Source organism: Lygodium microphyllum, chromosome 5 (genome assembly GCF_053477565.2).
Source record: "Lygodium microphyllum isolate KBCC chromosome 5, Lygodium_microphyllum_v1.1.10, whole genome shotgun sequence".
In the NCBI taxonomy this organism is placed as follows: domain Eukaryota; kingdom Viridiplantae; phylum Streptophyta; class Polypodiopsida; order Schizaeales; family Lygodiaceae; genus Lygodium; species Lygodium microphyllum.
Window position 1 is genome coordinate 1,316,154 of NC_141139.1, and position 72,089 is coordinate 1,388,242.

General features: G+C 41.5%; 1 protein-coding gene across 1 annotated transcript; it reads left to right on the top strand.

Moving 5' to 3' along the window:
* Window positions 1-4,043: 4,043 nt before the first annotated feature.
* Window positions 4,044-58,866, top strand: LOC148035435 (O-fucosyltransferase 29-like). Its single transcript, XM_087677391.1, has 11 exons — window positions 4,044-4,659; window positions 5,373-5,426; window positions 13,953-14,043; window positions 37,248-37,324; window positions 46,333-46,421; window positions 46,718-46,771; window positions 47,197-47,383; window positions 56,768-56,949; window positions 57,036-57,138; window positions 57,256-57,587; window positions 58,085-58,866. Exons 1-11 carry the CDS (start codon window positions 4,468-4,470, stop codon window positions 58,473-58,475), a joined length of 1,752 nt encoding a protein of 583 aa, XP_087533517.1. The 5' UTR covers window positions 4,044-4,467; the 3' UTR covers window positions 58,476-58,866.
* Window positions 58,867-72,089: the final 13,223 nt, after the last annotated feature.

The following is a 72,089-nucleotide window of genomic DNA, read 5'->3' on the forward strand; positions in this document are numbered from 1 at the left end:
AAGTGAAGAAGCTACTAAGATATAATCATTATTAGACTCAGGCTCCAAGGCATTTATCTCCTCGATTTTCACACTAGACTTACTAAGAACAATGTTGTGATCACCAAGCTTATCCTAAACTTTGCCCTTGCCTTTCTCCTTGCACTTATTATCATGCATCTTATGGCACTATGGCCTAATGTGACCCTACTTTCCACAATAATGATATATAAGAGAGGCCTTATGACCATGGGACTTACTATAAGATTGCCTATGAGACTAAGACCTCTGTGAGTCTCTACCATGGCAGTCATTATGTAATGAATCTAAATCTTATTACGTGTGAATAGGGCTTTGGGGAAAATTCTTTTTTAGTAGAATTAAGGCAAATTTTTTTTACTCCCTCCTTCCCCCAGCCGACTGTCGAGCTAGGGGAGAGGGAGGGAAGCATGGGACACCAAGCTCCTTGCTGGAGCTTGGATCAAGGAAGCATCCATGCGAATTGACACATAGTAGGGGGGAGGATTCCCTCCCCTCCCCTATATAAATGTGGGAGTATCGTGAGAGGACGGGGGACAGTGTTGGGGTATCGTGAGAGGACAGGGAAGACGCTACTACCGCCTGACATCCGTCTAGCTGCCGTGATGAGGAGGACGCCGCCTGATTGCTGCCGAGCTGCCGTTGTTGCCTGCCGCCTCTATCCTCTCGTGCGCCATCATCGCCACCTGCAAATTACCCCCCCCCCCCCCCCCCCCCCCCCCCCCCCCCCCCCCCCCCGTCCTCTGGGTTTTTAAAACCCTTAAGCCCCCTTCCTATACCCTTTTCCTTACCCTTTTTCCCCCTCCCCGTTCTACCCCTTAGAAATCCTTTCACCCCGCCCCGGTCTTAAGCCCTTAACCCCTTCCCGAGGGGCCGTTAAACCGCCCACACCCCTTGGCCTCATAACCCACAAATCCCTTCCCCGTACTTGAAGTTATAAGTCCCTTCTTGTGAGCCCGTATTTCACCCCCATATTCCTTTTAACACATCCCCCTAAGCCCTTTCTAACCCCCGTGTTCCCTTTTCCTTACACACCCTTTTCCCTCTCCCCCCTACCATAAGCCTTCACCCTTCACCTTTCCCTCTCACTCCGGGTTAAAATCCCAAAAACCTTTACTACTCTAAAAATTCCCTTTCTATACCTTTTACCCCAAGCCCAAAGTTCTCCAAAGGTTCATGTGGTTGGGAAGCCACACTCACCCATAACCTTTTTGCCGTGTATATACCCTATAGGGCCTTCTTAGGCTTTATAAACCTTTCCCTCTCCGAAGAAGCTAAGAACCTAAAGGTCTTATTATCCCTTCTCGTGGTCAATCATTTAAACGGCTCCTTGCCTTGAAAGAGAGACGGTGGAAATCCGAAAAGGAGAGTAAAAGCTGCCTTCACATCTGAAGGATTACAACTGCGATGCCGCCTAAGAAAGTCCAAGGAGTAGCTGCGGGAGGGTCATCTCTCGGTATCCATGTGCCTTGGTGGGGTTTTTATTGGTTCTGTAGATGTATTGGGGGGTCTCAATCCTGAAAACTTGTAATGACATAGCCATTTCTCTAGGTGACTATCTATAGTTACTCCTTGACTATGTCCAAGCGATGGTAGTACTGTTACTCACCACATGCTTTTCATCTTGAAGGATGGTTATGATAGGCCACTGGTCGCATTGGTGGCCATATACTCCTCTTGCTTGGAATTGATGAGTACTTGTAATGCCTATGTTTATTTCTTGATTTGACATTGCTACAAACCAAAAACTATAAGGTTTTGAAGCACTTTGAAAAATTAATGAAAGATCGAAATAGCTCTCAAGGAATATGTAGTGTGCAAAGGTATATAAGTAGCTTGCAACACGTGTGTGAAGAGTTGGCACCTTTCTCTCTAATTTTAATAAAGAAGTAATAAGTCAAGTCCTTTAGACTTCATTAGACTGCACACGTCCTATTATATGTACTTCAAGTGCAAGCAATGGCTCACAAATCTAGTTTTGTGGTGTTACTTATTTCACCATAATCTTACATAGAGATCGTGTTAAGCAACCCTTGCATTGAACTTCAATGCCCTATTATGAAGAGCCTCATGCATCATGTTGCCTTCTATACTTTGACAAATAGAGTAGGGTGGTGTTTAGTTATTAGTTCTACTCTTATTAGCATGAAAAACTTGGAATAGAAATACATCACCTCTAACATGTTACCACAAGTTCTGCTAGCCCGAGCTCATGGGCTATGCCATGTACCTCTTTGTCATTCAACCCTCTTATGTTGCACATGCAAGTGATGAAAATACAATCAACAAGGCATGCATTTGGGGAGAATCTCTTACCTCCATGTCTCAAAGCCATTTCACATGTAGCAGCGTGAAATGTGCTTTTGTAAATGTTCCTTTTAATGCATGTTGCTAAAAACAAACACTTATTGTACCAACATACTCTATCCAAACCAATGTGTAGATTCAAATTGAAAGTTTCTTTAAGATGCCTAGGAATCTAGGTAGGTGCATTTAAGAGTAATATTAGCTATTTAAAGTTATGATTCAAACCCTTATGCATCATACATAAGCTTAATATGAGCCAGACTATTGAGTCATGTAAAATATTTATAGTTTGGATTTTGTAAAACCTTTAAACAATGCATCCTTTTTGCAGTCACTTATCCTCTATTTTGCACCTTGGAGAAGCTGGCCGAGGAAGGGGAGCTACTTGGCATCGACTATAGGGCTAAGCAACTAGTAGGCCAAGGGTTTGTGAATGATCTTTTGATGTCACTAAAGGCACATAAGGAGAATCTCGAGAAGGCCATGGATATCTTATGCACCTTGAGCAAGTTGCCGAGTTTGCCATAAACATAAACAAATCCAAGCTAGTTAGTGTGTCTGAAGCTGGCATATTGAGCCTCCAATGGAAAGGCAACATTATGGGGGGGAGGCAACATATTTAGATACTTAGGCTACCCCTCGGAGGTGGATACCCACAAGTCAAGTAGATCCACCTATGTGCTCAACAAGGTTCAGGAGAAAGTAAGTAGTTGGGCAGCCACAAACACATACTAGCCCCTGTGCATGATATTAATCGGTCATAGGCTAGTGGTGCTGTGCTCCATATGGATTGCTAGAAATCAAACGATCTTCCAAGGCTCTATCAACTCTCTATCCAAGATTGAACTAGTTTCCAAAGTTTGTAGTTTTCGAGATTAGTGGGTAACCTTGGAATTGTGGGTAGTTTTGATGTGGGAAAAATATAATGCTTTGTAAGGCCCTAAGGTTTTGTAACAAAAGCGATTCCCTTTATTATTAATACAAACTACTTTCACGTGTACATTTACCTATCTAGCTAATCACGAGCTCTTCTTTGACATATTGCACTCCTCGCATTGAGTGTGATTACTTTGTTTAGAAGTATCTTCCCCCCCCACTAAAGCTGGGTATGACCCGAGCTCTAAGTATGAGATCTTGGCCCTTGGAACATCAGGTTGGTTCTCCTCCTTGGTAGGGTCATTGAGGAGGGGGGTCCAAATGCAATCAAACTCCACTAGGGTAAAGGGGCCAATAAAGTAGCGCCCTCCAAAAGGAAAACACACCCTATCCCAATTGAGTGACAATTTTACAAGAAAGATGTGGCTTTTTTAGTCACCTAACAATATAATATGAATTTTTTAAAATTATAGATGAGCTTAACTTAAGTTAAATGATTGAGCCATGTAAAAATTTTTTTATTCTAAATTTTATAAAATCCTAAAGCAATGCATCCTCGAGTTCACTTTATTGGTTCCTCACTTCCCCTCTTTTATGAATCTTTCATTTGTAACTAAGACTAATTGATAAAAATATCAAAATATCTCAATATTTTTTCTTTGAACTCTATATAATATAAATAGTTTGACTATTAAAAAACATTTATGCAACTCAATTGAATTTTTTTAAAATAATGGAAAATTGTTAGACGACAATCTATTGGCCTCTTTACCCTATTCACGAGGCTTGCGAGCTATCCTATTTGTATGTAGAAAGAGTGGCGACATGGCTCTCGTCCGCTCTTTCGACTGAATATTTGAAGAGGAAACACACCCTTTGCGGGGTGTGCGTTCTTAAATCAGAAAAGAAATAAAGCCCCCGCAACAAGATATTTAGTGGCTCCCTCAGAGGAGTTCATGATGTTGACTTGTTATGGGCAGGCAGGCACAATCGTGATGAATTTGGGCACGGGTCAAGTGGATCTGCCTCTCATAGCAAAGGAGGAGACAGGAGAAGAAGCTGCAGCTGCGACTACTACTACTACTACTACTACTCTTCTGCATTGCAGGTGAAGCTCACCAGCAGTGAAGCAGAAGCAGAAGAAGAAGAAGGGAGAAGAAGGAAGAAGGGCAGGCGGGTCATGGACCTGCTGCTGCCCGAGCTAGAAAAAAGCAGAAAAGAGACGATCTTTTCCATCATTAGTATTATCCCGTCATCATCATCATCATGGGTGCCTCCTCCCAGCCCCTCCATCATCAGAGGCTCCTGCTCGCCCCATCTCGAGCCCTCTCGCTCTTCTGCGGATCCATGCTTGCCATGCTTAGCCTCATCTCCCTCGCCATCGGCCCCCTCCTCGACCTCGACCTTCATTTGAAGCATCACCATGGCCACTACTACAACCTGCACTCTCTCTCAGCAGTAACTTCACCAATCCCATTTCTTATAACATCGTGTCCTTTTTGCGGCAGTTCTTTCCGGAAAAAAGTATCACGCGCATGATGGGTTTTGTTTAATCACCCTGCACAAATTCTGACGAGGTTTTTGATAATGCAAGGTTTTTAAAACTCAATCTTAGTTTTCTAGTAGTTACGCACATGGCTTCGATGGACAATGCTTTACTTTAAATTAGCGCGCACAGATCTTAATGCCTTGAATCAAGCTCTTTGAAAATGCAAGGGAGGTTTCTTATGCACTACTTATCACAACCCACATTACTGCCAATTTGCCAAAATCATGCTTTTTAGGGCACGTTTCCAGGGTCAAAACCCTGAGAGCCTTGGAATCGGTGCAAGTCACTCAGATTTCTTGTACAGAATTTCAGATGCCCACACTCAACAAAATTGGACATTTTTGGGCTGACAAACACTGAGAGCATCTCTCCTCGCATGCAAGTTAAAAATCTGAGAATGGAGGCCTACCATCTGCTGCGGTATACAGTGATAATAAACATAATATTCAATGCGCACAACTCTGAATTGAAATACTTTTGTCTATGGATACACCCAAACACACAGGAACTCTTTAATGTTTGATAATATCAGAGCCCATATAAAATTCTAAGTATTTACTATAACTTAAATTTGTCACAGAAAGTTGCTTACACAATATCATTTGGTGTGTGATGTTTTCAGCCGAGCATATCAGTTGAGATGAGAATGGTTGGTAGTCCTCCTGGAAATGTTTCGGTAAGTGCTTCTAATTCTAAGATTTGAAAGATTTTAGAGGTTTGTTTAAGGATATGATGTTCACTTTTCAAAAATAGAGGTTTTATTATTGCTTGTGCTGAGAGAGAGAGAGAGAGAGAGAGAGAGAGAGAGAGAGAGAGAGAGAGAGTACGAAAAAAAAAAGAAGAGAGAGAGAGAGATTCATGTTACGAAAAAGAAAGAGAGAGATTCATGAAACGATCAGACAATGACGTTTATCATGACATGGTTGAGGATAAGAGATAGGTGACTGAGAAAGTAAATAAGTTTGTTCTTTTTGGGGATAGCAAAGCTAAGTGGTGTGATTGATTGCTGCAATTGTGGAGGTCTAAGCTTCCCTATTAAGGGAAGGTTTTTATATGGAGACATCAAATTGGGGGTCTCCCCATGGGGAATATGTTGTGCAGTCACAAGATCTCTAGTGATAGATGTGTCTTTTGTACTAGATGTGATGAGAATCATGTTCCTCTTTTGTTTGTTGCCTAGTTGCTAGATAGGTCCAGATTTCAGTTTGCCTATACAGACTTCAGTGACACGTCAGTGTACAATCATTAGTTCTTAGGTTTTGGGTAAGATGCCGTCCACGGCCACTTTACAGCTAGAGCATCTGTCTTTTTCATGTTTTGTGTTGGATTGGTTTTTGGCAAATTTGACAAGCACGCAATACATTTATTTTTGATTCGGCCTCAAGTTTCCGTGGTCATGTGAGGCATGTTGGTGGATTGTTATCATTGCAAGTTAGTTCCATAGCTTCAATTGGTGTGATCCTTAGAGAGGTGGTTGCTCCATGGATGTATATCATTCACACCACCCCAATTGTGTCCGCTTTGTGATCCCCCTCTATTCTTGTAGCCTTTTGTTTTTCAGACCTTTTTGGCTCCATGTGTTGTTTTCTACCTATTCGAGTTTGCTTGGTTGGCTAAATGACCCTTTGTAAATATTTCAATTCATTAATTCAAACTGACACACACACAGAGAGAGAGAGAGAGAGAGAGAGAGAGAGAGAGAGGATGGCGACCTGTCATGACCCTTCTACTGCAGCGACCTGACCTCTTGTGTTGGCTCTATCGGGCTTGCGCCTGCGCAATTTTGCCCTGCTTCTGCGCGTAGGCTGAGGCGCGCGCGCGCGCACACACACACACACACACACACACACACACACACACACAGAGAGAGAGAGAGAGAGAGAGAGAGAGAGAGAGAGAGAGAGAGAGAGAGAGAGAGAGAGAGAGCTGTGGACGTGCTTCCCCTAACCAGCGGACGTGCGTACCTGCCTCGTGCGCTGCCTGAGCTCTTCCGTCAGACCAGTGCAGGGTCCGTTCTGCCCTGCTTGAGCCATACCCTCGCATACCTGTGAACAGCTGGTGGACCTATCTTGCAAACTGGCGTGTGTCAATCCTTCCTGGGGAGCCCTACTCTGCGATTGACAGAGAGAGAGAGAGAGGAGTCGGCGTACCATAGAACTGTCAGGATCTAGGAGCACGCGACTGACCCTGCACAGGTCAGCAGGCAGACTGTGGCAGTAGAGAGAGAGAGAGAGCGCCCTACAAATAGCTTCAGATCTCTTGTTAAAGTGGTGATACAACATGGCTGGTCTGGACATGGCCTTTATTGAGCAAACGGTGGTAGCCCTTGGTCTGGATTCTGAAACAGAGGAACCAGAGGATATGGTTTATTGCACAGAGGAGATGCCACCTAGTCCTAACTTCTAGCTTGCGGGCAAACGCACCAAGCATACTTCAGAAGATACAATGGATCATCAGGAACGTTCTTATACTCAGGTTGCTTCTGATTCTGTGGATTCTCAGGATGTTGACTGGGAGCATTTGTTGGAGTTTGCCAACACTCTGCTTGGTGATTATGTTCAACATAATCATGAAGCGTTTTCTGACTCTGCAATTGAAGATGTTCTGGAAGCCACTGTGGATCCTAAAAATGTTTTGCGCTCATTCTCAGTGTTTTATGAACGTGCTGTTATACTCTTCTTCACTGGTAGGATCCCAGTGATTTCCTATATTCGCCAATGGCTGCAAAGTCTACTACAAGGGGAGTGTGTTGAAGAGATTTTTGTTGGGCCTCGAGGCTTTTACGAGGTGCTGTTGAAATCCGAGAAGCATCGTGTTGATCTGTTGACTAAACTGCCATTGTTCTTTCATCGCCGTTTGGTCCATGCTATGCCATGGCACCCAATGGTAGATTTTCAGCGCTTGCTTCAATGCGAATGCCCGGTGTGGGTTGAAGTGGAAAATTGTCCGGCTGTCTATTGGCCACTATTAAAGGATGGCATGGCCGTTGTGGGCACTGTTTTGGTTCCCCCGAGCCTAAGGGCCACGAATCGTAATTGTTTGTGTATGTTATGGGACATTGCTCGGAAAGGCTTGCTTGGTTATGTCTTAATTGCTCTGGCATGCATCCTTTGCACTTTCGTTTGAAATGGGGTAACTTTGTAGGGCATTGTTTTTCGTGTGGAAAATTGAGGCATTTTATGGTTAAATGTCCAACAAAGCAACCGACTTCAAATGCTGAGCATTTTTTGCCTCCCATGAAAGATATGGTGCTTGATGCTCCGTTGCAGGATGCGACCCAGCCACCTAAAGTTTTGGATAAAGGCAAACAACATGTTTCGGGTTTGGATTCCCGTGACAATGACTGGGTAGATGTACGTACCAAAAAAGGTAAAAGGTTTGATGCTGGTATGGCGGATACCGTGCCTAATGCTTCACAAGATTCCTTGCGTACTTATATGTGCAGGAAAGACATGTTGTCTTCAGAGCACACTACTCATGCCATGGTTTCTTGTGCTTCTCGCAATCAGCCCACTAGGAAAGTATATACGGATGGTCCGAAGAGCCCACTTGCTAAGTTGGCTTTTGATGCTAGAGGTAATGTGATTACCCCATGGGATCGTCCTTATCCCCGTTCCATCCCCAAGATAGTGGATACACTGTCTACCTCTAAATTTGGTTGTCAGAACTCTTTTGCCGTGTTAGCTGATTTTTTGGATGAGGGAGTCCTTGACATTCTAGCAGAAAAGGTTAAATCGAGGCAAGCTTTGCCTCGTTCCTGATTTTATTTTTTGAATATACATGAAGATAGCCATGTGGAATGTGCGAGGCATTTGTTCTCGCAATAAGCAACATGCCATGTGGAGTTTATTGCATGAGATTCAGTGGGATGTCTTGTGCGCTGTTGAGCACAAGAGTCATGGTGAAGTAGGAAAAGTTGTGGGTTGCCATGGGTTTCGCTTGTTTTATGCAGGGACACATGCCTTGCATTATTCTGGTGTGCTTGTGATTGTACATGAGAAATATCAGCCTGTTCTTATTAAAAATGATGTACATGGTCGTTTTGTGGTGATTGAAGTTTTATTTGAAGGAGAGATCTTATGGTTACTTGGGCTCTATGCTCCAAATGACCCTTTATCCCGCCTGGATCTTTGGAATACTTTACAGACCTCCTTGTCACTTGGCAGACGGGGTTTTTTGATGGGGGATTTTACTTTGTGTGTTGATCCTTCACAGTCCACATCAGAGCATTCGGTGATGGACGCTCCGGAAAGCCGTGTGTGGAATGCGTTTGCTCCTGCTGTACTTAAGCAATATCTCTGGTCTTGGCTACACCCTTTTTCTACAGGGTTTACTTTTCATTTTGCGCAGTATACAGCTACATGGTCGCGGTTGGACCGCATGTACATCATGCAGGATGATGCTTTTCTTCCTGAGATGCTGGAAATGAAAGTGTTGCAGTAATATGCCTTGTCGGACCATTTTCCTCTACAGCTTGAGATGCTTGTACAACCAATTGCACCTTTTAAGCGATTTTTGGATAGACTGCCTTTGCGTTTCAACTCGTCTCACTAATGAATTCTTTGAGGTCTTTGCTACCCGCTTGGTGAAACCATTGACGGCTATGTTTCAGCAGGTTTGGGAAACGTGGTTTATGCCTTCCTCATGGAAAGGACTTATCAAACTGCTTCCAAAAGTTTCTTCGCCGTCTATGTTGAAACAGTGGTGTCCAATTTCTTTGATGGGTTCTATGTATAAAATCTTTTTCAAAGTGACGGCGAATCGGCTCCACAAGCATCTTCCTGCCATTGTGCATCCTCTTTAATATGGTTTCATCAAGGGCCGAAACATTCTGCATAATGTCTTAAATGTGCAAATGGCTATTGACTATGCAAGGCACTCTCATTAGGAGGTGGTATTGATCCAATTGGATGTGGAAAAGGCTTTTGATTATTTAGACTGGTCTTTCATTGCAGAACTTATGTCTACTATGGGCTTTGGCACTCGGATGTCTCGTTTGATCTACACCATTAGTGCTGTGGCTTCTTCGCGAGTTATGCTGAATGGTGGTGTTACCAAGCCTTTTGTCCTTGCAGGCACTGTGAGACAAGGTTGCCCTTTGAGTCCTCTCTTTTTTGCCCTTGCGACTCATCCGTTTCTTTCGATGTTATCCCATATGGCAGCTTCTAGTCAGTTGGCTGGCTTGTCCCTTCCTTTTGGATAGCACTTCATTAGTCAATGCTTGGCTGATGACAGCTTTATGATTTTGCGTGCGGACAAGGATAATCTTCGCAAAGCATTAGATGTTTGGACTCTCTTTGGTCATGCTTGTGGTCTTCATATCAATGCTTTGAAATCAGCCATTCTCAGTTGCACGGAGTCAGATTTGTAGTCATTGGACTGGCAGGGAATTGTTGTTCCCTGTGGTTCCATTGTCAGGCATCTTGGGTACCCTTTGGGTGTTGATGTTCGGCCGAAGCAACTACTAGAGTGGATTTCACAGAAACTGGCAGCTAAGTTTCTGTATTGGAGGTTACAGGCTTGGCCTTTCCATGTTTGCCTCAAAGTGGCTTAGACAATTATGTTGCCAATGCTCACATATTTCTTGCCATTGCTGCCTTGGACTACTACTACATTGAATGCTCTTACTCAGTACATTCGTTTCATGTTATGGAAGGACTCCTTTCATGCAGGCATTTCATGGATTTCTTGGTCGCATGCATGTACCCCCAAACGCATGGGTGGTGGGGCTATTTTGGATGCCGAAACTCATATGCTAGCACTCCGTTGGTCTCTTTTTCGTGCCATGTGCTTGGATCATCACCCGTGGGTCTTTATAGCCCGTTATTTTCTTGAGGATCATGGGCTTGTGCATGGTAATACCCAAATTCGGAGCTCTTGGTGGCATGTTCTTAATGCAGATTCTTGGTTTTCTAGTCCTTCATCATCCCTGCTTTCTCATTTGGTATGTTTCTGGAAATTGGTTCTCAAGAAGGCGCAGTGGCATCCAGCGGAGGACCGCTTAGCTGCTAACTCTTTTCAACTGGAATTGTTGACAGCCTCCAGATTACTTTCTTGGGAAGGCAAACATGAAATAGACCAAAATTCAAACGCATGGCACGCTTGGGCTTGACTTCAGTTTTGCAGATGCCACCCTTGCCAGTTGTAATGTGTTGATCTCCTTTCGTACAGCAAGAAGGCGTTTCAGGATCCTTCGTGGATACCGTGATTTATGGGGACAGCTTTTAATGGTGCTCCAGAGTAGACAACCCTTTCCTGCCCTTGCTCCAGATCGTCCCTGGCAAGATTGGGACCTTGTAGGCCGCCTGAATTTGGAAAAGGCCTCGGCTAACTAGGTGTATCATCTTCTGATTAAAGATCATCAATGGCTGGCTACTAAAGCTAATACTGTATGGGGATTGTGTAAATCTCAATCATGGTGGAAGGTAACTGTGATGGAGGGCTGGTTGAACAAGACACTGTTCAAATGCAAGGTCTTTCTTTGGAGGGTGATGATTGGTGGTCTTCCTTTTGCTTCAGCCCTTTCCAAGCGTCGAATCTCCAACGGCAATTGTTTCTTTTTCATCACTAGTTTGGAATCGGCCCGTCATTGATTTATTTTTTGCCCTCTCACTAAGAAAATCTGGTCACTCTTGTTAGCGGTTTGGTGAGGGGTGGTTGGCTTCGCACTAAGCCCTTTTAATTGGGTTTTTGCGCGGCGCAAATTCCCCACACCGGCATAGGCGCATATGAAGATCTTGTTTCACTTTCTTAGATACTGGGGCTGTTGGCACAATTGGACCATTTGGAATGCTTTTCTTTTTGATTCAGCCGCTAATGTACAGGGACATATTGCTAGGCTTAAAGGTCTCTTGCATTGGCAGATACATCTCATTCGGCACTCTGACTTACTCCCTCGGGAGGACTTACTTCCCTGGCATATGGCAATTTCCTTTGCATCTTTGCTATGACTTTTGTAACTCTTTTGATGTTTAGTACTTTATAAATATAACATCCATTACGAGAGAGAGAGAGAGAGAGAGAGAGAGAGAGAGAGAGAGAGAGGGACAACTGTTTATGGAGCACTATGCACATGTGATATTGCCTCTTATAAATCCGATGAAGTAAGACTTCCAATGAATATGGACGACGAAGATGGAGCAAGCTTTTAGCAAGTTGATGGACGTCTGTTCTTTCCATCTCAATGATCCCTTCAAAGTCATTTGTAATACCAGTGGGCATGGTGCAGGAGCAATGTTGCAGTAGTAGTGTTCAATTATACCACCTATGACAAGACACTGCTGGCTACTGTGCGTGCCTTGAAGAAATGGAGGCCTTATTTCATTAGGCAATATTCCTAAGATGGACCAGCAAAGCAAGCTTCATACTCCTCCTCAATCGCGCAATATATGAGTGCATTAGTGGGGGTGGTGGCAGTTTCTTTCCTAGTTCAAATTAGAGGTCAAGTTTGTGCTAGGGAGAGAATGAAGTGGTAGATGCATTGAGCAGGCTGCCCTACTGTGCAGTGATTGTGGTCACATTCTTCACTCCTATGAAGGTGCTTTATGTGGTTGATCCAAATTTTTGTCAAGAGATGCATAATTGCAAGCAGGGTTGGGTTTGTGCTCAAAGATGTGTGGTTGCATTTTTTTGATAGACTGTCTTATTGTTGTAAGATGTTACAGAACTACTATTCCTTGGAAGGCACATGATGCACAGGGAGCTGGTCATCCTGTTGAAACTCTACCCTTGAGAAGTTATCTTGACACTTTTTTATGTACATGATAGGATGCAAGGCATATGCCAAACCTCAAAACTAGACAATGAAAAAGTAGCAGCTTACTATCATTGCCTTATAAGGAGATTTTGATGGATTTTGGCACTTTGTTATGTACATGATAGGATACAAGGCATATTCCAATTTCATAACTTGCCTTATAAGGATATTTTGATGGATTTTGTGACTTGCCTTCCAAAAAGGAAGAAATCTAGTGACCTAATTTTCATTGTGTGGACATGTTTAACAAGTGGTGAGGTCGATGCCATGCATTATAACATGGATGTGAGGGAGGTTGCAAGACTCTTTATCAAGGACATCTTTAGTCAACATCGCTTGCTGATGAAAATCGTGTCTTAGTAGGACTCAAAATTCATCAATGCATTTTGAAAGGCATTCTGTGAAGGCCTCAGCATACAACCGGCATATTCTGCAACTTATGCCTTGCTGCTATTTTGAGGATCATCAAATGGCAGACGACCATCCATAACCTTGAGGCAATGGCTGCCGTTGGTAGAGCATTTAATTCATGATATGGTTCATTTCTTCCATATGCACGCCATTTGATAGCCTATGGGTGGCCATCTTCAATAACCTCAACAGATCCTTGAAGACTTCTATGTGGTGGAGCAGCTGGTCCTTAACATGGGAGTTCTTTCTGAAATATGTTTAAGAGGTATTCATAAAGACAACGGAAAAAGGAGGCTGATAAGCGAACCTTTTGCATTATTGAGAAGGGCTTCCACATGTGTATAGCCACAGATCCCAGCTACATATCATCAGCTTCTTTTGCCCCACTAGTAAGATATACTCTCCTCCTCCCTTAGCATCCACTGCACACAGATGGACCCACAATATAGAGAGTCTCGGGAATCAAGGCTGCCAAGAGATCAAGACTATTTACCATTGGGTCATGTTAGAAACAGATTACTCAATCCTAGGCATGACATGGTAGAGTTGTGGAGGAGAATATACAGAGCCTACGACATGGCACAGTAGAGATGAGAGCCCTCATTGTCCCCTGTCCCCTGCCCCCTGCCCCCTGCCCCATAGACCATATCTTATATTATGCCTTGGGGTGCATTTGACTGCAATTAGTTTCTGTTTAGTTTTTCCATGATACTCAGTATATGGACTTCTTGTATATTGATTTGTTTCAAAGGCCAAGTTGGCATCTAATAGACACTAATGCATCTATCTAACTATCACATTCTGTCTTTCTCTTTTATTTCTAGATCACTGGTCCTTTATTTTTTTCACCTTTTAGAATTACTTTTTGTACTGTTTCGAATTTTAAGCACAAGGGCATGCCCTTTGTGATCGGGATCACCTTGATTAAAAAGTTGTGTATTTCATTTTTTTGAGAGATTCTTAAATGTAAGAGAATTGCTTGCAAAAAGAATTTGTTATGGTTTATCTAATCTGCTGTGCTGGATATTACTCCAGATTGTTAGGGAAATCTCAAAAGAGAATATTTGGGCATCATCATTGGCAAAATATTATCATGGATGCAGTGCACCAACACATTCATTCCCACGTGAGTGATAAGTTTTTTGGTTTTGCTTTGTCCCTTTTTGATTCAATGTCCATGTACATCATGTTGAGGAAAATGATATCTTGGATTGTTCTGTATAAACTGAAATTTATATTCTTGATTAAGTTTGTGCTTGTGTCATTAAGGGCCAGCTTCAAGTATGTAATTTAGTGAAACTTCAGATCCTCTTGCACAGATGTTTTATAAGTGTACATTGTTGTGAGACTCCTTGAGGGATGTGGAAAATGGATGTATTGGTCACATTATACAGATTAGTCTAGAGTGGTAATTTGTTGTCCATATTGGCTTTACTTAGTTGTTAACTTCACGACCTGTACATAAGAAACATCAAATGTAACCTCCTCTTGGCTCTTTCCTGCTGGTCCCTAGGTTCTCCCTGCATGCTTCTCATCTGAATTGAAAGACCAAGGAGACGCATAAGGGATTCAAGCTGAATGTAAGTATGCATGCAAACCGGATCCTAGTTTGATCCAGCATGCCACAGTCAAAACAAAAATCTATTAGCAAATTGTGCAATCAGCACTAATCATTTTAACAATACATAGAAGTTTTCCCTTATTGTCAACGAATGAGTGTGGCTGCTTCTGACTTTAGTGCTTTGTTCCTCTATCTGTGCTGTCCAACTCATTTCCTTTTGTTGATTAAAGTGTGGGTGGTCCATCATTATAGGTGTCACATTTTGTTATCCATGTGATTGATCATCAGATTCAAGTCCTTATTTATGTGATTCCTAATGCGGTCATTCTTGTGTGTGGTCCTTGTGTTTATTTATGTTTGTTCTTTCATTTGTCACTGTGCATTTGTACCTTGAGAGAGGGTTGTTCAGTGTTATCACAAAACTCATTGCACAGTTAAGCATGTGAGATCTCTGATGGAGTCTGACGCAGCTGAGTGAACGTGATGGATAACACACAGAGAGTAGAGAGCACTAGAAAGGAGAGTGAGCACATCACACTTGATGTTCGATACAAAGACTAGTGTACCACTTTTTAGGTTTTGATAATATATATAAAGTACAAGAAGTGTATGGGTGCATTCACACCCGAACACGGTAAAAGGCTCAGTGAGCCTTTATTCCCAACAACCTCCCACCTAAAGGCAACGTGCCTGAAGGGAGAGAAGAGAATCAGCTACGTCTATGTATTTACATAGCCGAAATACACATATACTATCCAACCCCCATCATGAGGCGGCAATGAGCAAACCATTCGGCTGGGAGACCCTTCGTGAGAAGGTCTGCAGGGTTATCACTTGTATGTACCTTGACAAGCTCAATGCCCTTGCTGTCAGTACATCCTTGATAAAGTGATACTTCACCAGTATGTGCTTTGTCTTTGCGTGAAAGACAGGATTCTGTGGTAGCATGATAGCACTTTGACTGTCATAGTGGAGGATAGGAATCTTTGTAATACCAAGCTCTCTCACCAGACGTGAAAGCTATAAAGCCTCTTTGTATGCCTTCGTGGCAACCACATATTCTGCCTCTGTAGTAGACAATGCAATACACTTTTGCAGCCTAGATATCCAAGAGACTGCTCCTCCTGTGAACATGAACACATATCCTGAAGTAGACTTCCTGCAGTCAAGATGGCTAGCATAGTCTGCATCCATGAAACCGACAACAGATGACTTCTGCTTTCCAAAACAGATACATAAATCCTTTGTGCCCTTAAGGTATCTCATGATACCCTTCACTTCTTTTCAATGCTTTTTGCTAGGATACGCCATGTATTTGCTAACCACTCCCACCGCAAATGGAATGTCAGGATGTGTAGCAACCAAAGCATACATCAAACTACTAACAACTGAAGCATAGGGTATCTTGGCCATTTCGGTCTTTCCATCATTTGATGTAGGGTTGTCATCTGCACTAAGTTTCACATATGGAGGTAATGGTACACTAATGGCTTTCCCCCCCTTCCATATTGAAACATTGCAAAAATTTAGTGACATACTTTTGTTGTGACAAATAAAGAAGACCCTTCGATCTGTCTCTGAGTATACGCATGCCAAGAATGTGATTAGCCTCACCAAGATCCTTCATATCAAACCTATTGTGTAAACTCTACTTCAAGGAGTCCAAGGCATGAACATCCTTGCCTGCAATCAGCATATCATCCACATACAAAACCAAGAGAATAACGCTACCATCTGTTGCCTTCTTGGTGTATAAGCAGTGATAAACTTGGGATTAATGAAATCCTTGAGGTTGCATGAATGTATCGAATTTGTGATATCGTTCTCGTAGTGCCTGCTTCAGTCCACCCAAATTTTTGTCGAGTTTATCGATCATGTGCTCTTTTCCCCCTACGGCAAATACTTTAGGCTGCTGCATATAGATCTCCTCATGCAGATCACCATGTAAGAAGGTGGTTTTTACATCCATCTGTATAAGTTCTAGGTCTTCAGATGTAACCAAACCCAAGATGGTTCACAAAGTAGTCATTTTGACTACAAGAGAAAATATTTCATCAAAATCAATTCCATGTTCTTGCTTGTATCCTTAGACAACCAAGCGTGCCTTGTACTTTGGCAAAGAACCAGAAGCGACTTTCATTTTGTAAACCTATTTGTAGGGTAGCACTTTTTGTCCTTTTGGCAAATGTACCAAATCCCAAGTGCCATTTTTCATGAGGGATTCTATCTCTGATAGCATTGCTTTGTGTCATTTCTTACTATCCTATCTGTCCATTGCTTCCTAGAAGCATGACAGTTCACCACAATCTGTTAACATGACATAATCAGTGAGATAGTTTACACCGGGAACAAATCTATCTGACTGTTTTTGCACTTTGGTCGACCTATGGACCCAGTGGTCAAGATTTGCTGGCTGTTCAGTATGCAAATCTGCATTAACAGCTTGCTGTTCTGCAGGTTCAGCATGCTGTACAGCTGGTTCAGGTTGTTCCAAAGGCACATGTTCTTGCTAAATTTGTGGGACATCATGGGCAAGATCTTGTTGATAATTTTCAGCATCATTCCCTGCATTTTAAGGGACATTTACAGCAGGTATTTGCTGTTTTCTAACGGGCATTCTTTGCTGTCCTATTGGTACATCCTCCCGGAATACAACCCTTCTGACCTCTTCTATTCTTTCAGGCTGTTTGTGCATGCGATCTTCTTGGAAGATAACATCATGGCTGTGCACTACTTTTCTTTTCTTGGGATCCCATAATCGATATTCCATCTCACCTTCATCACCATATCCTAGGAAAATACATTTACCCTAAACCATTGTCAGAGCGAAGGCATTTTAATGTCTTGCTAGTTTGATTTTCAGCTAGTGCTAGGAACTTTTTAAATTTATCCAAGGCCTTGTCTTTCCTACGGATTGAGCGAAGGCATTTTAATGTCTTGCTAGTTTGATTTTCAGCTAGTACTAGGAACTTTTTAAATTTATCCAAGGCCTTGTCTTTCCTACGGATTGGATAAACCCACACTTTGCGTGTGGCATCATCAACAAAATTAATGAAATATTTCTTCACCCCTTAAGATAATCCTAGCATTTGATATACATTCGAATGTACCAACTCTAAGGGTGAAGACTTAGAGAAAGATTTTTTGTGTGATGTTTGAGCATGTTTACCATAAATACAATGATTGCATTGTTCAAAATCAGCATACCTCAAAGACGGTCAATAACTCAAACAAGAGAGCACTTTCATTCCAGATTGACTCATGTATCCCAACCGGCTATGCCATAAAAAAACACTTGGCTGCTTAGTTATGGCGACTACATAGTCACGCACATTAGATACATGCAAAGGATACAAGGTATCACTTTTGGACCCCTTGGTAACAATGCGAGAACCCTTATAGATTTTCCATTTGCTATCCCCAAAGGTGGTGTGATAGCCTTCATCGTCTAGTTGCCCTGTGCTTATCAAGCTCTTCTTGAGTTGAGGTACATGTCTCACATTATACAATACGAACACGGAGCCATGCTAAAATTCCGGTTTCACACTGCCAATATCTACAATTTTACATGCATAGTTATCCCCCAAGTGGACAACACCACGTACACCACCATTGTAGTTAGAGAACCACCCATGATGTGGTGTGACATGAAAGGACACACTTGAAACAAGTATCCAAGTGTGTGTATCATCCTCAGAATGTGCAATCAGTGCATGTGCACTCAAAGAAGAAGCAATAAGTACATCACCATCATTGTCATTATCATGAGTGACTACATTAACCTCTTCTATTTTCACATTGCTCTTCTTTGTAGGCCGGCTGTCCTTGTTTTCAGCCTTGTTGGCTTTAGTGTTTTTGTTTTTGTCCTTCTCTTTCTTCAATTGAAAACAATCCCGTTTGTAGTGCCATTTTTTGCCACAATGATGGCACTCCACATTCATTTCTTCCACGAGATTTGCTGTGTGCTCTGTTTTCAATGTAATGCATTAGAAGACTCGTTTGTTGAGTTATTTTGCCTATTGAGTTTTTCCATCAGCAAAGAACTCTCTACATTAGAGTATAACAGCTGAGCATTTGAATTACTCAAAGCTGTCTTGAAAGTATCCCAACTTTCAGGCAAAGCTCATAGCAAGAAAGTATCCTTGAACTCTTCATCAATATGGAAATCCAAAGCAATCAGCTGATTGAAAATTGAGTTAAACTCATTCGAATGTACGGATATAGTTGTACCTTCTTTCATGCGAAAGTCCATTAGTTTTTTCAGCCAATAAACCTTGCTGGCTGTACTTTTCTGATCATACAATTCTTCAAGCCTTTGCCACATTGCATATGCTGAATTCAGCTTCTCAATGTGAAAGAGCAAGTTGTTTGACATTGAGAGCTCAATGGTAGAGCAAGTAAGCTCGTCCAAGTCATGCTAGTTTGATTTCCTTTGTTTTGATGGGCTTTACATGTTTCTTTTGCACCAAGACACTGTAGCATTGTTTTTGCCAATTTGCAAAATTATGTGCGCCCTCATGCTTCTTAATGTGCAAAAGATTACTATTGTCACTGTTTCTAGCCATAATTTGCAGTCCCAAATTGACTAACTAGTCACCAAATGCAAGCCCAAATGTGACACAAGTAACCATGGTACACAAAAGTACCAATCAGCAAAGAAAATCCTAAGATTGCAGAAATTTCAGATTTGCAAATAGATTTTCAGAATTAAAAGGTGTCGATTGCTGCACTCAAGCAATTACTGACACATTTAGAGATCAAGCCATCAGTTACATGTGAAATCCTCAATATTTCACTGCCATTTCTGCTACAAAGGCATTCCTAGGTCACAAATTTGACAATTTTGATCAAAAGCCCCAAAGATTTAGAGTGTAATCTGTTCAGATTGCATCAACACACGTACCCAAGTGCATATACCAGGCAAATCTTGTTGAAATTGATGAAATTCTGCAAAATCCCCAATTTTCCCGGGTCCGGTGTGCACAAATTTCAGTGAAATTGAAAAGATTTCACTAAAATGTAAAAAAATCCAAAATTTCCTGGTCAAATGTACACTGATATTGCAAATTTTGAGTCAGATTGTCTAGTTCTGCATTTAAGTCTCCAAATTCAGGAAAAGCCCCAAAATTTTTAGGTCAAGCTTGCACACTGTGCACGTGTGCGCAAACACCCAGTAGTGGGAGGGGAACAAATTTAAAATATTAGAAAAGAAAGACAGAGATTTGATTGCTGGTTTGTAACTTGTGGTCCGTTCGGTCACAGGTGACGTGTTGAACACAACGCAGTCTATCCTGTCGGAGCGACCATCGTAGCTCGTCCCCTAGTCCTGGTGAGACATTTTGCAATGTGCCCAAGGACAAGCGTAGTAAGCTGAATCCTAAAAGTGTCAAATGCATTTTTCTTGGCTATGGAGATGCAGACGAGATGGGTTATTACCTTTGGGATCTGTAGGCGCGGAAAGTCATCCGCAGTCATGATGTAGTCTTCCATGAAGACAAGATGCATAGGCAGCCTGAGAGGGTGGTCAAGATACGTAGGGTTATATTCCAGGAGGAGCCACGTGCTCCTGCACAGCCAATTGGACAGCCTGCAGCAGCAATTGGTACACATGGCCAGGGTGTTGGACAGGATGCTGGACATGCAACAGAGCCTGCAGTGCGACGGTCTACAAGAGTTAGACTCTTGCTTGATAGATTTGAGTTAGACTTCTGCAGTGCGACGGTCTACAAGAGTTAGACTCCTGCTTGATAGATTTGAGCCCTTGATGCATTATGTCTTGGTTACAGATGCAGGAGAGCCTTTCACCTATGATGAGGCTATGCGTAGGGGTGGTAGTCACTCATGGGAGAGGGCTATGCAATTTGAGATGGACTCCTTGCATAAGAATATGACTTGGGATTTGGTTGCATTGCCTAAGGGCAAGAAGGCTTTGCTATGCAAATGTGTGTACAAGCTGAAAAGTACCTCTGGGCAACCCAAGCCGGCTTATAAGGTAAGACTTGTTGCTAAGGGTTTTAAACAGGAGCATGGAGTTGACTTTGATGAAGTCTTTTCTCCTGTGGTCAAGATGACCACCCTAGGCTTGGTTTTGGCCTTAGTCGCGCAGCTTGACTTGGACATGTATCAGATGGATGTCAATACTGTATTCTTGTATGGAGATTTGCATGATGAGATTTACATGGAGCAGCCTAAGGGCTTTGCAGAATATCAAGAGGAGGAATGCTTGTGGAAGGCAGAAGAAGAATCCCGAAGGATGGAGGAAGAACAAAGGAAGAAGTGACAAGAGGAGGAGGAAAGGCTAAGGAGAGAAGAGGATGAGAAAATGGTTCTCCCCATTAGGCTATTGGTCGAGCAACCCTCCCACGGGGAAGAGATGGCGAGAAGGAGCCTAGATGATGCAGTTGAACCAACTCCGTATAGCAAAAGCAACCAAAGGACCCATGGTGGAAGGCAAAGGAAAGGGCCCATTGGAACCGCCCCCACCTATGATGGTCGCCACTGCTACTACCACCCAAGAAACCATGGATGCCACAGTGGACCAAAGCAACATGATGGCTTGGGTGCAATATCTAGTCAACACGGTGCATTACCTTGGACCAGCACCCAATGAAGGAGCTCCAATAATAAGGACAAAGAGACCTGCTGCCGTGGATGGAGAATCTCGGAAGGTTTAAAAGAATTCCAAGGTTGAAGCATCCACAACGTCTATGGCATTGGCCATGCCGGCAACGACCAACTACGACGAGTATGTGTAAGAGCTCCTAGACCAACTTGAAAAGTTGAAGGAAGACAGGAAGGCTACCATGGTGGAATTGGAAAAGGAAAAGGACGTGTTTGCTGCCTACCAAGAAGAGGCGGTGACAACAGTATCACAAGAGCTGCAGCATGAGTCAAGGCAAGATGGAAGAGAAGGCTGAGGCCTGGGAAGAGAGGAATCTTGGAAGAGTCAGGGACGTGGCAGAACGCCTTGCTCTAGCAGAAAGCATGAGAATCATGGCGGAGGCAAGAGCCAAAGTAGTAAAGACAGGGTTAGAGGTTCAGCAATGTACCTTTCTCTCAATACTATACTTCATGTAACTCAAGCCAAGGATGACGACTCTGTGAAAGGGCTAAAGAGAAAGCTGGAGGTCTCAAGGAGAGACATAAAATATGGGCTCCAAGAGCACACCCCAAGGACTAGCACTATCCCAAACTTGGCACAACAAAGAAAACTTTTATTGCAAGCAGGGCTCTCGATATATAGAGGAGTTAGAGCAGCTTAGAATTGAAAAACAGGAGCAACGAGAGCAGCCAACCACAGCAGCTCAAGTAGAACCACCAAGGGAAGAAGGACCCAATTTTGAGAAACGTGCCAAACAAAGGCACAGGTTGGTGAGCAGAGCCCTCCGTGGCCTCCGTCAACAGAAGTAGAAGGCCAAGAAGAAGAAGATCTTGCCACTGCAAAAAGAATCATCAAGACAAAAAGAAAATGCAGAGAGTTGGCTGGCTTCACGAGGAAAAAATTTAATGCTAGACCACAAGACATGTCCGATGTCCAAATGCCGCAAACTGAGGAATAACTGCCTATCAATTGGGCACTAGAATTAAATCATTGTGAGCATTGGGAGAATGGGTGTACACCATTTGAATTTGAATTCTTCTACCCTTTTGCCTTAAATCGAGTGCTACCCCATCCAGTGCTTGAAGGAGCCATCTAGGTCATGTGAAGAGGTTAGGGAAGCGGTGGTATTGGGATGAGAGAGCAAGAAAACCCATGTTATGGAGAAGAGGGCTTGCAAGGTACTGGGAGGATAAGGTCATGGAAGAGCCAAAAAAGGTCAAAGGCTATGAAGCTCAACCTAAATGGTGTCGAAGAATCTAGGATACTAATTGTGAGGCATGGATGGGTTCTTGCAACATGCTACCATATGAAAGGGATGACCCCACCTACATGGCTCACCTGAGGAGCATGGCAAGTATCACTACCCTTTGATCTACAATGTCAATGCTGCCACTCCAAATAATGCGTAACCTTTGGAGCACAAGAACTTCAACCTTCAATATTCCTCGACCCTACTTTTCTTACTACTTGTAATTACCTCCATCTCTTGCGAATTCTATTAAAACAAAAACAAGTAGCCCAAGAAGAGTGCTTGCCACCTCTCTATTTTGATATCAATGTAGGGATAGATAGCTGTGCAACGACCCGTCTAATGTTAAGGGCTACTCTCTTACCAGCTTTTTGCGCGAGCCTTTTACAAGATATGAGTGATAGCATGTTCTCAAAATGTAATCATCCTTTCCTCTCTACTATCCCTCTCAATGAAAGGATTAATGAAAATGGCTACATGCAAAGCCATGCATTCCTAGGCAAATCTCTTAGGTCCCCTTGAAATGTAACTACTAAAGAGCATCAAGACAATGTTTAGTGTACCCTCCCAATGCATCTCAAAAAAAAAAAAGGAAAGAGAAAACAAAGAAAAGACCCCCACAAAGCAAAAGAAAAGGAACAACAAGCTTTTCCATGTATATCAAAGTGCCACAAACACTATACCTAGGGGTTCTTAAGTTAGATGCGTCCAGTGGCCTCAGTCGGTCGGCTCCATGCCTAACCCCCTAGCCTTTCCTACCCCCCACTTCACACTTAGGGCACATCAAGGGCCGGACACACCTAGAGAGATTGTGACCTATCTCCTTAAGTCACACCCACAGCACCTCCCCTATACACAAATTAGGTTCTCAAGTATGGGACAACATCACATGCTTTCGTGAGGTTTGACCCAACTCCCTGTTTCATTGGCATAGACACCACATTGCATAGTGAGATAGAGATACCCCCAGGTGTAGTGCACTTCCTTTTTCTTTTTTTAGGTATACTCAACAATTGCGATCAACCACTGACATTAGAGGCCCTCGCTACTCAATCAAATCTATTTTCAGCCTTTGCAATCTCTCATCCAATTTTGTGATGCTTCTTCTCCCCATCCAATCTCCTCGAAGCCCCATCACCAATCCACACGGCAAACCTTCAACCACTCGAGCCCTCACCAACAAGTGCAGTAAGTGCCATAGGATTGGCACTCGGCTAGGAGGGAGGTAATGTTAATCCTAGTGCAAAGAAAGTAAAAAGAAAATTTAAAAGACGTAGGGCAAAGCGAAAAAAGGTGGCCGACAACTGAAGAAATAGGAGGAAAAGAGGCAAAAAGTGCAAGAACTATCAAAAACCGGGAACTAGAGCATGGCAGCCATGAAGGTTGGAAGATGAATACAAGACTCATGATGACATAGACAGTGAAGAGACTTACTGTTACACAAGTGAATTAGGTTCCAAGATGGAAGCTTGGACTCATAAACACAATCTTGTGTAAGACACTGACAATGATAATGATACTTGAGTGAAAGGACAAAAGTACGATGATCTCACATTCAAATGATAGGTAAGTACAATGCTTTATAGCTTTAGGATAGGTAGCACTTTCCACCACTGTGCTTATGGGATTGAGCAAGCCTGCATATCCTTAGCCCACGTGCTCCATACAAAGGGGCTACATTGGGTGTGATTGCCTAATTCTCAAAACCCTCCTCAATCATAACCAAAAAGGCACAAAGTGTGTAGAGGCTTTAGTGAACAACCACTTGCAAAGTGTGGACACACCACTGTCAAGAATCGCGTGGTGGAGGGGGTTGCTCAAGATGCTGCGCCGAACACACACAGAATGCACAAGGAGAAGCTCACTCAAGAGACAAGAAGAGAGATGGAGGCCAAAACGTTTTCTTGCTGATTTCTTCTTCTTCTTCCACACACTTCACAATGTACACAAAGTATAGATAAGATACAACATAAAAGGAAAGTGGCCTACTAAGTCAAACAATGCATAACCGACTACACTAGTCGACTGGCGCTATAACTATGCCAGCTGTAAATAGGTGTAACAACCTGAATATAATAAGTAATGAGTTAGTGGCCATGTGAGAGTCATAATGACCACCGACGTGCTAAGTGTAGACGTGTGGACCCATCTAACCAGGCGGTCCATCATCCATGTCCACATGTGTTGAGCTTGCCATCTCAACACTCCCCCTCAAGCTCAACTGCATCTCTGCAACTCCAAGTAAGCTTCGAAACTTTTGAAGCTTCTCTGTACCCAATGCCTTCGTGAAGATATCAGCTATCTGATCCTGTGTGCTGACATACACCAAGTCAATCTCACCTGCTAGTACCTTCTCTCTCACAAAGTGGTAGTGTACCTCAATATGTTTTGTCCTGGCATGGAACACAGGGTTCCTAGCCAACTGTATACTGCTCATGTTGTCACAATAAATGACAACTGGACCTTCCACCTGCACATCCAAATCAGCCAGTAACTTTTGTAGCCATACTACCTCACATGCTGCAATAGCAGCACCTCTATACTCAGCCTCTGTACTCGACAAAGCAACTGTAGATTGCTTTTTGCTGCTCCAAGCAACTGCTGCACTACCAAGAGAGAACATGTATCCGCTGGTAGATCGTCTATCAGACATACTACCAGCCCAATCTGCATCTGTGTATCCAAACACCTGTACGTCTGTACCTGCCTCATAGAAAAGCCCATAATGTAATGTGGACTTCACATATCTCAATATGCGTCTCACTGCATCCAAATGTGGCTTTCTAGGTACTTGCATAAACTGACTCACAAGACCAACAGCATAGCTCAAGTCTGGCCTTGTAATGGTCATGTAGATCAAACTCCCCACTATCCTCCTGAACATAGTAGGGTCTTCTATCTCATCCCCAACATCAGCACTCAGCTTTACATTCTGCTCCAACGGAACTGAAAGTGGTTTGCATGCAGTCATACCATACTTGGACAACATATCCAAGCCATACTGTCTTTGGAACAGCCATATACCATCATCGCATCTGATCACCTCAATGCCAAGGAAGTACCTTAGCTCACCTAAATCCTTCATCTCAAACTTCATCTTCAAATAGCCCTTGACTTCAGCAATCCCACTATCACTATCACCTGTAATAATCAAGTCATCCACATAGATGACTATGATGACCAAACCTGCATCTCCCTTTCTCACATAAAGTGAGTGATCAGCATCAGAAACATAAAAGCCAATATTGACAAGATACTCTCTGATCTTGTCAGACCATGCTCTTGGTGCTTGCTTGAGCCCATAGAGTGCCTTCTTCAACCTGCACACATACGTGGGATGCTCTAAATCTTCATAACCTGCTGGCTGATCCATATACACTTCTTCCTACAAATCACCATGCAAGAAGGCATTCTTTACATCCATTTGCTGCAACCTCCAACCTTTGGCTGCTGCCAAAGCAATCACACATCTGACAGTTGCCATCCTAGCAACTGGACTGAAGGTTTCATCATAATCTATGCCATATGTTTGGGCATAGCCTTTTGCAACCAGCCTAGCTTTGTACCTGCTAATAGAACCATCTGCATTGTGCTTAATCTTATAAACCCACTTACATCCAATAGCTTTCTTTCCCTTCGGCAATGATACTAGATCCCAAGTCTTATTAGCCTCTAATGCAGCCATCTCCTCATCCATTGCTGCATCCCAATGAGCATGACCAACAGCCTCCTCAAAACATGTGGGCTCAACATCCTCAACTAGTTTCACCATATAAGCATAATGGTGAGCTGCATAACCCTCAAAACCAAATCTTTTAACAGGGTATCTCACCCTGCTAGACCTGCATACCACTGGATCACTCAATGGAGTCTTTGCATTAACACGTGCTCTCTGCACACCTGGAGTCCTCACTGAAGGAATGCCAAGCTCATCATCCAAGCTCTCTAAGCCACTGGAGTCTCCATCAAGAACTGCATCAATGCCTTCTGACACTTTATTCTTTCCTTTGTCTTTACCTGTAGTGCTACTAGATGCACTCGAAGATGTAGAGGTACTCCTTAGTCTCCCAGACCAAGGACTACCAGATGATGTCTCTGGTCCACTAAGAGTCCGTGATTCTTGCCTTTCAGCCTGCACATGAGTGTCATGATCATCATCAACATCCAATGCATCACCACTAGATGCATACCAACTGCTCATTTCATCAAAGATGACATCCCTGCTCACTCTGAACTTACATGTGACAGGGTTGTAACAGCGATACCCTTTTTGCTCTAAAGAGTATCCAATAAAGATACACTTTTCAGCCTTTGGATCCAGTTTCTTCCGCAACTCATTTGGCACATGAACATACGCAATGCAACCAAATACTTTCAAGTGTGAAACATCAGGCTTCTTACCTGTAAAACATTCTTCGGGGGTCATACCATGAACTGCAGCTGTGGGAGTTCTGTTCATAATATAAACAGCAGTATGAACAGCCTCAGACAAAAAATGCTTAGGCATATTCTTTTCAGCCATCAAGGCGCGTGCAACTTCTGCAATATGCCTGTTTTTCCTTTCTGCAACCCCATTTTGCTGTGGGGTATACCTGCATGTGAACTGTCTCTTTATCCCATGAGACCTCAGAAAATCACTGAACTCATTTGAGAGGTACTCTCCCCCTCCATCTGACCTCAGGCACTTTACTTTCAAGCCTGTTTCTCTTTCAACTGCAGCCTTGAAAGTTCTAAAGTGCTCAAAAGCTTCACTCTTTTCCTTCATAAAATATACCCACAGCTTTCTAGAACAATCATCAATGAATGTGACAAAGTATGAACTGCCTCCAAGAGATACATTTTGTGTAGGCCCCCAAATGTCTGTATGCACAACATCAAGGATATTTCTGCTTACATCTCTGTCATGTGAAAAGGGTTGTCTTGCCTGCTTACCAAACTGACATGCTTCACATACCTTCTGAAATTCTGCAACTTTAAATGTAGGCAAACTTGTAACCAACCCTTTGGACTGCATTAATTTCAGCCTTTGTACATTTGCATGTCCAATGCGTTTGTGCCAAATTTCAATGTCTGCAACAACACCTTTTCCTTTGGCATACATAGCCGCATTCATAGTAGGAATTCCAGCATCTAGAGTGAACATACGTCCTACTCTACTTCCCTTTGCTACCAACCTGCACTTGTCATTGAAGTCTTCTACAAAGCAGCCCTTTGCATTAAATCTGACTTGCAGCCCTTGCTCTACCATTTGACCGACTGACACCAAGTTCTTTGTAATAGATGGTACATGTAATACATCTGAAAGACTCTTTGTCTTACCATCATGCAAGGACAAGGGAACTTTTCCAATGTGTGAAATTGGGTGGCATGAGTCATCACCCGTCTGCACATAACCTGCATTCTGCAAATCCTGCATCTCTCCAAACCATTCTGCATGGCTGGTCATATGATTGGATGCACCTGAATCAACATACCAAACATCTTCATGTGTTCCCTTTCCTGTAACAGCATTCAGCATATGCTGCATAACGAACAAACGTTCATTTTTGTCTTCATTCTGTCGTGAAGACGATGCATAGTTTCCTTGCTGCAACTTACCACTGCGGATATCATCTCTCTTAGCATAACATTGGGCTGCAATATGACCTGTTTTGCCACAGTAGTGGCACACAATACCAGAGTTGTTAGAACCTCTGTTCTGCCATCCACCTCTTCCTCTAAAGCTCCCCCTGCCTCTAAAGTTACCACGACCTCCTGAAACCCGCATATCGCCAAATTGCTGATTCAATCTGTTTTGCTGGTTGTCACTACCACGTCCTGTACCACGGCCTCTTGAAGAGAACCTGCCACGTCCCCTTCCTGAACTGGAGTAGAAAGCTTGGACCTGTTCACCACTTCTTTCAGATGTCTCACTCTGCATGTTGATCTCTTCAGTGATCATAAGAGAGACCAATTCATCGAAATCTGGAAATGGCTTTCTGACATATACGGAAGTTACAAAAGACTTCCAAGCCTTTTCATTGTTAAGTCCACCCAAGGTAGACGACACCAAATCATCATCATCGGGCATTGCATCAATCGCTGCCAATGCATCTGCAATGCTTCTTACTTTCAGTGCATACTCATTGATAGACATCTTCCCTTTCTTCAATGTATTCAACTCTTGCTTGAGTTGAATCTTTCGTGCCTTTGTATTTACAGAAAACATACTTTCAAGTATGGTCCAAGCTGCATATGCATTCTCTGCATTTCTAATGTGTCCCAGCATGTTATTGTCAATTACTGCAGACAACCAATACATGACCTTGTCTTTTGCATTCCATTCCTTTCGTGCCTTTGTCTCTTCTGCAGTTGGAGGATCACTCACCTCCGGCTCCTTTTCTTCACCTGAAACGAACTCGTAGAGGCCTTTTCCAATAAGGAAGTTCGTGACACGAAACTTCCATGATGGGTAGTTGTTCTTGTCGAGCTTCTCAATGATGGGGCTTCCACTGTTCTCTGCCATTATCACAAAACTAATACCAAACAGCAAGCAAATCTTCTGCAACCCTTGACCTGTAGTGCACAGCAATACACCAGACAGCCTTTTTTACTGTCTGCTCAACAATACATGCAATCTGCAACCAGTTTGCAGATAAACCTTGTGTTTACTCACTGATAAACACCTTTGAACTTACAGATCTGAAATCTGTAACCTGCGCATCCACGTTCGGTCAATACAGTCGAAGTCACAGTGTACCCCGAAACTACTGTCCGCAACCTTGCGGCTCTAAAACGGGCCCTGAAACGGCCTCAAATGCCCAAAATCTCTGGGGGTAAGCCCTAAAGGGCTTAGCTGCAGAATATACAGCGCTCTTCGCGCACACCAAATCTCACTGCAATCTGAGATTTTTGCTCTGCCCTGCTTCCGGTGCCTCCACAGGCACTATCCAAGAGAAGGAGTGGAAGAATGGGAGAGATTCTTACCCGTAGCTTGCTTGCTCGAACCTTGCTTCTTCTCCTTCACTTCAACCTTCGAAATCAGCCTCTCTCAATGGCGCGGCTCTGATACCATGTCAAGAATCGCGTGGTGGAGGGGGTTGCTCAAGATGCTGCGCCGAACACACACAGAATGCACAAGGAGAAGCTCACTCAAGAGACAAGAAGAGAGATGGAGGCCAAAACGTTTTCTTGCTGATTTCTTCTTCTTCTTCCACACACTTCACAATGTACACAAAGTATAGATAAGATACAACATAAAAGCAAAGTGGCCTACTAAGTCAAACAATGCATAACCGACTACACTAGTCGACTGGCGCTATAACTATGCCAGCTGTAAATAGGTGTAACAACCTGAATATAATAAGTAATGAGTCAGTGGCCATGTGAGAGTCATAATGACCACCGACGTGCTAAGTGTAGACGTGTGGACCCATCTAACCAGGCGGTCCATCATCCATGTCCACATGTGTTGAGCTTGCCATCTCAACAACCACAAACACGGTAATCATCAGAGGCTATCGCAAACAAAGCTAAGTGTGGATGGCTATGGTTGCTAAACATTGAGTGTGAGATTCAAGTGAGAAAATGAAGTCATGCTTTTAAACTAAGTTGTGAGCAAAGCTGAGAGGAGTGAGAGGAGAGTTGAGCCATGCTCAATTGAGCTCTGATACCATGTCAAAAACATGGATCTAGAGCATGGCAGCTATGGAGGTTGGAAGATGAATACAAGACTCATGATGACATAGATGGTGAAGAGACTTACTGTTACACAAGTGAATTAGGTTCCAAGATGGAAGCTTGGACTCATAAACACAATCTTGTGTAAGACACTGACAATGATAATGATACTTGAGTGAAAGGACAAAAGTCATAGTTACCACGAACGGGGAACGGGAACGGGAACGGGACCCCCTGGAACGGGGGGAACGCCCAAAGCGAGGGAACGGGAACGGAGGGAACGGTATATAGAGAGAGAGAGAGAGAGTCAACACTTATCTTAGAATCTAGAGAGACAGATCATATCAACCATAAATTATAATTCATGAAATTAGACTCTAGAGACATAATAATCAAGTTTCAACTTTCAACAATAATAAAGATTCAAAACATTGTAACCAGCAATGGATTGTCACATTCATAATTCAACATTGTAATCAACAATGTTGCATAAGTCCAACTGGCAACAAGTGTGCATTGCAAAAACACAAAATATGCACTAAACAATAAACTTTAAAGCCTAAATAGTAAAGATCCAAGTTACAAGAGCTCCAATTTCCAAGTCAATACTCTAAAGTTCCAAAAGGCTAGCTACTAAGTGCTCTGATTCATGGAAGATGGCTCCATTGTGCTTGAATGCTCATCCTGCTGAACAACATCCTGCCCATTATCATCACCATCATCATCATCGTCATCTTTTTCCCAACATATAAAAGAATCAGCCTTTGCAACTGATGTACGAGCTAGCAAGTGAAGATTGAAGCTCACATAAACTAGGTCATTCGTCTTCATTGTACCAAGACGATTTCTCTTCTTTGAGTGAATGTGATTGAATGAGCTTCATAGTTGCTCTAAACAAGAAGAGCTAATTGTTTGGCTAAGAATACGAATAGCCAAACTCTGCAACTTTGGAGCTTCTGCCTCATAGTCCTCCCACCATAAAGCAGCCCCAATATTTGTCTTGTCCTCTAGTGCATCCTCTGTACCAAACATCCCTAATGTTGCCGATATACAGAGAGCTGATTTTTAATTTTGCGTTGCATTTCACGGCTAGGATAAAGCCTTGCAAGCAATGTGTTCCAAGCCTTGACCACCTCAAGGTCTCTTTCTTGCATCTTTCCTTGAAACTCAGGATCAAGCACATATGTTGCAGCATGCATAGGAGAGTCATACTCATTCCATTTGCTGATGCATAACTCCTTAATCTGCTCATACCTATCTGCATTTGGTTCCAAACTCTCCAACCTCTCAATCATGCGATCCATACCTTCATAGATCTTCCCAATGCATGGATCCATGCCATCTGCAAGCCTCAACATGTGCATAATAGGATCAACCATTTGGTTGGTGCGATTAACCTCATCCCAAAAATCTCTATCAGAAACATATGCATTACATAACACGGTAGTAGCAGTGGCAGCCCCAGTCCAATTTTCATACTCATCACTAGCAAATAGCTTCCTAATTGCACCTTTGCAATAGTGCAATCGACCAAGCATAAGAAAGTTATATGCAAATCGTGTATTCGAGTATTTAAGAAGTTCTTTGTCACTTCTCTTGCGAAACTCAACATGCAAGTACTGATGATTACATATAAATGTGATAATCTTGTTGCCTTTCACAACAAGAGATGCAATCCATGGCAGGTCCCCAATATCCTTCAACAAGTTATTCAAGCAATGCGCCATGCATGGACTAAAGGTGATATGTAGATACATTGCCATTAAAATGTTTCCTGCTGCCCTGTTTGTAGGTTCACCATCTGCCACAAACTGCACTACATTTTCTGCCCCAACAGCCTGCACTGCCTCGCACCACTCGGATGCCAATACATCTGCACTCTTTCTAGTCTTTGAAGCATCATGACTACCAATGAAGTATATATCTCCACGAGAATATGCAACAACACCATGTATGGACCTATGGCGTGTGTCACTCCATCCATCTGCTATCAATGTCACTCCATTTCTTGCCCATTGATTGCGAATATTTACTGTTGCAATCTCTATGGCTACTTTCTCCTTTTGAAGCAATGTAGTCCTGATAGTTTCTAATGAAGGGGGCTTATATGTGGGTCCATACTCTGCAATCTTTGTCACCATATTTAAAAAATAAGGCGACCTGGCTGATTTGAATGCAATATGGTCATGGTAAAAAAAGCGTACCACTGTTGCATCTGTTTCCTCTTTTTTCTTTGGTTCCCATGAAGTGTGCAATGAACTCTGTTTAGCACCACGACCTGTTGCCATTGATGGCCCACGAGAAGGCTGCGTAGCCACTAATCTTGGTGGTCTTCTGCATGAAGCACCATGCCCTGCTGGTCTTGGAGTCCATGTTGTTGGATCCACTGCTATATTTGGCGTCCTCTTGGCATGTGAATTCCCCATAGATGTGGCTATGCGGTCAAGTAACTCCTGCCTTTTCTCAATTGATACATTGGTGCAAAAATGCACCTCTTTTCCTCCTCATGTAGAAGATGGGCTCTCACTTTATCAGCCCCACTAGTGCGAGCATAAGGGCAAAGTTTGCATTTCCAAGGGCGAGCCCCTCCACCTCTTAATGGCACCCCTGCATCTACCTCATCCCACCATGACCAAGTAGTGCTTCGACTTCGTCCAGTTGTTGACGAAGTACCTGCTGAGGATGATGAAGATCCCATAGATGTCAATGCTGCCATCTATATAAAAGTGACAAATAATCAGTAAAGTTCAATAAAATTGCAGAAATTTGCAGCCAAAATTTCAACATGTGTGTGTTAAATTTTTAGCAATGCTAAAAACGCCAGAACTTTGGTGCTACTTCAGCCTGCATTCCTTTTACTGAAAATGCCACAAATTTGGGGCATTCTAGCCTGCATTCCCTTGCTGAAAATGCCCCAAAATTTGGAGTATTTTTAGCTCCCAAACTTGGGGCAATGACAGACTCAAAATGCCCCAATTTTGGGGCATTCCAACCTGCAATTCCTTGCTGAAAATGCCCCAAAATTTGGCGCATTTTCAGCTCCCAAATTTGGGACAATGACTGATTTAAAATGCCCCAAATTTGGGGGCTCTTTTAGATCTCGGGATGATGGATCCCAATGCCCCAAATTTGGGGACATTGCAGCCAAATTTAAGACCCAAATTCCAGAATCCAATCCTTGAGAAAGGCCCAAATTTTGGGGCAACTACCAACAACTGATGTATGACCCAAAATGCCCCAAATTTGGAGGAGAATCGAGATAATGATCCTCAAGACTTCATCTGATCGCGGGGAGGAGTCATGCCAGGCAAGAGAGGCGGGCCAGGCAGGCGGGAGAGGTAGACGAGTCCCGAGAGTAGGTGGGAGTAGGGCCTAGGCAGTGGGGGCAGGCGGGGCAAGCGAGATAGTCGGTGGGACAGTCGGTAGAGCAGGCGGAGTGGGCGGGGACAGTCGGTAGGGCAGGCGGAGTGGGCGGACCAGGTACTCGGCCGGAGTGCAGTCGGCGCAGGTGAGCGGAGTAGTCGACGCAGGCGAGCGGGAGAGCAGTCAAAAAGCCGCAGGCGAGTGCGAGAGTAGGCGAAACAGGCGACAGTGCGGGCAACAGACGGGCAGTTCGAGACAGGCAACAGCGCGGGCGACAGTGTGAAACGCCTACAATAAAGTTAAAACTTAAAAGTTAAAAATTAAAAAAAACTCGTGCTGGAACGGCCGTTCCAGACAGGGAACAGCCCTGGAACGGCCAGGGAACGGATTGGAACGTGAGGGAATGGGTTAGGAAACGGGCTGGAATGTTTAGCCAGCGTTTCCTTGGCTCAAACCCCTCGGAACTTGTTAATCCGTTCCTATGTGCCGGAATGGGCGTTCCGTGTCTCTATGACAAAAGTGCTACGACCTCACATTCAGGTATCTCTCATTCTCTACTTCCAGAAGCTCCGAGTTCTAATAGGATGATAAGCTCCAAGGCTTGACTTTCACACTAGGTTTGTGCAAAAAGGATTGTGGCATCTAGAGAGAATCCAAACTTGAGTATCCGTCAAGGCACAAAGGTAGAGGATGCTTATTTTGATTCAGTTTTGAATTGGGATTCATACCTGACATTGCTTAGGTGGTGCATCTCCAAAGAGTCCTTTCAAGATATTACCTCCTGTATGACTTGCCCCGGCAGTTTGAGCAAAGCTATGCAACATGCATGAGGCACAGTCCACTATGTGGGCTGTCACCTTGTATGGTTAGCTTCAGGCTCCCCACCTTGAAATGGGAGAAACCATGTGGGATTTTCTACTCCAAATGATGACCATCTAGGATCACCTATGAAACATGACTTTTGCTCTTCCACATGCTTGCTTGGAGGTGTGGATTTGCGAGGCTTTTATGGCTTGTATCTAGTATATTTATGAGGCTTTTATGGCTTGTATCTATGAAACATGGCTTCTGCTCTTTCAGAGGGTCACTTGGAGGTGTGGATTTATGAGTCTTTTACGGTTTGTATCTAGTGTAATTTGGGTGGCCCAATGGCCTTTTTCCTTGGCTGTCCTTATGCCTTTTTTTGTGGTACACTTGGCAGTGCAGTTTGCTGGCCGACCTGCTGCTCTTCATGTGCTATATGGTACTTGCTTTTCTCATTCATACGTAGTTGCGGAGATAGAGAGTGAGCTTGTGAATGCTAGTGCAGCTCACACAGAGAGCTTGTGCCTCGTACTCTTGTTTTTATATGTTGTGCTATTAGGAGTCATGTTTGTCATGCATTGTCATCTCTTGCCTTTGAGCCTTAGTCTGAATCCGATGGGGACATTAGGAGCTTTGACATGCTTGTCCTGTGTTTTGACAGAGGAGGCTGCTCTATTTAGAGCATGCCTTTCTTTGCATTTCTTTTACTAATCACATTTTAGTGTGCATTTCCTTGTGCTGCCAGGTGCTAGACAGCCTATGCACCCCCTGCATATTGCAATCTGCCTTCCCAGCGCCTATTGATCATTTTCTAGTGCCACATCATCATTTTTGTGAGTAGTATGTGCTGTCAAGACTGTTTTTGTACTGGCTGACTGCATATCTGGAGGTCTTTTTGGCAGTTTGGCCAGTTTTAGGGTTCTTTGGCTGTACATAGACAGCCCTCTACTTGGGGCAGATCATTCTTCTTTTTCTTCCTCTTGCACGTGCACATTTGGAGGTCTTTTTGGCAGTTCGGCCAGTTTTAGGGTTCTTTGGCTATACATAGACAGCCCTCTACTTGGGGCAGATAATTCTTCTTTCTCTTCTTCTTGCACGTACACACTTAAGACTGTAGTGTTTATCTCCATCTCTTGCAGGGGCTGTTGGCTGCACATTGTCTCTGTCACCCGTTATAGGGGAGGCTTTCATCAAGTTCTAGTGAGGCTCTTCTAGCTTCTGAGAGGGGTTCAAAGAAGAAGTGGAAGACCTAGTGTTACCACTTTGGGAAGAAAGGTCATTTATGGAAGGACTGCAAAGAGTTAGCGGCTACCAGGAATACGAGTCATCATCTGCCTCCGATTCGGACTTAGATTCTCTGGCCAAGCCAAGGTGCGGAAGGGATCCTCTTCTTCGGATCGTGGGAAGGGCTTGGTGGCCCCTTCCTCAGCTGCTTTCTAGTGGTGGTGATGAGGTCATCCCTCACGACTCTCCAGTGCCAAAGAGGGAGTATGAGAGGGTGTTGAGATGGGGCAGCCGTGCCTCATCTATATTTCTTTACAGATGCATAGGATCCAAAGAGAGATGTCCCTAACGCATCGACCGAAGTTTGGTAGGTTCACATCCTGGAGCTAGGATTGACATTCAGGTTCATGATGGGCTAGTTATTTGACAGAGAGCGGGTGGCATTCATTTGGAGCTCACATGAGGGGACACTTTGGCGGTCTGGCCAAAGGAGGGGGATCCATGGTCATTTATGTGCTATGGCATTGGTGAGAGGATGGTCACATGTGCTACATCATAGGCATTGTTGAGAGACGTTGAGAGTTGCTATGATCTTCTCCATCTTCAGGACTTGGTACGATTGACATCGACATCAGGTTCTCTTTGAGGCATCTTGGCGGTGGCTTGATCACCCACTGCCTGGGTATCCATGGTTCTACTTGGCGGTTCTTTGTTGTATGGACTATGATGAGTCGTTTATCATTGTATCATTGTATTGTATCAGATCACCCATGATCTGAGAGAGGGTGTTAGGCAGAGTATGTCTGCTCATGTGTGAGTCTGAGCATGTATTGTGGGCTAGGTACATTATGTAGATATTTTAGGCATTTTTATTGTGTAGCATTTTATGCTTTATAGCATTTATTGCTGCCAGTCGGCGAGCATTAATGCTGGCCAACCTGACATATTTTATGGCATTATTCATGCCTATATATTCTGGGGTCCTCCTCCTTAGTCAGTCAATTCACCACCTGGAGGTCCTGTGGAGAGAGGAGCCGGTGCCAGTGCCCATGCAGCAAGTGACTCACAGTTGTATGCAACAGTCTCATGTCTGATATATGGATTCCATTTCCTGAGCATACATCCGAGTTCTCATCTGTATTGTGTAACGTGTTCTCTCTCTCTCTTTTGTCTTGTGTTTAGCTGTTTATTTCAGCACATGTTTATGCTTCCATTGCTGCACCACTTTTGACACATTGATGCTTTGGGCTGCATGCATGGACTAGTCAGTCCATCATTGTATTCAACAAACCTGACATATTTTATGGCATTATTCATGCCTATACATTCTGGGGTCCTCCTCCTCAGTCAGTCAATTCACCACCTAGAGGTCCTGTGGAGAGAGGAGCCAGTGCCAGTGCCCATGCAGCAAGTGACTCACTGTTGTATGCAACAGTCTCATGTTTGATATATGGATTCCATTTCCTGAGCATACGTCTGAGTTCTCATCTGTATTGTGTTCTCTCTTTCTCTTTTGTCTTGTGTTCAGCAGTTTATTTCAGCACATGTTTATGCTTCCATTGCTGCACCACTTTTGACACATTGATGCTTTGGGCTGCGTGTAGGGACTAGTCAGTCCATCATTGTTACTCTTTGCTTATGCGACAAATTTGCACATTCTTACTTTGATATAGATTATATTTAAACTCTTTGCTTACATACATGTTTCACTTTAGCTTGAGCTTTAACAAGTTACAAGTCACACTACAAGCCTCTATGCTCTATGCTTTCTAATAGGTAAATTACATGGTTTATACATGAGCAGCACAACTGTAGTGTGCACGAATTGGGTGAGAGGCATCTTTTATTAATGGTTTAATTAAAATGCAGGACGCATATCACAATGGGAGTCAAATGGATATATCTTTGTGGAAACAAGTGGAGGGCTAAATCAACAAAGAATTGGAGTAAGATGCTTATATAAGCTTTGTTTGTAGTTTATCTTCAAAGTTATATTTTACTTGCATGAATTGTGTTTGCCACTGTCATAATTTGCTTGCATTTAGTTCTTAGCCGTTTGAAATATAAAATCAATTAAAAAGCTGTAAATTCAGAAAAATAAAGTATTTTATTATGAGAACAGATTTCTTTGTTGTCTAAGAGTATGGATGGAGAAAAAGGCCAAGTAATATATGTGTTGGCTGCATCTGAATTCCGATGTGAAAAGAAGGAGGCCCTTATAGTGCAAATCATTTGTCACTATGCAGAGTTCTTACTAAAAACAGTCGTTTTTGACTCATATGCTAATTATGTACTTGTCCTATTATATTTCAAAAAACATGTTTGTTTTCTAGTTTGGTTTGAGTAACCAGATGCCCACTTAATATTAATTGTATCATGCTTCAAGCTGGGTTGAAAGATTGCGTGCTTCTTTGAAGGTCAGATAATTGTTTCTATTTTGGCAAGAGATGGGTCACTGCACATCTTCTCAGTGCTGATATGACATCAAGCATCTCTGATACCAGCCCATGTTTTTTCCCTGAGAAAAGATAGAATCTATTAATAAGCACCTCAGAAAGTGCTCCCAGATAAAATCTAAGCACCTCAGAAAGTGCTCCCCAAGGTAAAAGTACAAGATGATTCTTGTGTAGTACTTTAATGATACATCAGTAGAAGACAACACCAAGGATTTACTTAGAGAAAATAAGATCTAAACTAAGGCCAGCTATTTTAAAAAAATGTCTCGGCAAAAAATTCATGAAAGTATCTAATAGAAGGGTTCTGTGAAAAGCCAATCAGGTGGTAGTAATGACCAACCAGACATCTAACAGCTCTTTTTTATTGTAGGACCAAGTTTTAACCAAATAACCATCCTTGACTCTTATTTGTCTTCATTATATTACGCCTTTTAACATTAGAAGTACTTGTTCATTCATCATGGATGATGTAACCAGAAAATGAGGTGATGAGGGAATAAGTCTTGTTTGGATATATGGTTCTTGAGAACCATGCTTGGATTTGCTTTGTGCAGATGTCTCAAGACTCGTATGATTCTGGTGAGAGGTGCTAACAGTAGTTTGGTAGGGCATCTCAATTTTTTTTTGTGTTGGCTATGCATTGTCACTATTATTAGATGTTTCGGGGAACAAAACTTAAATTTTGGAATAAGAATAGAAGATGCAAGGCCTTAAAAAGTATAAGAGAACTTGAGTAATTGGTGAAATCATTTTGACTTCTGGGAAGAAAATGAGCCTGAAAATTTGGGCAGAGTTGACTTTTGGTACCATCAAAGTTGTGATTTTCCACAGTTGTATGAACTTCTTTTCAGCATACTAGTAGCCTATGACAGTAATGAATACAATCATCCACTTTGCCCGTGCGAATTTTGATCATTCGAAGGAGGTAAGAATATGTGGGACTAACAAGGTCAATATCCTAGAATTTGTGTATTTTCGTGTCTTATGTTTAATTGGTTTAATTTAATGCATTACAATTAGGTGCGCCTTGGCTTGTACACATCCACAGTCTGGTATGACTTGGGACAATAATGAGTAGGTGTTGTGCACACCCACTGGCACTGGGACCACTTAGACCTGTGTGGAAAGGTAAGACTTAGACCTGTGTGGAAAGGTAAGAAGTTTCGAAGGTCTCACCAGTCTAGATAGACGAGACATGGTTAATGTCAACTATATTAGTGGCGTGTCTGGGCTAGTCTAGATGCTGCCTTGAGCTACTGAGCACTCCAATCAGTCTGTAACATCCAATTTGTATTTTGGGTAGACTTGGACTTTGAATTTTGGAGTTGAGCCTTAGGCCTTTGTGTTCAGCTGTCAGGCTATTTGCATGGCCTGTGACATCCAAGTTCCCTGGCTGCAGTTTGTGGCAGTTGGGTGCCAGTTTAGCCCAAACACGGTGTTCTCAGCGTTCTCCATCTTGCCTGCCTGCCTGCTGGTCAAGTTTGTATCAGTGGTGCTCAATTTAATTGATGCTCTTGCAGCCCGCATCTTTAGCCTGAACACTGCTGTCCCTTGATTCACCCAGCATTTGTCATTTGTCTGCTGTCCCTCTGGTCTGCACCTTGCTGTATTTTGTGCATATGTACGATTGCCATGTTGCTATGATTGTTTTGTGTGCCTGCTTTCTGGGTTTCAGCCTACTTCTTGATCCTTGTTCAATTCAGTGTGTGACACTTTCTTCAAGTTCCTGCCAGAGCCTTGGTCCTCATTGCTGCCACCTGCTGCATTTTGAATGAATCCAGCTTCATTTGCATGATCAACTTGGCTGTCTGATTTAGTTGTCAGGCCACTCCAGTCATTATACCTAGTTCTCCAACAAATTTGCTATTTAAGTGTGCTTGGGAAGCAAAGTAATTAGGTGGACTGGGGGATGAAGATTGCCCATCAAGCTTCTGCATCTTACATTTGTATTAGAGCTTCAAGGCTCAAAAGAGCTGTTCTTAGAAGAAAACAAATGATGCTTCTTTTTCTGTTTTCTTTTGAATTAGTGTGTTAAAATAAATAATGCATTAATTATTAGGCAGTAGCTAATGTGTAGTAATAAGGGTAGGGGCAGTTTTTATGTGTATAAGGTATTTCCCCCCCAACCCCAGTCAATGGGTTGAGGTCGTGTGTATGTGGTTTAACTCTAGTTGGGTGCTACTTTTTTGAGGCAGCTCCTATTCCTACTAGCTCAACTACTTTTGTCAATCTGGCTATCAAAGCTCCTTTTCCTTGCAATTGTATGATGCCTAATTGATGTCTACATATTGGAAGACCAAGCAAATTATGATTTCCCTGCTAGAAATGGGAGGACGAATGTTGAATAATCAACACAGTCTGCACTAAACTGGTTATTCTTCAACTACTTTTGATTCACATTGCTATCAAGTCAGTATCAGGTGTACTAAAGAGCTCACTGAGATTGATCTATCAAGAGCCTCAAATTAGACTCGATTTATGAAGGGACACCATGATAGGGTAAGGGAGAATGAATCAAACTGTAAGGAGATCACAGTCCTTTACCTGGTTTTGTTAATTCATCATCTTGCATTCTATGAATTTAGCTGGCTACCACCTTATTCAGCTTCCTTTTTACCACATTTGGTATTAGAGTAGGCTCCCCCTTGCTTCTTCCCTCACCTCCCCCACCCCTGCAGGGACAACTTTGGTTGTGAAGAATTTTGATTTCTTTGCAAAAGCTTTCATCTAGTGTGCTATTTTTGACATCATCCATCATCAGGAGTTCAGTCAAAGGTGGGGTGACTTCTCCTAGAGGCAAATTGCCTAGTCTTGGAGCAGTTTCTGGGTTCCCTGCATCTAATTTGGACATTGTGAGTTTTTTTTTAAATTTTGGTTGTTTTTTTTGGGGGGAGGGGGCTCTTTTGAGTAAAAAAATCAGGTTGTCTATCTAAATTTTTCTGGATGCCTTCATGCTGAGTTGCTACAAGGCCGAGTGTACCCTTTAAGTTGAAATTTTGAGTGCAATAGGTGATTCAGGGCTGGGTTGTGAGGTGTCTGCTAGACTCAATCCACGGCACACCTTTTAGTAGTCCATCAGTAGGTTTTCCAAAAATGATGGCGCCCGGTGCTCCTTTGGAACGTCATGGGGTTTGTCACTTAGGCCCTATTGAGTTTATTTCGCAATGGGAGAGTTCCGGCCGAACCCACTAGGATCGACTTGAATTTCCAGGTTCCTAAAATTAGCCGAGTCTCCTAACAGCCAGCTAGCGTCAGTAATTTCGAGTTTTCACTTCTACAGGATTACTCGATCTGAAGCGGACTTGCCATTGCGCTTGGTTCAAAGAGAATGGGAGATAGAGGGGAGTGCGGTACGTCAACTCTCTTGCCCATAAGGCAAAATCCCATTTCGGCTCCTAAAACAATGCAAGTCGGTTCTACATAACGAGTAGTTGGTCAATTTATCGTCTTCCTATTTCTATTGTCGATTTAGAAAAGCTCCAAGCTAACCGAGACCACTCTTCTGCTGGATGGCGGACCCGTTGGGGGTCACGCCCATCCGCTTTTCTTTGATGACGGAATCATCTTTAGTTTTTTAATTATCTACAATATATTTATTGGAACACATACAACCAGTTTTCTTAATTAGTCCATTAAATCACATGTTCCTTCACGTAATTTATCTACAGAATACACATAAAATTCAAACAATCCTTGAATAAAACAAACTTCTTTATTATATTGGAAGCTTATTACAATTTCCATCTTTCCAACCTTGCGGAAGATACACAGAATTCCACGAGGGTATTCTACCCACCAAGATTCCACCCTTGTAACTAGTAATTAGGGTTCTAGGGTCCCATCCTGGGTCATGAAGGGGCTTGTTAGATTTTAGAAATAATGCAGGATTTACAGCTAGCTGGTACCCACATTTCCTACTGCCCGAGACTATCTCTATTGACAGACCTTTCGCTAACGGAGCCGGTCTAAGCCTCACGAAGTGATAACCATGACCTCCTTGGAGTAGGGTCTCACAGCTAGCTTGCGGATAGTCTAGCAGGATTCTTTCTTTTATCTTGTTTGTTAATATTTTCAATCAGAGATCTAGATTCTAGCAAACACAAACAGTCCTTTCAAATATATATCAAATGATGCAATGACAATCACACCATTGTGCAATTCATAGCTTCCATAGCCAAGGTAGACCTTATTCCAAGGTAACTTTACATTCTAATGAGGATTCTCCTCCCCATAAAGAAGTGTTGAGTACATCTCGTACAATATGCTAAGCAAGGCATGAATTTCTCGTTTGGGACTATCTTACCAAACATAAGCAAAATTCCTTAAAGAAATATATTGTGCCAATAACTTAATGAGATGACTTAAAGATCCTTTAAATAGAGTTTCACTTTTTAAGTGTTAGTCCAACACTTAACCTTGTCGCATTTGACCATAACTATATCGAATACACATAAAGACATAGGTGCAATAACCTCTAGCAATTATCTCCAACATGATTCTACGATTTAGAAACTCAATTAATCTAGCTACAATTCATAGCAATTAATTATTTATGCATGTACTAGTATGCTTTCTAGATGAATCAGTTAATTCGTGTAATTATAGAAGCTAATATTTTATGTAATTACTTTATGTGGCGAAATAATAACCTAGTAATGAATAACCTGTTTTGGCATGATAACATTGGGAATTTCGTCTTTGTCTGCAGTCGTGTTTGTCACAACCCGATGTTCCCTTGGTAGTGGTAACTTCGGCAACCTCGGGCACTTCCGTATCTTTGGTGATACCCGTTCCTTAACCGGTTGCAATGGTTCTCATGGTCATTCCACCTCGTCGCTTTGGAGCCATCGTCCGCGAGTGGATTCGAGAGATAAAGAAGGCAGAATAAATTCAAGATGGGAGTGTAAGACAAGATGACTTAGTCGAAGACCGAGACAGGGGGATTGAGCTAACTCTCTCCCTTGTAGCCTCTCGGGGTAACTCCTCTCTCTCTCTCTTCCTTTCTCTCAAGCTCTTTCTTGCAGCCTCTTGGAGGGATATCCTTCTACCTCTCTCTCTCTACCTTTCTCTCGCAGCCTCTTGGGGTCTCCTTGTGCCTCCCTAAATTGCTCCCCATGTCTCTTGTTTATAGCTAAACAAGAGAAGATGGGTTGTGGCTGAGAATAAGAGCTCTTTGTGGAGGGGATTTTGGAAAAATCAGTGATCTAAAACTTCTAAGATGCAATCTGATGCTCAAATCACAAATTTGATAGTTCGGTTGGCTCCAAAAGGGGGGTTAAACACTAAGATACTTGGTTAGGAATATTTCAGATCACTCCTTCTCCTTGTTTGAAGTGCTGTTTTTTGCCTGTAAACTGCGATCGCGACGCGCACGATTTCGCCAATCATTCTTTTTTTGTATTAAATCTTCAAAACTAGCTGAAAAAACTACTTGCTTTTCTTCTATGACATCCTGTTCTAGAAAATTTTATATCTTTTTAGGATATTTACAATAAATAATATCTAAAATATGCTAGTCTTGTCCAAAAATCTAATACATTTGGACCATCCATACTATACACATTGACATTAATGACTAATATGGCTCATAACTCTCGTTCACGTTATAACTTTCGTGATGGGCAGCTGCAGTCCTTGTTAATTCGGAAAAAATATCGGATTACGAGCCTCAGTTTTATTTATTTATTTTAAATGTTAGTTATTAATGTTAGTTAATTTTTAATTTAGTTAGTAACCTTACTAACTTATTAATTGATTGACTAACTTTTGAATTAACCAACTAACTAACTTTTAATTGCGTGGAAATATTACATGGGCACACCTATTTTGCTCCCATTTTTTGGCTACTTGATGATATACATCAGTTTGGGAACTGATTTTGGGGTTCTAGAGCATTGCACTTACTGTTTTTGACTTATTCCAGATAGTTTTGTCAAAGTACAGGCCGTTTATTGCACTTCTGGGTGCATTTTTGGTTCATTGAGTTTTGGTTATTGCCATTGTAACTTCTTTTGCAAAACTGTAGTAAAAATTAGCATTTTACCGCTAGGTCAAGCTCATATTGACTGAACTTTATTGCATGGAGAGCAATTTTCAGTCATTGTTTGGACTGATTTCAAATGCATATTCACTGTTGTGGATTTATTCTTGGTAAGCGCTCAGGTATTTATTGCTTGCTTTTGAGTTTTATTTGTATTATCTTTGCTTGCATTTGTAGGCCTTCATGTCCAGGGGGATTTTCTTTTCAGGTGCAATCAGAATTTAGTGGCTACTTGTGCTTTGTAAAGTTATTTTGCATCCCATCATTTAATTTATTCGTGTGCAACACAATTCCAAGGAAGGGACTTTTGTGGACATTTTGTGTGCATTTCCGTGTCATAGGCTAGAAAACAAATGCAAATAATGGCATTGTTCTTGGGATCCTTGCATAGGAGGACAGGTTGGATGGTACCAACTCCTCCCTGTGGAGCTTTGTGATCAGAAATTTGTTGTTTGCAAAACATTTTGTGGGATTACGTGGTAGGAGATAAGGTTAGGCCTGGAGACATGGTCGCTAATCCTGCCCCACAAGGTGCAGGATGTAATAAGCAGCCAGTCCCACCACAAGCACCTTGGGTTCCAACTTGCGATCAGACGGAGGTGGGATTCTAGAGATTCATTCTCTGTTAAAAGGTCGACTATACCTGATACAATGTCATACAGGACCTCAAAGGCGGCATGGACATGTTGCAATCTATGTATCAAGCATGCGATGAGGAAGCATTTCGTTTTTGAAGCGAGTGCGAGCTTGCACATGCTCATATCTCCTGAATGTAGATGAAGTCATTCCTGATGTTGAGATAGTCACTGGTACTTTGAACTCTCTTCAAGTGTCCTACTTGGGTTTTCATACATCATTGAAATTTTCTACAAGGGGATTATCCCTCCTCTCACTTTTTAGGAGCTGATTGGATGCTTATTGCAGGAAGAGCAGACAAGAAAGAATCTATGGCAATGCAGCGATGACAAGGCTTTTTTTGCCAAATACAAGCAGAAAGGAAAGGTTAAGGCTGGCGATTTTGATCCAAGGGCTGATTCCAGACAGTCATCAACAAGTGGCCAAGAAGGTGCAGAGGTGCCCAAGAAGAAGTGCAAGTGTCAATATTTTAAGAGCCATGAGTTACATCAATGAATGCAAGAAAAGGATTGTGAAAGAAGGAAAAAGGAAGAGAGAGTCTGGTTGTTCCCACTGTATGATCAATGTCCTCACAGCTGAGGGACATCACTGACCTTCAGTAACACTGATCAACCAAGAGGCCAAGCTTCATAGTTTTAGGAGTCCTTCCATGCTTATCACGAGTATCATTTCTTCGAAGTTGGTCTACACATGGTGTTGGATGTCTAAGATGCTCTAACAGCCAGGCGTTTCAAGTGAGGAGCCTCAACAAGCAGTAGCTTGAAACAAACATCAATCTACAACTTCTTTAGAGGGCATTACATTGCTGCAGCCTGTACAAAATGTCTTTGTTATCAGCTATTGGTCCTGACTCCTAATAACATCCAGACTAGGTTTATGCACTTCAGTTGTAAAGCATGTTTGGGGATAGTGAATTATTCTACAGATGGCAGGTCAGCTTATGCACTGAGTGCCTGTGTATCTGGCACATACCACAGATTTCTGGCATGTTTCAATAATTGCCTCCATGCGGATCACTTGTGTTTAGGGGCGGTTTCATTTGGAAATGATGACCTCAAAATCTGTGCATCCTGGACTCCTCGGAATGCAATATACTTTTGCTGAGGGTCTCTAGGAAATTCGTAGAATGGTATGATCAGGAGCAGTCTGATCTGTTAGCTGTTGAAGCGGGAAAACAACTTATACTCTGCCTTATCTTCCTCTCCGTGGCTGCAAGGAGTCTTTCTAGATTTTTTGTTACTGGCAATGTTGCAAGATGCAGCCTATTCAGAGTTGCACCAGGTGGAAAAGCAACAGACAAGTTGTGCTATTTCCCACCCTGCCTGCTTTTCATTCCAGCACATAAGCTAAAACATTGTCTTTGCTTTTCTTCGGTGGGTCTGCACTACCAGAGAACATCATGAGGCCATGTTTGGAAACATGTTAGATTACTTCAGCTACTTTTTTGCAGCCTTCCTTCTATGCCATTGTTTTCCTTCTATGCCATTGTTTTCCATAGCCTTGCAAGTGCAGCACAGTTTGTTGAAAGTCTTCGGCAAACTGGTGGGCAATTGTAAATAATTGTCTTATGCCATATGATATTTATTAGTTGGTGGCGCCAAATTATTGCAAGTGAAGTTATTTGCTAATTAGCCACAGTTGATTCAATGTTGCACTATTTTGGCTGAGTGACCTGTCTGTTTTTCTTCCTCATGGTTTTTAACCGATTGGAACATTCATAAGATGACATATGGCCTTTGTATAGTTTTTTTGGAAGCTACTTTTTGTATTTATTCAGACAGAAGGTAAGGCAAACACTTATGAAGATTCTTTTGGCTACTAGATTATTGATGTTGTGGTGGTGGCACGGATTCTAAATGCCACTCTTGTGGTTCCAGTGTTGGACCATGGATCTTTCTGGAAGGACAGTAGGTAAGAACTTTATCCATTAAAGCTATCAGTCATTTCAAGCTATCATTTTACATATAATAGTCCATAAAGAGTATTAAAGTTTGCAATTTTGAAGGATAGTAGTTTGGAATCAATGTATCTGGATTTTCTATTACATGTGATGTTTAGGCTTCGCTTTGAAAGGAACACTTTTAAAAGAAGAAAGGCAGTTAGGTTGATTGCCGAAAGATAAAGTACTGGCTTGAAGAATTCATAACTGACTTGTGAATGAACCTTTTGAAACGACGATTCAGCAAGCCTGTGGTTGCTTTATGAAGGTTTCAAGATTTCATTTTGGGCAAACCGGTCAAAGGGTGTCACTACCAATTCAGGTAGGCCTTTGTGTGAATCTAAGAGGAACTGCCTCAACAGTCTGAATAGACTGTATTGACCTTTTGTGTCACTCATGAAAGTGAACCCTTTACTCTTGACGTTTTATAAATTCGGAGTCTTCTTTCCCAACTTTTCAAATCCCTCAAGTAAACTGTAACTACTGAGACATTGGAGATGCCTTCACACTTCCGAAATCTTAAGCATTAGGTGCTCCATTTCAGCTAATTTTTTTCCATGAATTTGGATTGTGTAGTGCTTCTGCCCCTCCACTATTTAACTCTTTTAACTTATGGACACTGATTTCAGTTTCAAATTTTCACTATGCCTGATAAAATCTTATTGCAGATTTAGTAGTAATGACCACTTTTCTGCTAATAAGGCTGTAAAACGTCACTGACTTTAGAAAGATTTTGTTCACATGCAGCAACTTCAGTGACATCTTTGATGTGAACTGGTTTATTGCTGCACTTGCACCTGATGTGATTATTGTAAAGGAGGTACCTGCAAAATTAAGATTAATGAGGGAAATGTTCTACTCAACAAGGGCACCAAGGAAGTCCGAACCAGATTATTACCTGAAATATGTTTTGCCCCTTCTGCGAAGAAAGAAGGTCTGTATGATGATGTGGGACACCAGAGGTAAATTTATCAAGTGCTTTTCTTTTGAGGAATTATGTAGCCTTGAGAATATTCTATGTAGCATCATGGGTTAGTTTAGCATAAAGGTGCGCCTAACAAAGTACTAAGCTCTCAATGAAGTGCCTCTCAATGCCCTGGTTCTCTTTCTTTTCTTAGAGTTCTCTTGTCCAGCAGACCAGCTTTGATGTTTTGGTTGTGCAATGCCTCTCTTTTAGTACTTTATGTGTCCAGTAAAAGATGCACAACAAAGGGTAACAGTCCTCAGTGTCACAGAGAGACCACGATTTCCACATAGAGGACATGCATCCATAGCACGATCGTCTTTTATAACAGTTTATGGCATTAAATTTGCTATATGAGTACCATAAAACATGGGTGTTTAAGCGAATGATTACTGTTTATGCAGCTTACTTCAGTATTACTTCATAAAAACCCTGACACTATCATAACGTTCTGAACTACCTCAAATTTGAGCATGGCAATGTGGAATGGGGGAAAGGAGGCTAGGGATACTGGAATGCTGTTCCAAAATGGGTAGGTACTTGGATACCATTCCTATCTGCAGGAACATTCCTGTCACGTTCAGAACGGATATTCCCTGTTAGGAAGCCGTTCCCATTGTAGCGAACACATAGATACAGGGCAGCATCGACTAAAGTTCAGATTTGGACATCTACCCTTCTTTTGATCCATGATTTTTTGTTCATTCCACCCAGGTTTCAACTTTCACCATCATTTGTTGCAGTCTACTCTGTCTGTGTCTGTGTCTCTGCCTCTCTTTTCTTTCTTTCCATAAAGATCTCTCTCTCTCTCTCTCTCTCTCTCTCTCTCTCTCTCGCGTGCGCGTGTGCGCACACATACACAGAGTTGTGGTACACAGATTTAAGTTGTGTCAGTAAGCTCGTGACTGGTATTGTAGATTGAAAACACTGTAATGCAGTCTTGATACTGATGCAGCCCTGAAACTGAGGCTGTATGAATAATGCAATTTGTGAAGTAATTTCAGACACTGAACATCCTGCTGTAAACAGTTAATACAGACTTGAACACTCACACTGGCAACTGAATGTGGTAGTAAACAGTAAATGCAAATACAAACTCTGCTGCAAACGGTGGATGCAGTCTTGAACACTGCTGTCTGTACACTGAATGCAGTATTTAACTAGAATGCAAACGTGAACAGGGGACACAGGGAAAGCAGTCATTGCAATGCAAGAAATGGTTCAAAGAGGGAATGCAGGCTACTCTATTCCACTGATGATTTCTACCATGGAGTGAGTGAGGAAGCCCGTTGTTAGTCCATTGTTTACAATGGGCCAATTGGCTCCTTAAATGTTGACACTCTTGAGTCTCATACCTGTGACTCGTAACTTGACATAGTCTTATCCATTCTAAGATTTGAAGCTTCGAACTTGTTCAGGATACATAATGGGGACTACCTAACTGCTCTATTGTCCAAATAATGTCCATGTTACAGCCAAAATAGGGTGCACATGACAATTTCTAGATGTGACAAGTCTGCCTCAAGAATCAAAACAACATAGCCAAATTGGCTTGATCTTTGTGACAAGTTGAAATTGACAGATAAGATAGTACAGTTAAGGCTTCTACTCCATCAAAATACCATGTGCACTATGCCTTGATCAAAACCCCTTGGCTTAGTCTTGAATAAAAGGCTTTTCCTTTTTGGGGAAAAGTTTGTCATTGTTGGAGTCATAAAGAAGTGTCTTCTTGAGGATGGGGCCTCCAATGATCATTTCTCTTGACCTCTAACCACCAGAAGGCCTTTCCTCAAATCTCACATGAGCTTGGTTCATCCCTTTATATGAAAGTGGCTGCCTTTCTACTGCCTTGGAAGTGGAGCACCACCAAAATGAGCATGTTGTTTACTTTCTACCTGCTGACATGTTTAATTTGTTGCGTGTGCTCCTAAAAAATGTCTATCACTAGGATTCCAATTGTTTCCCAAGCTCTTTTTGAGGACACTATTGAAGAAAGTGTCTCGATTGTTCACATGTAAAGCAATGTCTAGCAAAGATATTCTATTTAAGCTCGATAAGTTTCATCCCGTTCTTCAAGGCACATCCTTGCGGCCTAGGTTTACTAGTCTCCTAGAAAATATAAACCCAATTTTAGTTGTGTGAATCCAATGAAGACTCCATCAACACTTGCTTAGAAGATCTCAAAGCTAGTGGAAGCAAATAGCATAAGCGAGAAGTTTAACTCGCTCCACCCAAATGGTACGTCATGATCACTTTTTTTTTGGCTAATTATATTACTCAAAAGAAAATACAACAAAGTACAAGTGCTCAATAGTCTAGTTGGAGATACATGCCAAACAAATCACATATGCACAAGGTGTCCTAGGGGAGTTTGGGGGAATGGGAGAAAGAAGCCACGGAAGGAGTGTTACACTGTCGAGGTTTGCTATCCCATAATGTGAAAAACAAGCTATGGTAACCCGAGGTGTGAAGGAACTACTGCTGAAGCCTTAATCTATGCTAGGAGTCCCCTTGAAGCTGCTTCCAACAACCTTTGAGGGAGTGAATGACGGACAATTAAAGCTCAACCAAAGTGGCATATTTCAAAAAGCTCTGTCCACTAAATGTGAGCTGGCAATGGCCTTCCAAATGTTAAACTAGCCTCAATGATGAAGATCACACTATGTACCTTTGTCTCATATGGTAGGTGGCATCCTTGCCTGAGTGTGAGTAGAATGGTCTCTACGTAATACACCCAAGGTTGGGCTGTATGCAATAGAGGATTGCTCAAACTCCTCTACAAGCTAGGTATGCTGCTGCATATGAACACAAAAAATACTTTAGGGTTTTAAGTCTTTGCGGGCAACATTGGCAAACCCCATCATGTTGCATTTGAGCCAACCACCTACCTACTTCTAGGTCCTCCTGGCAAACCCCAGTGTGGAATCCTTGTGTCATAGATTTATTTAGTGAGGAAAATCTAGACTCTTGTTTTATATTTGGAGAGTTGTGGCTGGCCCATCGTTGTGGCCCTTTGATTGGGCTTTTATTAGGGCAAAATATCCCATCCTTGTGCAACCACATATGAAGATTATGTTTCACTTTTTCAAAATTTCGGGTTGGCATAATTGGGTCATCAGGAATGCTTTCATCTTCAACTCTGCTATGGTGTCCAAGGACATATTGCCAGAATCAAGGATCTTCTATAGTAGTAGCTAGATCTTATTTAGAATGCTGATCTTCTCTCTCTAGGGAGGTTTTCGTTCCTTGGCAAATGACAATCTCTTCTCTTCTACTTCTTTGCGGTGATTTTGTATCTCTTTTATGATCTGACCTTTCTACTCATTCTTTGACTCAAAATAATACAACTCATTACGAAAAAAAAGGAGAGACCATTTTGGTGGTGGAGCTGTAGGAGAGGCGGCTGAACAACAATCACTAGTAGGTAGAGACCATTGGGGAGCAGCCTGATCAAAAGCATACCTTCTTGGATTTGCTAAAGCTCGGGCCTTCCAAAAAGTGAAAATAAAAGACCTCTTGAATGAAAGGAAAAGGCATGTTCCCATGTCTTCTTATGTGGCGCCATTGGAGCTGATCCACGTCATCGCTAGAGCTACACTTTGGCCATGCTACAATGTGAGCATATTAAAGGGAGAAGATGTTAGAGTCGATATGTATGTATGTTTAGAGAAAGCGTCCATGTGAACACCACCCTATTGTCCCTTGGCTGTCCCTTTTGTATCCATGATATGAGGATGCTCTCCTAGCTATCCCCTTGTCACAGACTATTCCTTTCAATTCCATGATAGGGGGGACAAGTCTACCCATCACTTGGTCGTCTCCTTTTAGGGATGGTGGGATAGTGGAGTTTGTGCCAATTTTGGGATGTAAACCCAAGCCCATTCCATTTCGGGATGGCATTTTGGCATCCTAGCAGCTTGTCCCCTCTTCTCCATGTCACAGATACTCCTCTTTTCCTCTAGTGTGAGAGTACACATGTTAAACCCTTACACAAAGTTATGAGTTGTGAATCAACATGCCTATTTTCTCTTAAAAGATAATGACAAAGAGTTCCTTGTAGTTGATGAATAATTATATCTTATACAAAATGATCGATTCACATATAGATACTCTTGTTTTCCTCCAATGCAAGCCCATACACATGTTAAGCCCTTATAGAAAGTTAGAATTATGAATCAGTGTGGCCTCTTTTCTTTTAGAAGATCATTTCCACAAGAAAGAGTGGTCAATTGCTTCCTGAAAAAAGAAAATCAACTGAAATTTGAAGTGCAATATGGTCTAGCTTTATTTCAGGTCCATAGTAATAAGTATCTGTGAAGAAATGGGATCTTGGAGATAATTTTTCTCTATGTACCATTTGGACCTCATAGATGTATGATCACACACAAGATGGTTGTGAATATCTAATCTTGAATTAGGAGTTTATCTTTGACTCAATCAGTTGTTTGTTACATAATATCTTCTTTCATGGCTCTTAGAAATCTTATACTTGGAAAAATATAGGATGTCTAGGGGTAGTTGTCATGAGGATATGTATTTTTGAAACCTCACTTAACATGCGTATTAATTTTTAATCACATGATTAAGTAAATGTTGCACATGTGAGGTGCAATTGGGGTTAGAGTAAATTTACAAGCTCAGGACCTGAGAAAATCACGGGATGTCAAAGGCAAAAGTTGCAATAAGTTATGTTCCACATGTACTTGGTGGTATCTGGTGTCAATTGTTGGCCTAGGTCATTCATTTGGCCATAATTGTGAGTTAGTGACACTAGAGAAGTGGCGTTTAATGGTACCTAACGCCGATCTAATGGTCAAAGATGACACAGAGAGACTCGGGAGTGGAAGATGCCTAGCCAATTTTATTATTGGTGTGTCAAATTATTTTTCTAGGCATGGGAATAATTATTAGATTAATTTTTAGTAATTAAAGACTGAAAATTAATATTTAATGATGGATAATGTTGGAAAAACCATTTGGGAAGGCTGCCACTCGGTAAACTTGCCCATACAGGTTGGTAAAAGGCTGAAGAAGAGGGAAAACGAGATCATTCTTACTGCAGCAAATGTGGGAGAGCTGTGAGCAGCCATGGCCAGCCTATTTTCAGCCATTGCAGCCAACCACGGGTAAGTTTTGAGGAGGCGATCGCAGATTTGGACCCTCCACAGCTGCGCGATTGCATCCAAGTACAAGGTGATAGCTGATTTGGATGGCTCGTCTACAACTGAGACATCCAAATCAGCTGCCACCTTGTACCTGGGTGCAATCGCCCAGGTGTGTAGGGTGCAATTGCCTCCTTAAAACTCATTCGTTGTCATGACGCTGTGCATCCACACTGCGAAGTCACTTTGGAGTGTTCTGATGTGGCAGTCATCTGTGTGGAGGAGAACTCGGGGTTCTGAGATGCTGATCTGTTGTTAGTTTCAATGCCATCAATGCCCGCAAAATCTGTCTCAATCACTTGCACCTTAAAAGCTTGTATGGCACTTGGAGCTTTAGGTACAGGCCAAGAAATACATACTGATTCAACAAAATTCGGTTTGGAAACGGAGTCATAAGTGAGTAGTGCTTTGGTGGACATGTATCTCAAATGTGGCCTTGTGGAAGATGCACACTGAACTATTCAAAAGGGGACTTGAGAGGTATGCCAAGGTAGGCAACACAATCGTGGATATGTATATGAAATGTGGGTTTCTAGTAGATGGATGGCGAGTGTTTGACCAATTGTTAGTTCGAGGTACAGTCACATGGAATGTTCTCATTTCAGGATTTTCTGAACTTGATCTTGGCTAGGAGATCCTGAATTTTTATCATCAAATGCAACAGGAAGGTATGTCTGCTGCTGATGCTGTCACATTTGCTTGTACTGTGAAAGCTTGTGCTTCCTCTGGTGATATAAAAAACAGGCCAGATATTACATGCTGAGTTAGTTACCAAGGGACTGGACAGAGAGCTTCATGTTGGCAGTTCATTAGTGCAGATGAACACCAAATGTGGATTGCTTGTAGAGGCATGTCAGGTGTACAATGAACTACAAGCTCCTGAACCCTTCTCATGGACTGTATTGCTTGCCAGCTATGCCGAGCACGGGCTTAGTGAGGACGCTGAGAAATTATTTCAACAGATGGAGTGGGGGGCATATTACTTTGATTCTGGCATGTTTGTCTGCATTCTTAAAGCATATGGGAGTATAGGAGCTTTTGAAAAAGGGCAAGAGATACATGCTGAGATTATCAAAACAGGACGTGAAAGGGATATATATGTTAGTAGCACACTAGTGGATATGTATGCCAAAGGTGGGTTGATTTCAGAAGCATGCCAATTATTTCAGAGCTTGTGCTTGTGCTGGATGTGAATGGCCTTTTTACGGATACTTACCTTGACACCGAGCCACGCCTGGAAAAAGCACCAGATGCCAAACTTGGCAGATGCTTTTGTATTAAGTTTTTTTAAATAGCACTGTATAAGCCACCATATTTGGACGGGATCATCCTCAACGATTTGGATCATCATGGCATCGTAGGCCAATCTGCTCGGCAAGTAGGAAGGTGGCGTGGACACCAGCTCTTCCTCATGTGACAAAGTCAAAGATTCTATAAGCCCATGCATCTGATTGTGAATCGAAGAGCACTGTCAGCATCGTTGCAACAACAATCCGGTTGCATGAAAATGAAAAGGGAACTGCTTGTAAAGTGACGTGCTCTCGAGGTTGAATTGCAGTCGTCAGTTCAAGGCTGAGGGCGTGCTATGTCATCGTAAAAAATCTAAAGGTCTATCCTACGCATGGAACTGCTTGTAAAGTGACGTGCTCTTGAGGTCGAATTGGAGTTCTCAGTTCAAGGCTGAGAGCCTGTTATGTCATCATAAAAAATCTAAAGGTCTATCCTATGCGTTGTGAGAGATATTGATTGCAGTAAGGGAGGCTCTGTTATCATGTTTGCTGGCCAAGAGAGAGATGCATCATGAGCACCCTTTTATTATAGAGGAGTGTCAGCTACAGTTGTAGTTTATGATATTACAAAACAGAAAACATATTAGAAAGCTCAATTTTGGGTCAAAGAACTTTAGAAACATGGAAGTCCAAACATTGTCATGGCACTTATGGGAAATAAAACAAATTGGAATGCTTCATGAGTTGTTACAATAAAAAAGCTTGGAGCTTTTGAGAGTTGCTGTTACCTTTTTAGGACAAGGAAACAAACGAGAGTTACCATTCTTCATCTTGTCTTAACATGAATACGCTCTGAAGTCTTGGTATTGTTGAGGGCCTTCGGCATATTGGATTTGGAATAGAGATTTACCTCCAGTACATATTGGTTTTGATTGTATTTACTGGTTTTGAGTGTTTATCATGTGTTGATTCATCGTTTCAAGTTGAAGCACTATAATCGTGTGACTGCAGTGGGCTACTATGTTATGTGCACTGAAGTCAAAGAGTTGGAGCGAGCATCATGGAGTGCGAGCACAACTTTGAGATGTGTTAAGAATTTGATCCGAGCATTGAGTAGCCGGACAAATTCAAGTTTGTCTAATCAACTTTTGTGAATCAATAAATCATTTCGTTTTGAGATCTTTGAGTGTTTGCTTTCTTTCGTGCTTGTAATCTTGAGTAAACAAAGGCTCTGTGCGTTTCAGCAATCGAACTGGGAGACAAGAATTCTAGATCCGTCTCACATTGTGGGTGGCTGGAATGGCTGAAAATAGGTTGGCCATGACTGTTCACAGCTCTCCCACATTTGCTACAGTAAGAATTATCTCGTTTTTCCTCTTCAGTCTTTTATCAGCCTGTATGGGCAAGTGCTAAGTGGTAGCCTTTTCAAATGGTTTTTTCAACATTATCCATAATTAAATATTAATTTTCAGTCTTTAATTACTGAAAAGTAATCTAATAATTATTATGATATCCAGAATAATAATCTGATTGGTCAATAATTAAATTGGCTAGGTCTCTTTTATTTCTAAGTCTCTTTGTGCCATGTTTGACCATTAGATCGGTGTTAGGTACCATTAAATGTCATATCTCTAGTATCATCAACTGACACTTATGGTGAAATGAATGACCTAGTCCAACAATTGACACCAGATACCACCAAGTATATGTGCAACATAACTTATAGCAACTTTTGCCTTTGACATCCCGTGATTTTCTCGGGTCTCGAGCTCGTAAATTTACTCTAACCCTAGTTGCGCCTCACATGTGCAACATTTACTTAATCATGTGATTAAAAATTAATCCACATATTAAGTGAGGTTTCAAAAATACATGTCCTTATGACAGTCCTTCCCCTTAAAATCCTTGCAATCGAGGCCTTGAAATCCTTGCAATCATCCTCAATTGCACTGTCAAATGTATCAAAAGCAAAGTGCTACACTGGAATTTCCATAGGGCATTATAGTCAACAGAACATTGCATACTGTTGTTAAACCATTCCATATGCCCAACATATGCTGAAAACTACCAGCCAACATAATATAACATAAGACTCACCAAGACTCTCAACTATCATGTGACATGTTGATTTCTCATGAGCTCAACACATCTAGCAAAACCAAACCATAGTGTAGCAAAAACCAAGTATAAACCATGGCTGAAACATCAATGGCAGCAATTGCATTTGACTGATTTTCAGTCATTCTTCGCGACAAAACTCTGAATTTTCTCTCTCTACAGCTTTCTCTCTCATCTCCCAACCATTTCACAGTCTTGCTTTGAAGATCTCAGCATTTGGACCTTTGGAGGTTGAGAACTTGCAAATTTCTCTGCTGTAAATCCTAAAACCCTAATTTACAGTAGAAATTAGGGTTTAGTAGCAGCCTCAGGAAGTGTGCCAAAAATTGGAAGCTCCAAGACTTAGATTTTTCAAGGCTAAAGGAGAATTTCAGCTAAATTCAAGTGGAAAACTAGCTAGCCATTGAATTTGGGGCATTTCCATCGTCTATGAAGTGGGTGAAGGCCAATCAAGTGCCCGAATCAAGGGGCAAATCAGATTGAAGACTTGCTAGTCACTTTGGACAGCAAGGGGAGTTTAGATTGTGAAGGGGATTGGGAGAATCCCATTGTAAATCAACTTCTTCTTCAATAAAGCTAAAGAAATATTGGATGGGGCACCAATTTTGGGACCAATCGGGTGTGCATTGTCCAAGATCAGTAGGTGAGTTTGTATTTTCAGATTTGCATTTATTGTTTGCTGTTGTAATTAAGTTGTAATTAGGGATTTACCACCCATCCACGGATGGAAGGCTGGTTTTAGTAGTAGCTGCTGATCTTCAAGACTAGACATTTGCTTTTGGACTCTCTATGAAGTAGGATATTGTTTCAACATTGACAAGTTGTGATGTTTCTATTTTTTGCAGGCTATCCGTTTGACAAAATTTGACTATAGACTGGCAAGTGATCTAGATCCAAATTTGCAAAAGTTGCGCTGCAGAGTGAATTATCATGCTTTGCAGTTTACAGCATCTATTGCTGACATGGGCAGCTTATTGGTGAATAGACTGAAAAAAATGAGTGGCCGATACATTGCTTTGCACTTAAGGTTCTGTTCTGTAAATCAGCATGGACTGCTTCACTTTGAATGTTGAGTATGAAGTCTCTTGAAAAACATGTTGGATGTGCATGCAGATTTGAACCTGATATGCTGGCTTTTACTGGCTGCTATTATGGTGGTGGTGACAAAGAGAAAAGAGAGCTTGGGGAACTTCGAAAGCGATGGACAACTCTCTCTGTATGTTACTGTCAAACGGTGTTTGGGCTGCAGAAACAAAAACAATACTTAACTGATCAAGAATTCAATCAAAGTCTTTTGCCAAGTAATCTTATAGAGTTTTTTGTATTTGTTCAGCCAATGAAGTTTGATAGTGAGCATCGGAGTGGAAAGTGTCCCCTGACACCTGAAGAAGTTGGCTTGATGCTGCGAGCTCTAGGATTTGATAGTAATTCTCATATCTATGTTGCATCAGGGGAAATATACGGCGGCAAGGATACTTTGGCTCCTTTAAGGGCTTTATTCCCCAATTTCCATACCAAAGATTCATTGGCTAGCTATGAGGAACTTGAGCCATTTACTTCTCATGCTTCTCGTATGGCAGCCATCGACTACATTGTTTGTGAGAAGAGTGATGTATTTATTACAAATTACAATGGAAATATGGCACGGGTCCTTGCTGGAAGCAGGTTACTACTTGATCAATCTTTTTACTATTTGATTCTTGTCATTATCAAATGGTAGGAATCAAGGCTATTTTACAAGAGCTAAGGGTTTGACAAGACTGACGCACGAGCCACAGTAGCTACCTAAAATTGGCACATCAAAGTGACTCAAGAGTCAAACAAGCCCTTCTACTATAGCCATTTCTGATGTCTGCATATTTGTCAGAGTTTCTGAGGTTTACTGAAATTTGATATACTAAACTCAACAATCAAATGTGGGGATGGAACCATATGATACTCCTCTGACAAGCCCAAGCTATAGTAGTTGTGCTGTGTCCTGTGTTAGTTAAGCTCTTGAGGAAATGGCCTTAAATCATACCTTCGTAGAACGGGCTTGATGTGCCAAGCATGGCTTTAAGCAGCATAAATAAGAGAAATGTATGATTCCCAAGTATTTTGTGCAGGCAATAAGTATTTCATTGTTATTAAATATTTTTGATTAATCATGCTTCTGATTGCAGACGTTATTATGGTCATAAGAGAACAATACAGCCAAACGTAAAGAAGCTTGGGAGTCTCTTTCTGTCCAGGCCAAAAATGACATGGAAGGCATTTTCCTCAAAAGTAAGGATTATTCAGAATGGTTTCATAGGGGAACCAAACGAAATGAGACCAGGAGGGGAGTTTTTTGAACTTCCAAATTCTTGCATTTGTAAAGATATGGAATCTCAAGAACAGGATGTCATGCCTGTAGATCAGATGAGAAGGCAGGGCATTGATGCTGTCAACCAATGGGAGGGTAACAACTCAGAGAACATGTTAGTGCAGCTAGCAGATTTAGAGAATGAGGCCAGTACAATCATGCTTGCAGATGAGAGGGAACCAGAGGAGAACTTGTGGCTCTCAGATTGAGGAGATATTAGGAGTGCTCTGCTGCATGCAGAGTTTGAGAACATGGACTGCAATAAAATCCTGGAGCATCTAATTGAAGAGATCTAGCTGTGAGGACTTGTTGCAGGCGAAAGAAATGTTTCTGTATGGTGTGAATATAGTACCAGTTCATCAGCTCATGCCTCCTCCCACTACAATTACAAGAGTAATTGATGCCAAAATGGCTGTTGATTACTACCTAGCTTGGGCTAGTTAATTAAATCAGGTTGCCCAATTAACGAAATTGGTTGCTGTATAGAACGGATCGTGTATTTGAGAAATCATATTTGCTGGTAGATTGCCAGGCTAAGAGCAGGCAGTACACAATCTGTATAGCTATTATTCAATTGCAACATAACTATTATTAAACATATATCAGTTGGGTGCAAAATGACATATATGCATTGAATAAAGCACACACACCACCACCAATGTTCAGCAAGGCAAGTACACAATCTGTGTAGCTATTATTCAATTGCAACATACCTATTTTAAAACATATATCAGTTGGGTGCAAAATGAAATGTATGCATTGAATAAAGCACACAGAACAACACCAAGTTTCATCGAACATCCTACATTTATCAAACAGTTATATACTGTATCAAGACGTTGATAAGGCATAGACGTGCATGTGCATATATGTTTGTATAGAGTGGTAGTTAAAAAGGTGAGTGAAGAAAATTGAGCCAGGTCAAAATATCCGAGTGATAAACCCGAGCGAACATGCTAGACAGAGTAAAACTCAAGCAAAAATTTGACCCTACTCCTTTTGGTGATACTAAGATTATGGCCATTGCCATATCTAGATAGTCGGAACACGTTTAGGAGTTGTTCTTGAATTGAAGCTCAGTTCTAGTCAATCTAGACCAAAGATTTGATCAAAAAAACAAAGCTATATCTAGCATCATGCCCTGAGTGTGGGATCTGATCAACAAATTAATGTTACATATTCTTTATCCCTAGAATTCTAGGGGACATGGCTCAGCATTATTACGAAATGCTTATGTGGGGACATGGAACCTTTGATTCAAGGCATTTTCCAACATGTCCAAGGTGTTGACAACATCTGATTGATTGCTGAACATGTCAAACAACATTCAATAAAGTTCGGGCTAGATAGAAATATTGACTTGGAGGAGCCATTACAACTTGTGTTGCAGAGGATAATGATATCATGTACATCTTTGGATACACAATGGGATATGCTAGTAGGAAGTATGAGCTGATACTACAACAAAAAGGCTCCATAGACGCGCTTGTAGATGCAATATTTGAATTGTGTTTAAAAATGTCAGGTGCGTTTATTACTACGTCTATTAGCGCGTCTAAAATTTCGCGTCTACAAGCGTGCTTATAGTGAAAACTACACGCGCATTTAGACGCGTATATATACCCGAAAATAGATGCTCCTATAGATGCGCGTATACACGCGCACATAGATGCGATTATAGACGCGGAAAACAATGTATGAAAAAAAAACCTCAAAGGAGATGTGGTTGTTTAATGCGAGCGCGTCTATAGGCTCGTCTACTCTGTGGATCAGATGCACTCTTACATGTGTCAGGTCCACAAAACTCAAAAAAACCTAGGAGGTTTTATGGATCTTCAACGCTTGCGCATCTATGAGAGTGTCTACTCTGTATATCAGACGTGCTTATAGACGCGAATTAGCATTGAAGTACAAAATAAAACTAGGAAAAGCAAGCAACAACTAACATACCCAAAGCTAAGAAGGAACCAAAATACAACTTAGAGTAACCACACACAGAGAGAGAGAGAGAGAGAGAGAGAGAGAGAGAGAGAGAGAGAGAGAGAGAGAGAGAGAGAAAAGAAGAGGACTCACCTTGAATATTTGTTATAATGGGCAGCAGCACAACTACAAACTCCTTCTCCTTCATCTCCTTGCTCTTTGGTTGCTCTCCTTGTTGCAACAAACATACCAAAAGTTAAGAAGGTAGCAAAATACAACTCAAAGCAAAGATAGAGAGAGAAAGAGAGAGGGAGGGAGGGAGGGAGAGGGAGAGGGAGAGAGAGAGAGTGAGTGAGTGAGTGAGTGAGAGAGACAAGGACTCACTTTGAATCGGTGTTGTGATGGGCGGCGACAAGGCTACAAACTCCTCACTCTCCTTTCTCTTTGCCTTTTGCTTCCTCCTCACTTTACCCTTTCTTCTTTGCCTCTTCCTTTCTCCTCTCTTTGTGTCGTGCGCCTGTAAAAAAAAGCCCAAAAGAAATGCATGACGGGACTACTTTGAAAAGAATGACACACAATCAATATTTTTCAAAATCTTTTAAAATTTTAGTGCGCGTCTGTGCGCGCATCTATAAGTGCGTATATAAGCGCGTGTATATAGAGCAGGAATTACTTATAGACGTGTTTATATATGCACAGTTAAACACACTTATAGATGTGCATATAGAGGTGCATATACACGCGCTTATACATGCACAAATACATACGCACATAGATGCGATTTCACTTGCAAATTAGACACAAATATAGACGCGTAATTGTGTCTATATTTTTTAATTTTTAAAAAAATTTTAGTGTGCGTCTATGCGTGCATCTATAACTGCTGCTGCTTGTAGTGATGCGTCTATATTCACGTCTATTTGTGCGGATATATGGACGTAAAATTCGCGACCCCCCCACTAAAATAGTGTCGCATTTGCATTAGGTAGGGGGAGTGGGGTTTTGCTAGTCCTCTACTACTACAAAAAGGAAAGCTTTAGCGAAGGGTTAGTGGGGTTTACAGTGTGTGGTTGCTCTCATTCGTTGCTTCAGATGTTGATTTAGTCATACGGTAATAGGAAATAACCAACTTCTCTCTCTCCGCCATTAATATCTAAAATATTGCTCTGAAATTGTTTTCGTGCTCGACTATAAGGAGGTGAGGGCCCTGGTAAACTTGGGTTTGCACCATAAGAGCTGGCGCAACCTAGCTCTTACACGAACACACCTAGGTGTCCAACCAAGTAATGCACCCATAACTTTACAATTTTGAGCCTAAGTGCTGATTGCCATGCCATCACCTTTCATACATCTAGTTGCACTTTTAATCACATCTTATATCTATAAAGTGATTTAGACCTAATGATTCTGTCTATTATATAACTGTATAAAGACTAAGTATTTCCTAAGTTAAGAAGTAGAATATGAACCACTAATCGAAGCATTTTCAATCCTATAATTGCATCTAGTATAGATTTTCCACATATTTGTTATCTTGTTGAAATGGGTCACGTGGAAGACTACAAAGTAAGAGACGTTGGGAAAGTCTATGTTGTTCTCATGTAGTGTCAACATCCTAAACTACTCAGGTAAGCATCTCATATCTCTCTTTTTGTTGCAACAGCACAGAAGGACAAAAAAACATAGGTTGTTCCCCAAAGAACTCCTACAAGGGAGCCATACCATGCACAACATATAGGAGGCGGGTCCCCATGCATGCCAGCCATATGATAGGCTAGATATGTGATAGCTACCTTACAATAGCACAAATGTTGTCAAATTTCTTTTAGCTCAAGAGACAAGGACTCGTGGATAATCTCAAAGACTCATGTACCCATTTGTCCACAAAAAACATGGCTATGAGTTGATGCAAAAATCTTAACCTTTATGATTTTAGATTTAGATTTTGCCAGTTCTTTTGGTCAAGTTTGACATTGGGTACAAGATGATGACTTGAGCATCTTGTCCCTATTGATATATCCTACATACTAGGATGGATCTTTAACTCAAAGTATTATCTATTCTCGTGTTTGAGGAGAAGCTACAGTGTGAGGGCCAATAAAGCCACTTTTAAACTTGTTAAGAGTTGATTTGGTTTGGCTTATTGGGGCTAGTTAGATGTGAACATGGATTTGAACTTGAGACTTGTGAACAACTATGCACTCTAGCCTCTAGCTAACCACTTCATCACAAGAATGTTTAATCTTTAGATTGTTATAGATTTTCTATTTGGCCGGCCGATCCTTGTCTACTATCTGAAAAGTGTTTTGTTATTGATGGAAGGTAAGGTCATGGTTTGAGAGAGTAGGTCTTAACTCTACCATTAGGATGAAAATAACCCTCTTTGGAGATAAGAGGTGTTATAATATCCAAGATACACACTCGACTTTCTTATATACTTAAAATATATACGGTGAATATTATGCTAGTGCTGAGAGAGAACAGATGAGAGAAAAGAAAGTTGTAGAGAGAGAGAGAGAGAGAGAGAGAGAGAGAGATTAACAACACACTAGGGACTAGAAGATGGGCTAGTCCCCCCCCTTGTGGAGTTATATTATTGACAAGGAGCAAGCTCCTCCATTACACATAAACCAGTTCTTAGTTGTAGATCTTGGAGACAAGATCACAGTTCCTTGCACGGTATACAACCGGCTAACACTTCCACAACTTGGAAGTTGGCACCTTTTGATCCTTCTTGAGTCTCCTTCTCTCCAGGGCTCTCCTCTTGGCGCTTGATTTCAGCAAAGCTTCCACAGCACTTGCACCTTCTCTTCTCCTCTTGGCACTTGATTTCAGCAAAGCTTCCACAGCACTTGCACCTTCTCTTCTTCTCTTGGAACTTGATTTCATTGGAGCTTCCATAGCACTTGATTTCAACAGAGCTTTCACACTACTTGCACCTTCTCTTCTCCTCTTGGATGCATGCAAAGTGATGCTTTCTTCACCTCCCTCACACCCCAGGAGAGCCTCCTCTTTTATAGGCTTTCAAGGGCTTCTCTTCTTGGAGAGAGACTTGAGTTGATATTCATGCAAGATGTGGTTGTTCGAGGACCTACTCTGCATCACCAATTTCGAGATATTTCTCTGTGTGTTACTCGGATGAAAAAATGTCAAACACAAAAGTTATAGATCTCGCTATTTTCAAAAACGTTTGCGGGTCTTTTTTAGAGATCGTCTTTCTATCGCGAGATATTTTAAAAATGGATTCACCATGTCTTAAAAAAAAAAAAGCTTCTCAAAATTGTATTTTTAACTTGTGGTCCATGCAACCACCTTAAGGAGAGTTCATTAAATTTCCTTGGGCCTCAACCTTAAGATTGACTTGCACACAAAAGCTTGTATCATTTTAGACCTTAGAAAGAGAAAATCACTTCTCTCCTCACTTCCAAATGATCATGTCTCTCGTCTTTCTTAGTGAGAGAATTACCTCTCTCGTCTTTCTTAATGAACGAAAAGACCTTAGACCTTGACTTGTAAGGGAGAGGATGATCCCAAATGAATGTAATGCTCATTACACACAAGTAAACGTTCCGAGGCGTCCTCGGATGCACACATAAATACATATACACAATGCTAACGCACTTCCACTTCTTAGAACTTAATCCATATTCATTTATGTGTAACTCCTTGGTTCTTGTGTACACTCTTACACTTGGCAGACACTTCTTTTCCCCTTCATAACTTGTACTGCCTATACCAGATATCCCCATCATAGTACTTTGATCACCCCATTAAGTGATGCACTAGGAATACTGATCTCTAAATGGTCTCATGGCCATGCTAGATCATCATCAACACTTAAAGAAAAGCGAGTCATTAATTTATTGGCATAAATTTATTAAATAGAGAATGTGTAATAAGCAATCAATTTAGTAACATCTCTCTAGCTTCTAAATAGTTGACCTCAACTGTAGAGGGGATACATAGTCCTTAAGAAGATCTGGAAAGTCTTGTAGTTCTCTCTCAGTCATAAACTGAGCGTCCAATGGGGGATATTTCTTAAACTTAACCAGATACTTCTTTAGTATCTTACATGACCTTAGAGTATTGTCCTGATGGTGTAAAATTCTTTTAGGCACAAGGAACCCTTCTGTGGTTCCATTGGAGGTTCTCTAATACAGGGACGTAGCATACGTATATGAAAAGAATTATGAATGTTCTAATGACTTGGTAGATCCAAACAAAATGTCACATCATTTATCTTATCTGTGATCTTGAAAGGGCACCATAATAGCAATTAGAAAGCTTAACCACTTTACCTCTTTGACCTTTCTGCTTCTTCAAGCGAGCCTTCTCAAACTTAACAAAACACACTGTCCCAACTTGAGATCTAACTTACGATGCTTATCAACTTCGTATTTATGCTTCTCTTGTGTCCTTTGGATATAGCAGCTTTTACTTGAGTGAAAGTTGTATCAATGTCTCTAACAAAATCATATGCTACAAATATCTTATCCTTTGTAAGAAGAATGGGTGGTAAATGAGGCTTACCATAGATGATCTCAAAGGGTGCCTTACTAGTACTAGAGTGCACCGTATTATTGTATGCAAACTCTACTAAAGGGAAATACTTTTCCCATTCTCTTTGATTATCACAGTCATATGATTTCAAAAGGTCGAGAATAGTAGAATTAGTACTTTCACTCTGCCTATCCGTTTGAGGATGATAAGAGGATGAAAATTTTAGCTTTGTCTCGAGGTTCTCAAAGAGAGGTTGCCAAAAGAGGCTGTGTCATGTGGGGATCTTAATCACTTATAATGGACTTAGGCATGCCATGATGCTTGAAAGTATGAGCAATGAATAGCTTAGCCATATGATCGGCTTTGATTGTCTTTCGCACAGGCATAAAGTGAGCTTGCTTACTAAATCTATCAATGATAGTCCAAATTGCATCATTGCCTGCTTGTGTGTGAGGAAGCTCCATGATAAAGTCAATGGCTATACTTTCCCAAGGCTCATTGGGAATAGGTAATGGCTTCAGTAGACTAGGTGGTTTATGCCTATCATACTTTACTTTTTGGCATATCTTGTACTCGCGGACATATCTTTCAATGTCAGCTCTAAGAGTGGGCCAAAAGAAATATCTTTCCAATGCTTGAGGAGTGGGTAGAATACCCCTATGTCCAGTATATGGGGATGCATGTGCTTCATATATTACCTTGTGTCGCAATGGTAATGCTACACAAATTGCTTGATGATGATTCAAATAACCATCTCGAATTTGAGTAAGGTGTAATCGACTAACCTGAGTTAAGCTGATTCCATATGGTTGAGAAGTCGGAATTAGTTGCATACAGTTTGGGTAAATCCATGAACTCATTATGGTAAACAATTGTGATTGCATTCACTCGAGGTCGCCGTGATAGAGCATCTGCTACCACATTCTTAGTTCCAGATGTATGAAGGATTTGAAAATGAAACATAGATAAGAAATTTGCACAGCGCATCTGTTTCTCTAAGAGCTTCTTCTAAGTGAGGAAGTATCTTAGACTTTGGTGATCTATTTTAATAACAAAATCTGCACCAAGTAAATAGTGTTTCCATACTTGAAGAGCATGTACCATTGCCATAAGCTCTTTCTCATATAATGAAGCATGTAGCTCATGATCCTTGAGGCATCGGCTCTCAAATGCTACTGCATGATGCTCTTGGTTAAGCACAGCTCCAATGCAATCCCTAGAAGCATCGCAGTGAACTTCAAAAGGTTATTGAAGATCCAAAACTATGAGAACTGGTTCTTGAGTCACAAGAAACTTCATTCTTTCAAAGGCTTGTAGTTGCCTTGATCCCCATCGAAAAGGCATTCGCTTCTTAGTAACGTCATGTAGAGGAGATGCAACATATGCAAAACCTCGTATGAACCTCCTGCAGTATGAACATAGGCCCAAGAAACTTCTAACTTCATGTACACAAGTAGGCCAATCAACAATGGCTAAAATCTTCTCAAGATCCATTCTCACCAAATTGTGAGAAACAATACGACCCAAGTAATGAATTTTTTAAAGGAAGAATTCACTCTTCTTAGCATTGACCTGTAGTCTATGCTTGCGAAGCTCTTGAAAAACAATAGATAGATGTTTTCTATGCTCTTCCTTAGATTGTGAAAATATTAGAATGTCATCAAAGAAGACACTTGTGAACTTTGAGTGAGGTTTGAAAAAACTCTCCATCATTCGGTTGAATGTGGTGGATGCATTAGTCAAACCAAATGGCATGACTAAAAACTCGTATAGTCGAAATGTTGTATGAAAAGCTGTCTTATGAACATCTTCAGGTGCTATCCGTATCTGGTGATAGCTGCTCTTGAGATCAATGCAACTAAAGATACTAGCCCCTTGCAACTTATCCAATATATCATCTATCCTTGGGATAGGAAAACAATTCTTAATTGTGATCTTGTTTAAAGATCTGTAGTCTATGCACATATGGAAAGAACCATCTTTCTTTTGAACAAGTAAGACTAGAGAGCAGTATGGAGAAGAGCTAGGTTGAACTAACCCTTTTTCCAATAGTTCGTTTACTTGTTTCAGGATTTCCTATTGCTGACTTGCACTTACTCGATAAGGCGATAGGTTAGGTGGTGAACTGCCTAGGATAAGATCAATTGTGTGATCTTCTGGGGGCTTAGAAGGTAACTCTCCTAGGAGTGAATCACTAAAACAATCTTCATATTGTTTAACAAAATCATGTCTGGCTTGATCAATTGAGACGACTTAGAAGCATTAGTTGGTATTGGGTGTTCATTAGAGACATTAAGTGTCCTTGAGTGATTAGCTTCTTTTGACTCTCTCACAAAAATCATGTACGTAGAAATAGCTTTCTTCATTTCTTTAGAAATGCTAACATGACTAACCATTGGCACATGCCAATCTCTAGCATCAGCAATGCATACTATGTTTTGACCCTTGAATTGAAATGCAAGGGACTTAAGAAAATCGAGAAGAGCTCTAATCTTGTAATGCCAAGGCACGCCTAAGATAACATCACAATTACCAGTGGGTGTAAGTAGAAAATATTCTTGGTCACAGTAATCCCCAATTCTAAGATTCAACTTCCACTGGATAGGAGTAGAATTGGTTGTAAGTCCTTCAAATGTTGAACCTGATCCAATTGGTGTTTCCAATCGATCCAGTGAAATTTGTAGTCTTTCAGCAGTATCTGCTAATACAAAATTATCTATGGACCATGGATCAAAGAGTATCAAAACTCGTTGATTGTTGAGTGTCTGCCAATCCTTTAAGAGTTGTCTTTTCTTCTCATTTGAATGAGTATTAGCTTGCGCATATCCGGAATAGAATTTGAGGAGAGCGGAGGAGGATTTTTAACCACATTTGCTTCCTTTCTTTTCTGAGGACAATCAGGCTTCATATGCCCTAACTCACCACAAAGAAAGCACCTTCCTTCCTCTTTGTACTTTTGTATATTAGAGGGTGAGAGATATTTGTGTTTCTTCTTATTACCCTTTGGCTTTGAATATTGGTCATGGATAAAGATAGGTCTTCTTTGATTAGTCATGTCTCTTGGTTGATCATAGAGTTGCTCTTGTCTAGCTCTATAAGAACTCATCTCCAACTTTCAAGATGTACCAGGTGTATGCAAACTTTTAGCTATGATGGCAGACTCCATCATGCGAGATAAGGTTTCATATGAATACACCTTCATGGTCCTGTGTAAATGAGGGAGTAGGCCAACTTCAAACTTCCTTTTCTTCTCTTCATTTTGCTGATCTCCATGAAAGGAGTAACCTTGAGAAAAGTAGACCAAAACTTGTCCACATAACTAGTGACCTTCTCATGCTCTTTCTGGCCTAGACAATCCCACTCCTTCTTGACATCATTCTCAAAATCAGGAGGCAAGAACTGAGCATAAAAATTCTTCTTGAACTTTTCCCAAGTCGTAGGTTTCCTTCCCTCCAAAATGAGAATCAACCACCAATTGCTAGCGGTGTCTTTCAAGTGCATGCCTACATGCCTGAGCTTGGACTTTTCTAAGAAATTACCATTAAAAAAAGTAACTTCAAATTGCCTAACAAAGGCTAACACCTTAGCAGGATCTCTCTTATCTGAGTAAGAGTCAAACTTTATGTCCTTATCCCTAGACTTGAAAGTATTAATCTTCTTAAGCTTGCTCCTCTTATGGTCCCTCTTTGTCTGTTTGTGGATTGCACGAGACTTAGAACCAAGAGAGTAGAAACTAGAAGATGAGGAGGAACTTGAGTAATCATTGGAGAAGCTGGTCATTGCCGAGGGAGATAACTCCCTCCTTATCCGCCTCACTTGAGGTGAGGTCTTTTTACTCTTCTTGACGTGAAAGTCCTTCCTTCTAGGAAGCTTCTTTGGAATTGGATGCTTTGCACCTTCACCATCAATTGGTGCAATGGTGTTTCCTCCAGTATCACCATCTTTTGGAGGATTTGGTCCTTTTCATAAGTAGCTTCTTCCCTTGCCCTTAATCTATCAATCAATTGACGTGCTTCGAGAATTTCCAACAAGCTATGGTACTCTATCAATTGATCCTGTAATTGCTCACTTGTAGGTGCTTCATCAGTTTTGCCATTTTTACCTCATTCTTGCAAGGATTGCCTTTACTTTGAGAAAAGCAAAGAGACCTGCTCAGATACCACTGTTATAATATCCGAGATACACGCTCGACTTTCTTATATACTTAAAATATATATGGTGAATATTATGCTGGCACAGAGAGAGAACAGATGAGAGAAAAGAAAGATGTAGAGAGAGAGATCGACAACACACTAGGGACTGGAAGATGGGCCAGTCCCCCCCCCTTGTGGAGTTATATTATTGACAAGGAGCAAGCTCTTTCGTTACGCATAAGCCAGTTCTTACTTGTAGATCTTGGAGACAAGATCACAGTTCCTTGCACGGTATACAACCGGCTAACACTTGCACAACTTGGAAGTTGGCACCTTTTGATCCTTCTTTAGTCTCCTTCTCTTCTACACAATATGTGTAGGGCTCTCCTCTTGGCGTTTGATTTCAGCAGAGCTTCCGTAGTAGCACTTGCACCTTCTCTTCTCCTCTTGGCACTTGATTTCAGCAGAGCTTACGCAGCACTTGCATCTTATCTTGTCCTCTTGGATACATGCAAAGTGATGCTTCCTTCACCTCCCTTACACCTAGGAGAGCCTCCTCTTTAATAGACTTTCAAGGGCTTCTCTTCTTGGAGAGAGACTTGAGTTGATCTTCATGCAAGATGTGGCTGTTCGAGGATCTACTCTGCAACACCAATTTTGAGATATCTCTCTATGTGTTACTTGGATGAAAAAACATCCAGCACGAAAGTTGTAAAGCCCGATTCCCTTTTTAGGAGTGTTGTAAGAGATATGTTAGCTTCGCTCAGGAGAATTAGAAAGAAAGGCAAGATCTTCACGGTGGGTCTTAGGCTCTTAGAAAGAAATGCAAGATCTTCAAGGTGGGTCTTAGGCTGTGGAAGAGGACCAATGTGTGAATGATTCTGCTTTTGGGCATCACGTAAAAGGTGCATCACAAATTATTTCACCAATAGTAATATCAAATTATTGACCTGACCCATTTGGGAAAAAATATTTCATCGTTGGCCCTTTTTTATAATGCGTATGGTCGTGTCATTAGTAAGAGTAAAATATTTACAACATCGTAAAGGCCGATGCAATAGGCTTCAAGCCATGAAGACTATTAGGTCAAGTGACTTAGCTTCTTAAAGAATAAGCAAACAATCCAATGAGTTAGAGCTAAGGATTGAAATACGGGGAGGAAAAATGCCCTAAACTGATGAGCAGATACAAAAATGGTTGCTTGGTGTCTATTTTTGAAGAGAACATTGTTCCGGGCATGCCATGTAAACCTAAGAGCTATGGAAGAGACGATTACAATCAGTTTGCCAAAGGCATCATCAAGCTTGCCACAATCACCAAAGAGGGCCGTGGTAAAACTAATCTCATTCTTCAAGTTGGCATCCTTCAGCCATTTCCTGAGTGCATTCCATACTAATCTGACCGCAACAAGCGCTTCATGCTATTTGTAAATGTTGTGATTCTACGAATAGGCGAATGACATTTGTCAACTCAACGCGGAGGAGGAGGAGGAGGAGATTCGAGGATGGACAAACAAGGGGACTCGAGAGGCCAGGGTGCCAACCATTATGCCTTGAGTATGTGGCAGTGGCAGAGCTGGAAAGGAACTTCTAATAATCACGTGCATCCCCATGTAGTCTCTACATGCGGCATGCTATAATAGTAGAATCATGATGCAATGAGTAATCTACCACAAATTTCATATGTGTGTGTGTGTTTGTGTTCGTTCGATAAATCACCAAAATGTCATTAATGTGAACTTGACAAAAGGGAAACTTGGATAAAACCATGTCGATCCATCCCTAAAAGTATGTTGGGGCCGTTTTGATGCCAAACAACAAGACTATCCATTGATAGTGCCCATGAGGCACACAAAAAGGTAATTTATATATGTCTTCAAGTTTAAGTGGGAGTTGCCAAAAGCTTGATTTTAGATCAAATTTACTAAAAATTCTACCTTTTTTATTCACTTGATCAAGTTATCTTTAAGGGGGATTGGATGTCCATGTCCAATCAAGTATTTGTCAGAAGCTTGTAGTTTATCACTAATATTTTCTTTCCTCTTTTTAGCTCCAAATGTTTGTTGGCATAAAATGCCTGCATGACTAGGGAGATGGTGTAGGTTCTATTAATCCTTTATCCAGCAGGGTTTGAATCTTCTGTTTTTGCACAATTCTAGATCATCCTCTCTCATGCATTCGTGGATAACTTTTGTTAAGATTGCATTTTCCTCTATAGTGGAAGCCCAATAGCATATTGTGTTCTTTTCCCTTTAAACATGAGGGGATCCTCATGCATGTAATGCTAAAGAATGGCCTTGATTTTAAAAATTTCATCGGCATTCTTAGCCATTTCTTATTTGAGCCAGTGTTCTATGTCAAAAATCTTTTTTTGTATGGGTATTTCAATCAATGAATAAATACTTCGATTGATTTTGGAAAGTAGAGGGATATCTGCCTTTTTGCCTAAATAGGAAACCATAAAATGGTATTGCCAGAAATTATAAGGAAATAAATGTTGTAAGATGTCAATTCCCAAAAGTAAATCATATCTCATTTGCTTCGTTAATTGTACTTCAATAGGAACCTTGATTCGACCCAAATGAAGATAAGCCTTCCCAAAGTGTTCCTTGCCTTTAAAAGGACATTTGTTGGCAAGATGACTAGAACTACCACAAATATAGCATTTTAAGTTTTTGTGATGTGATGAACTCCCTTTTGATGCTTCTTGTTTGTTGTAAGAGTGTCAATGGCTTCTATGATGCCTCCTTGAACTTCTACAATGATGAGAATCTCTGTGAGATTGATAAGAAGATTGGTCCAAGTACTAGCTCCGCTAGCCAACCTCCCTTAATGCAACCACGTGAAAAAGCACTTGAATTGGTTGAATATTTGGAACTTCTCTCTCTAGAATGAATTGACAAAGAATATAAAATAGCTTTTGATGAAATTGACCAAATTATATTTGATAGAATCCTTAGACAATAAGAAGCTAAGAAAGTGTTGGATCAAATGCCATTATGTATTGATCCCGAAGAGCAACAGAATGATGATTTGATCGAGTATGTTCATAATCGGTAAAATTCAAGAGTCATGGGTGAAATTGTTGAGTAGAATATTGAAGATTATATATCGGCTTGGTATATGATGGTGGACACTCATGCCCAAATCAACTCATTTACAATATCTCCTCCTTTGATGAAGATGGAGATAGCGTGGTGGATGAGACTTTTGTCCCTATAAATTCTCATAAAACAAGTGCTTCTACAAGAGAGGGATGTGAGCATCTTAA

Bases quoted from the DNA above. Each gene is read 5' to 3' on its own strand.
- LOC148035435 (XM_087677391.1), top strand. From the start codon at position 4,468: ATGGGTGCCTCCTCCCAGCCCCTCCATCATCAGAGGCTCCTGCTCGCC. The intron at 5,427-13,952 runs GTAAGTGCTTCT...ATATTACTCCAG, and splicing joins GTCCTCCTGGAAATGTTTCG to ATTGTTAGGGAAATCTCAAA. The intron at 46,422-46,717 runs GTAAGAACTTTA...TGCTTTATGAAG, and splicing joins TCTTTCTGGAAGGACAGTAG to GTTTCAAGATTTCATTTTGG.